General features: G+C 48.0%; 1 protein-coding gene across 1 annotated transcript; it reads left to right on the top strand.

Annotated features, from left to right (window-relative positions):
- Positions 1-23,736: 23,736 nt before the first annotated feature.
- Positions 23,737-58,013, top strand: lmo3 (LIM domain only 3; the record flags this gene model as incomplete). The annotated part of the gene is made up of 4 exons (XM_084448103.1): positions 23,737-23,779; positions 26,536-26,749; positions 51,260-51,385; positions 57,908-58,013. The coding sequence occupies exons 1-4, from the start codon at positions 23,755-23,757 to the stop codon at positions 58,011-58,013; spliced, it is 471 nt and encodes a 156-aa protein (XP_084304229.1). The 5' UTR covers positions 23,737-23,754.
- Between the last annotated feature and the right edge of the window lie 14,076 nt (positions 58,014-72,089).

Genomic DNA, 72,089 nt, shown 5'->3' with positions numbered 1-72,089 from the left:
TGAGATAGACCAAAGTGGTTTTATTGTTTTGACTATGAACATTCCAGTCTATAGACCCCAATAATATTTCTGAGGGTGAACTCCTTGGTGTTTTTAAATATGTAAAAATGCCCAACAGCCAAACTCAATCAAATAAAGCATGTGCTGATAACACCATTTTAGTCCTATCCAGTGTTGTGAGTAACTGATTACAAAGTAACGGATTACTGTAATCAGATTACTTTTTCCAGTAACTTGTAATGTAAGGTATTACATTTGAATTTTCAGTAATCAGATTACAGTTACTGACCTAATACAATTTTTATTGCTTTGAGTTACTGAACGCGTGCCTGGTTCCTGTCATTTGGTTGATATGCACATGCAGTCTCTGTAGTTCTCGCTGAACTGACTGTTTATGTTATCTGGGTTGACGTAAAAAGAGTGCTGGTATAGGATCAGATATTCTTGTGTCTATTATGTTCTAAGATGCAAAACTGATCCTAGAACAGAACTTCTATGATTCGGGTAAGGAATGATCTTGTTTTAAAAAGTAACTCAAAAGTAAAGTAATCTTTTCAGAGAACGTAATCAGAAACTTGATTACTTTTATTAAGTAGTTTTCCCAACGCTGTTCCTATCACAGCTTGATAAGGTAGTCTCAATGCTAGACTTATGAGAGTTATTTTACTGATACATACATACATACATACATAAGTTATGCTAACTACGTTACTGCATGCTGCAGATCTCTCTATGGGTCTGGGATACTTTTTCAAATGGCAATTCATTGGTAGCGCCGGCGAGACCAAGCAGTAACGACTTTTGCGATCCCACCCAACCTGGCCCCGCCCATCTAACCTGGGCTAGTGTCTCATTTGCTGCTACTACCTGTCACTCTTTCAATTTTGACCTGTCGATACTCCCTTAGAACACCAGCTTGGACAGCAAAGTGGCACAGACTATTATGTAGTATGCAGAGCGCAGCGATTCAACGTAATATGAGTCTGGAGAGAGACAAGTTAAGGTCCTTACAAGATGCTTATTAACAATATGTGTTAATAAGACATTAATAAGTTGATAATAGCATTATAAACACGTTCATTGTTAGATTATAAGACATTTATAAGAAAAGTGTTAACTGTTTATGAACTGCTTAATAATGTTAGAAGCCTAATAGTTTCATATACATGCTTATTTGCCATTGAATATGCACTTATTGATATTTATAAGAAACGTACTAACAGTTTATAAACTGCTTAAGAACGCTAATTAAAGCCTCATTAGTTTCTTATACTACTTATTAGCCGTTACTTATGCACGTTACTATGCATTTTGCAGGTACCGGTTCTAAAATGAGAAGAGTGCCTTTTTAAAGGAGTAGTAAAGAGAAAATGCATGTTTTGCCCTGTTTTAAGGTTATTTATGATCATATACAATGGTTCAGATCAAAACGTTGACAAAACTAGCACTTTTGAGAAAATCTGATAATTGCTCTACCACTGTTTAGGTCATATAATGGATGTGGGTGGGCACCTTTAAAAATCATTCAAAAACATGTTAAACTCTCGATTTCAAAGACAAGAAGCTCACCGAGGGGGTAATTGGTGTCCGTTGGTGTTCTGACATCAAATTCGCCGCAATGAATCCTTTAGGGCAGGGGTCTCAAACTCGCGGCCCGCGGGCCAAATGCGGCCCGCCGGACGCTAGTTTGAGGCCCCCGCCTTGATATGAAAGTTTAATGTTAGTGCGGCCCGCGCGAGTTTGACATGGATGCTGTATGTATGGTATCATGTACCCAGAAATGACAGCTTAAAGCTGTGTGCACACCGGACACAATTGACACGATTTTGTCCCGCCCATACGCGAGCGAGCCCGCCTGTTTTGCTTTTTCTCTCATCATCCATGACTGAGATCACCACCATCACTGCGCTGTACTGCTCTGAAAGTCCGAAGCTCCGCTGTCATTTCTGGGTACATGATACCCTCTGGAGGCGTCACATTCTCCCTAGTTCTCCCTATAAACGTGCATTTTTTTCACACTGACAGGCTCAGATAGTTACAATAAGTGTCCGACAACATACTAGAAAGGAGAAATGAACGTATGTCTACCTTTAGCTTGAGATCGCTGTTTGTTGTTGTTCTGCTGCTGTGTGGACTAAAGGGGTGTTCACAGCAAAAGCGACAAAAATAATCGCAAAATACTCAAAAATACTCCCATGGTCAGTAAACGGCCGCCGGTAAACTGTGGGTTTTTCCCCCAGTTCTCTCCTTCAGTGCTGCTGCTCTGAGCCGGCTGCCTGCCAGCTAGCAGTGGTTCAGTCCTCCGGTCCAGTCCCGCGAAAAAAATAAACAACCTCCGGTCTGCATTGACTTTGTATGTAATCTCGTCGGTTTTCCCCCGGTTCTCTCCCTCCGAAACTCCCGGTCAGGTAAACCGCCAGCGAACTCCGGTCCAGTCCCATTCCCCCGGTCAGGGGAAGTTCACAGGGGATTCACCGGCTCTCTCCTCCCGGTCAGTAAACAGGGGATTCACCGGCTCTCTCCCTCCAGAGCCGGCTGCGAAACATAAACTCTCCTGGTCGTTAAACGGTTGTCGGTAAACTCTGTCTTCCATAAACTGCAGCGGGCACAGCAGCCTGCAGGACACCGCACAGGACCTGTGTGCAGTAACGTTATGAGACTCTCCACACTGATTGGCTCTCGCAACAAACAGCGATCTCAAGCTAAAGGTAGACATACGTTCATTTCTCCTTTCTAGTATGTTGTCGGACACTTATTGTAACTATCTGAGCCTGTCAGTGTGAAAAAAATGCACGTTTATAGGGAGAACTTATAATATAAATATTAAACGGCCACCACAAACACTTTGTGTTTCCATGGTTTCTGACGTTCAACCAATCACTAACTGTGCCGTGCTCGACGTCATATGCAGGCGCAGGACCCTGAGCCAATCTGGTACCAGCGGAAATTACGTTCTTTGTACGTCAGCTAAACACTAAAACTTAAACTTCAACACAACAGCGATACCTAGTGGAATTATATATTACACAGCCCCAAACATGTCTTTCTCAAAGCCTGCAGTGAAGAGAAAGGTTGGTGATGAGCACAGACAATTTCAGGAAAAGTGGGAAATTCAGTATTTCTTTGTGGAGCACAGGGGCACTCCGACGTGTCTTATTTGCACAGAGAAAGTTGCGGTGCATAAGGAATACAATTTGAAACGTCATTACACAACTAGACATGCTGAGGACTATGCAAAATACCAGGGAGATGAGAGAGCCAACCGAGTTGCCAATCTTAAAACATGTCTACTGAAGCAACAAGATTTTTTTAAGAAAGTAACCAAAGAGAATAACGCAGCAGTCGAAGCTAGCTATGTGGTTAGTGAGATGATTGCTAAAGCAGGAAAGCCATTTACAGAAGGTGAATTTGTCAAAAAGTGCCTGTTACAGGCTGCAAGTATTGTCTGTCCAGAAAAGAAAGGTCAGTTCAGCAACATCAGCCTTTCTGCCAACACCGTGGCAGAGCGCATTTGTGACATGTCAAGTGACATTTATGATCAACTGTGTGAGAAAGCAAAATGTTTCAGTGTATACTCAGTCGCTCTTGATGAGACCACAGACATCACTGACACTGCCCAGCTCGCAATATATGTCCGTGGTGTTGATGACAATTTTGAAGTGACAGAGGAGTTGCTCACAGTAATGCCAATGCATGGCCAGACCACCGCTCAGGAGATATTTCACCAGCTGTGTGATGCCATTGAGAATGCCGGTTTTTCATGGAAGAGATTTGTTGGGATAACAACTGATGGAGCGCCATCAATGACAGGGAGGAAAAATGGACTGGTGGCACTTGTTCAAAAAAAACTGGAAGAGGAGGGTGTGGAGGAAGCCATAGCTCTGCACTGCATTATCCATCAGCAGGCCCTTTGCAGCAAATGCCTGAAATTTGACAACGTGATGTCTGTTGTTGTGCAATGCATCAACCACATCAGATCCAGGGGCTTAAAACACAGAAGGTTCCGTGCTTTTTTAGAAGAAATGGAGTCAGAATATGGGGACGTGCTTTACTTCACCGAGGTACGTTGGCTCAGCAGGGGAAACATGTTGAAGAGATTTTTTGAGTTGAGAGCAGAAGTGAAAGTCTTCATGGAGAAGAATGGGGTGGCTGTTCCTGTGTTAAGTGATCCTATATGGCTCATGGACTTAGCTTTTCTTGTTGATGTCACGCATGAGCTTAATGTACTGAACAAGAGGTTACAAGGCCAGGGGCAACTTGTCAGTGCTGCCTATGACAATGTGAGAGCATTCTCCACAAAACTTATGCTATGGAAAGTTCAGCTATCTCAGACAAACCTTTGCCATTTCCCAGCATGCAAGGCACTTGTGGATGCAGGCACACCATTCAGTGGTGAGAAGTATGCTGATGCCATTTTGAAGCTACAGGAGGAATTTGACCACAGATTTGCAGACTTCAAGACGCACAGAGCCACATTTCAAATTTTTGCGGACCCCTTCTCCTTTGATGTGCAAGATGCCCCTCCTGTGCTTCAAATGGAGCTCATTGACCTGCAGTGCAACTCTGAACTCAAAGCCAAGTTCAGGGAGGTGAGTGGAAGAGCAGACAAGCTTGGGCAATTTTTGAGAGAATTGACTCCCAGCTTCCCTGAGCTTTCCAGAATGTTCAAGCGGACCATGTGCCTTTTTGGGAGCACGTACTTGTGTGAAAAGCTCTTCTCCACCTTGAACTTCAATAAGTCCAAGTACAGGACCAGACTTACTGATGAGCATCTTCAAAGTCTACTGAGGGTCTCAATTGCTTCCTCCCTCAAGCCAAATGTGGCTCGGCTATGCAAGAGGAAGCGCTGCCAGACCTCTAGCCAAAAGTAGGCAAGAGAAGCCATGTTCAGAACAGTTCATGTTGAAAGTTTCATTAATGTTCATGTTAAAGGTTAAATAACTGTTAATACTGTTAATTTGAATCTGAAAAAAAATAATTTCTCTACCCACCAACTATATGTGGTTTCTTAAGTTTTTCTTATTTGCTGTTTTATTATTATTTTATTTATTTATTACTGATTGATTGATTTATTTTCTTTATTCTTTATTTGTTTATTTATTTTTTCATCTTATTTTGTGTAGAAAATTAAAAATTAAGATATTTGAGAACAGTGGAATGTTTTATCAGAGCTTTTCTTGTGGAAAACCGGAACCAAAGCACTGAAAAAGTGTAGGGTATAGCAGAAGCAAAAGCATTGAAGACAGTTTTTTTTTTTCTTTTTTTTTCTGTTTTTAATAAATGCGTTTTTTTTGTTGAAAACCTGATGCGGCCCAGCCTCACCCAGACCCTAGCTCCAGTGGCCCCCAGGTAAATTGAGTTTGAGACCCCTGCTTTAGGGTTTCATTGATCATTTTATGAAATCCATTGACTTGTATTGAAGCGACCGTTGTAGATTTGTAGATCAATCCGCAGAGGGGATTCAGGAAGCGGAACTACTTACGGTAGCTATTGTTATTGTTTATGTTGCTAGGCTACCTAGTTTGCGGAAGTTTACACACGTATGTTCTGCGACTAAATAGTTCTATGCTAAAAAAAAAAAATTAAAAGCCTTTCCAGACGAACTAGAATCTTAAATTGAGAGTTTAACATGTTTTTTGAATGATTTTTCAAGGTGCCCACCCACATCCATTGTATGACCAAAACGGTGGTAGAGCAATTATCAGACTTTCTCAAAAGTGATAGTTTTGTCAACGTTTTGATCTGAACCATTGTATAGGATCATAAGTAACCTTAAAACAGGGCTAAACATGCATTTTCCCTTTACTACTCCTTTAAGCATATTAAACCCTTTATTATGCCCTTGTGGCCGATTTCAATGTGTCTGCACTGCATTAAAGGAGTAGTAAAGGGAAAAGTCATGTTTAGCCTTGTTTTAAGGTTACTTATGATCATATACAATGGTTCTGATCAAAAAGTTGACAAAACTAGCACTTTTTAGAAAGTTGATAATTGCTCTACCACCGTTTAGGTCATACAACTAACACCTCAGTGAGTTTCTTGTCTTTGACATTGAGAGTTTAACATGTTTTTTGAATGATTTTTCACGGTGCCCACCCACATCCATTGTATGACCAAAACCGTGGTAGAGCAATTATCAGACTTTCTCAAAAGTGCTAGTTTTGTCAACTTTTTGATCTGAACCATTGTATATGATCATACATAACCTTAAAACAGGGCTCAACATGATTTTCCCTTTACTACTCCTTTAACTAATGCTTAATAAGAGGATCTTAATATAAATTGTTACCCTGATGGTAGGTGCCAAGTAAATCCCATACCTGATGTTCACTCTATCAATTCAAAATGGCACAAAAAGATATGCTGATAAAACCATTTGGTTCATAGAGAAACAAGGTCGTAATGTGATACCAAGATATCAACTCATCTCAGGTTCATTCAGTGAAGGTATAGCTAGCTAGCTGTATTTTTTTTTTTTTTTACAGCTAATTGGGTACTCATCTCACCTTTGTTCAGTGAAGAAAATGATATGCATGAAATTGGACCGTAGCACTGCATGGGAGCGTATCCTGCCACGTGGAGCTACTTTTTACCCGACAGCGCTTGTTGTAAACCGCTGATCCAAACAACTTCACAGGTGACAGACACTGCACATTCTAGGATGCAAAGAAATTCAACAGCCGAATATCAACTTCATACACTGGCTGGTTGTCGAGATAATCGCGTACCTGTAAGTAGATAGTAGTATCATTAGAAGCAGACGTTTGAGAGAGCCTCCTGACACTCACGATCAACACTTATGACGAGATAGCTGCCTGTCACAGGTGATGGATATGAGGAAGCAACAATTCCACATTACCAATTATATTCCACTGGGAATGTCTTAAAAAGACTTCAAAATGCATTAGCTGAATTTGAATGAAATTCAATAATATATTATTTTTATCTTCTTTGGATACAAGAAAATGTAAGAAAAGGGAGTAGAGCGATCATTACTCTGGTCTTTTCACAAGATATCTTGTTTTAGCACATCCATCCAAAGCCAAACTAATGGAATTCTGTGCAGCCGGCTGTCTGGTGTATTCTGATCACTAGAAGATTGCACTATTGACCAAATGTCAGCTACATAGCGATGCGATGATTGAATAAAAGAGTATACATAATCGAAGCTGAGGACTCAGCCAGGCCTGCCTTCTGTTGCCTTTCTAACAACACCCTGGGAAATTCTGAAAATCATTACCACACACACACACACACACACACACACTCGCACATCACACACATCACATATACACACTCACACATCACATACACACACTCACATCACACACCTCACATATACACGCACACACACACACACCTATAGCCTTTATCTCTCTTGTGCATTGTACAACCCAACTCTTTTTGATACACTATTTGTTTTTCTCATCAAGCGGTAGGATTCATTTCTTTCTCCTCCTCATCCTCCTCCCTGCACACTGCATCTCACCCTATATGACATTCCACCCTACTCCCTTCTGTCGGTCAGTGAATGAATGGCATTAGGCCTCCCCCCGTCAACACCGTATTTGATGAAATATTCGGGGCAGAGATTAATCTGCTATCAGACCCAGTGGTGGGACAGAGGATGAGGAAGACAGAGAGGCCACCTTTCCCCCACGGAAGCAATTTGGACCGCAGGTTATTTAGATCAGCCACCGGACAGCGATTGGTTACTGGAGAAGGGGTGTGGGGAGGGGAGTGACCCTCCAGGGAGCACCTCCCTCAGACATAACTCACACACCTGAGGGGCGCAGCCAGGGAGTATGGGTAATGAATGAAATTTTGATTGGGAGCAGAAAACCCCCAGGAATCGCCCCACTGTAATAAAGTGAAGCTCCCTCATGTGAATTATGTTTTACTGGCCAGCCTGGGCAAGCGAACAGCTCTCCGACTGATCTTATTATCTGAATTCATGTCACGGGGTCTGGACAAAATTAGGGTGTCTCCTCACTCATTCACATAAACTTCGTTTTAACCACAGTAATCAACCCAGTGTCCAAATCGTTTGTGTGAGTGACACCATTTCACGAGGAATGACAGTATTTTCTCAAACGGGATATCTGACTCTTGCATAAAGGAAATTCTGATCTACAGTACTGAGGACAAATATATAGTTTCTCCTCAAGGAGAACAGTTAACATATCTTCCATATGATGGGGTTTATTTCATTATTATTATTATTATTATTATGACTCCTACAGAGAGACAGTATAGAGGACGTTCTGTTCATTTCTGTGTCCTGTGACACAGCCAGACATGTGCGTAGATCCCTCTCTCCCAGGAACCCTGGGTATGCTGAAGGCTGGAGATCGGAACCCTGGGTAATGATAAAGGCTGGAGATATTTTTATTTTATTTCTTTATTTCTCATTTACAGACAGGAGAGCGGGGTCCCATCTGTTCGGTGCAAGGCCCCTCCGAGCAGTCTTTGATATTGCCGAACACTATTGGATAGGATGAAGGCTTGGCTAATGGACCTTCAAGAGCTCATTTGTTTGAGGCAATTATTGAGAGGCGGCTCTTCCTCTGAAGACCTCGAACCCCCCCTCCCGCCCCCCCCTCAACAAATAGGGAAGGATTACAGTATTTGCTGTTTGGTGAGAATGCGTTTGACTGAAGGGCATCAGAAAACGGATCCTGTTTCTTTGAGTTGTGACGAGTACAGGCGAGGAGGGGGGGAGGAAGCTTCAGTCTGTATGCAGAGCTGGTGGATCAAACCAATCAATTTCCAATGTAACACTGGAGAGAAAAAGAAAAACAATCTCAAAAAATGAAAGGAAAGCAATAGGCCTGCCGGCGTCTGAGTCAGCAGCAGGCTTCCTGTTAGTGGCCAAAGCCCTCACATCAAAATGGAGATTGAACAGCAGCTCCCAAAACTCAAAGACAATGATCATACGTCTTCCTCTGTGGCATGGGGGCATAATTACAGACAACATCACAGAACCCGTCGCTATGGGCGGGCTTTAGGGGGATGGGCCCGCCCACAGAAGTGCTAGTGCCCCGCCCCCACTGGCTCCCAGATATAATAAAAAATTCTGTTAAAAATTTAAAAGTGCTAACTTTATATTCCTTATAAATGATGACATTAAAATAATGAAATGGTTTGGTTCTGTTGTGTGAGCGGCCACCTTAGGCCACTGAAAAAGGAAGTTGCCATGTAGCAGCAGTTACAGTAGACCTAGCCTACTGCGCCATTTCAGTTGAGAGTTGAGCTGAGTTATTTCCCAGTAGGAGAGAAGGTTCGCTTTTGCTAGAGTGAGGATATTCAGAAATGGTTTAACATCTCGCCAAGTCTCCAACTCCTCTAACGTAATAGCTAACATCCTTTGTACAGTACATTCCGTTGTGCACTCCAAGTCATGCCAACTGTCATCACAGATTACACCCTTGCCCTAACTTTTGGGAACATCTACCATCTACTTTTAAGTTCAACACTTTAAAAGATTTTCAATGAGCATCGGTGTAGTGTGTTGCTACACGAACGTAAGGTTCAGCTTATTTGTTTGCTTTTGAAAAGGACCTTACTCACAAGTTAAAGGATAAGGATGAATGGAAGGACACGTTAATGAGAAGATTCAACACTCAGAAACGGCACCTTCAACCTCACTGAGCCACAGGGAGATGGACAGAGCGCCGTTCAGCGTAGGCTGAGTTCAGATGTGTAACGTAACTCACTGCATTCGAATAATTTTAGACCTTACATCAGGACATATTAAATATATCTTTGTTAGTATACAACCTCAGTAGGCTGTTAGTTAGGATGCGCATTTATTGTTTTGTACTGTCTTGTTGTAGTTTAGTGTTTGTCTATTGTTATGTGTCATGCTGCAACACTGAATTTCCCTGACGGGATGAATAAAGTATTCATAAAGTATATATATCGTATCGTATCAGTTCTGCACGGTGTCGGACTATTAAAAATGGCTAATAATAATTGTATAATAACAATATGCCCCCTTTAAGACTGAGCCATGGTGACAGGTCTGCTACATCATTGTGTTTAATACAGACTCACAAAGTCCTGCAGTTTCTAACCCTAGGGGACAGACGTGCATGGCTGTTGTGGATAAATGAAACTCTGAAGTCATTTTAACTGTAGGATCTGCCACGTTGTCAAGGAGATGTACAGGTGTGTCAGTTTTAGGTTGTTGAGCACCCTAGCACCATCGTACCATATACAGTACAGAACCATACCCAGGTGCATTCAACTTCCTTTATAACCGCTCAGTGTGTCCTGGCATCGTCAGCTGTCAAATATTGATCATTCATCTGTGAAAGTACAATATGTACAGTAGCCTCATTGGAGGTTGCATATGTAGTGCTATTTGATATTTTACATCTATAGTATAAGGATATAACATCCTCTTCAGCATGTTTTTGATTTTTTTTTTTTAAACAAATGTTGCTTTAGATTTGCTGAAACCTGATGGATTGTCTTGTTTCTGACCCAGACTGATCAGCGGGCTGTATTTAAAAACAGCCCTTAGCCAAGCTGAATGGAAGCTAAGGTGGGGGGAAAATATTGAAATGGTTGCCGAAGATGACAAGACCAACGTGGTGAGAAGCCTGGATCTCTCCGTCTTATCCTCCTGTTCTCAGCGTATCAATCCAACCCCCCATCCCCCCACCCCCGTGGATCAGGGCGAGGAGAGAGACAGCTCTAAGATCTGCTCTTCCCGTCTCTGTTACCTCCCTGGTGGATCCGCCTGATGTGAAAGCTAATCTCTTGCTAACTTTGTGTGTTGTATCACTTGGCACGATTTAAGTTTTTATATTCTTTTTTTTTATACTCCTACTTTTCCCCCTCTTCTTTTCACCAACCCTGCGTATGGCGGAGCACTGGCGTCCTCACATCAGACTATGAGAGAGCGATGCAATATAGCGCGCCTCACACAGGCCTGGTAATGCAGTCAATGGTATAAGGCCGGGCACAATTTAAAACTGCTTATCTGGGCTGAATCCTGAAGGGAAATCATTCCCAAACACTTTCCTTTCATAAGCACGCGTCAGGGCTTAGAGCTGCGCGCTGTCCGTCCCACCGCAGTCCCCGCCACCAAATCACTTTTCAACACGGTCAAAAGAGCAAATGAATGATCGCGGCGACTGCCGAGGCCACCGTCCAGACCTCTATCTGAGGAGGGCCGACTTTCCGAATGGAGTTCACTGTTATCAAATATCACTTCACCCCAACCCCCCCCCCCAACCCCCCAACCCCCATGAAAAAAGAAAGCGATCAAAGTGAAACCGCAAGATATGGGGTAATAACGGGCCAAGAGGTGTTTTGTTTGTGCTGGCCATGCATAAAGACTAGGACCCTAAACAAACCAACTGACTATCTTTGAGGAGTGGGGGTTGGGGTTGGGGGTGGGGGTGGGTGGGAGGGGGGGCTGTTTTCACAACCTTTCTCCAATGCCAAACGTCAGGATAAGTCCCTTTGACATAAAGAACAGCATCCAATAGCTCACTGAGAGCGATTCTGAAAAGGAGAGAGGTGAGTGCAGCCGGCAGAGCTCACTTCCTCTGCTCTTCTTACTGTATCAGGAGGGGGCGGGGGCGGCGGCGGCGGCGGCGGCGGCGGCGGCGGCGTCTTCTTCTGCGCTCTCACGCTGGTATTTCAGAGCGGTCGCCGCCGAGGGTGTGGGGGGCGGCATCACGCAGACGCCGTCGCACGACTACAATGGAGGCGACGCCGTGGTCCCTCAGAGGATGAGTTTCAGGCACGATCATCACAGGGGGATTAGCCGACTATTCTGTGGGGTCCGCCGTCTCTCTGTGAGAGCAGCCAATTAAAACGTATAAAGGAGGGCTCCTAGACACAAAAAAAAAGAGGAGCTAAGATATAAAGAGCCTCCGTTTTCTTGTACATCAACCACGTCTTCTCCTCTGCTCTACTGTATCTGAAGCAGGGGAGAGGGATGTGGGGGGGGGGGGACTCCCAATCCCACGGCTTTGAAACCAAAAGCGGTATGAACTACATGCCTAATTTGCGGTTTCACGCCACAACAGATTCCCGTCAAAACGACGTAGGTCTTGACACTAGAGGCCGCAAAGTGACAAATGGATTGCAACTGCACCGTGTTTACCCGCGCCACATCCACCAGCCTTTGTGCATGTGTGTGTGTGTGTGTGTGTATGCGCACTAATGTGTGTGTGTGTGTGTGTGTGTGTGTGCGTTCACATCTGCCTACTAAACTGGTAGGGGCGTTCCAATGCTGGAGAACGAGTGGAGGATCCGCACGGGGCGCATCATCACTCCTCGCCAGCGAGACTCAGCACGCATGTCGCCTTTTAGGGCAAAGCTGTCAGAGGGCATTAGATAACAAGCAAGTCGCCATTAGCGTGACTAAACCGCTCATTAGAGGCCGGGGCCTGAAGAACCTTCCTCCCTTCCTTCCTTCCCTCTGTCCGTCCAGGTCAGAGGAGCTGCAGCACCACGGTCATAGCCAGGCCCAGTCCTCTATATAATAAAGACCCAACTAGAGTCTGCAAAAAAAAAAAAGGAGACCAAGAAGGCTGCTGGAAGAAGTTTTCCTTTAACGATGCCGCAGATACAAAACAGCAGGTGCCTGGTGGGGAGAGTGACAGGGCCTGCAGCCTGTGTGAAACCTAGTGATTAGCCATCTTAATTAGCTGTCGTCTTTGGCCCCGGTTCTCCTCTGCATGATGGAAAGTTGTGCCGGGAGGATCGATCTGGAGGTTAAAAAAACAAAAAAAACACAAGCCACCCGCAAGCCTCCCCTCCGGACCGACACTTCCTCAGCCGAGAGGCCAAAAAACACCCAGGTCTCGGGGGGTAGGCCTTTCAGAGCAGAGGACATCCGGCCCGTCCTATTGGCAGCTGCTCAGCTTGTTTGTCATTGATTGGCTAGATCATCCATCCTCAAAGTCCGGACTCCGGTCCGGATCCGGACCAAACCACAACTCAGTGGGGTCAAAATTCAAGTCAAAATTCTCTGCTTTCTGTGCTGCAAGCAGCACTTCGAATGTCCTCTGCTTCCAGGGGTTGGCTTTGGCAGTGTTGCCAGATTAGGAGATTTAACTATGTGGTCTACCTTTGATCACACTGGGCAGTTGGGAAATTGTCAGTCTGATCTGGCAACACTGGAGTCATGTGAGTTGACAGCGCAGATAAGTTGACAGCGCAGCTAATGCTAGTTTCGTCTGCAGCTAGCTAGTAGCTAGCCTGACATTAGTTTTAGCCTCAGTTATTTCTATCACTAGTGTAACTGGCATGTTCAAACGTGGCCAAAAGAAAAGTCAACAGTGAAAAAAGACAATTCAGATGAATGGATCTAAAAAATGCCTTCATCTTCCCTCCAACGAGCAAACCGGTGTGCTTAATATGCCAAGGAACAGTAGCTCTTGTGAAGTGGTCATTTGAAATATGAAAACAAAGCAGCCATTTTGAAGCAACCTTTCCAGAAAAATCAACGGGATGAAATCAGAGAGGAGAAGGATACAGGAGGTGAGGAGATAAGACAGAAAGTGAGAAGACAGGAGGTTGAGAGGAGAGGAAGAATGTTCATAAATGTTCTCACAAACCCACATCCAGATAAGTTCTGTTTATACAGGTCAGACATTAAATAATAAAGAGATTTTTTAATTTCCTTAATTCCTTAATTTTTTAAATTCTCCTCTATTACAAGATGAGGATATAAGACAGCAGGTGAGGAGAGGAAGGAGACAAGAGGAGATGGGAGAGGAGACAGGACTTAATGGCTTGATTTTGACCTTTGTTGGGTGGATGGGTGAACCAGTTGGGGGGGGGGGTTGTTTTATAATTGTTTTCTTAAAAGACTGGATTATTGGGGGGGGGGGGGGGGGGGATTGTGGATCTATAGAATTTGTATTTGAGTACCCCTGGGCTAGATGTTTCAGCCACAATGTTTTTTGGGGGTCGGCTGTCGTTCGAGTCACCACCCTTGGCTAAAGATGGCTGCTCCTGGACGCCTAATAAGGGAGAAACTTCCACCGGTGGGTTAATTGAAGACTAGTCTGATGGATTGTGACAGAATAAGGCACTTACTGTAATACAACACATGACAGCAATAACAGCCTTCCAGCCACAGTACAGCGACTATGACATGGAAGGACAGCTTTGAGAATGACAAGAATGGCACCGTACTCACAGACGAGATGGAGAATGAGGGTTAACGCTCCAGGTGTCATTATGAAGACTGACTCGTGTGGGAGTAGGAGCATTATGGAGGATGTCAGCAACATCAAAGTGTCCTTTACTTTAATAAGCACGGACAGAAATACACACAGGTGAAGGCTTTTCGCGTTAGATAATCACTTTAACAGCTTGACTGAAGGCTTTTCTTATACTGACTCCCCCTCCTGTGCATGTTGGCATCTGTTGGTGAAGCTCTACCATATTGCTGTGTTACCAAGGCAGTAATTACCCTGCTACTACTGTGTAATAACAATGTATTATGATGTTAAACACCATCATTAAAAAATTATTACAAAGACATTAGGGCAGCCTAATTTAGCTCCTGAGACCAGTGTGTAAGTTGTCCCTCTCCTTGAGGTCTCTCGCTGTACATAGTGATGCCGTGTGTGACGGAGGCGTCTCTTGCTGTACACGGTGTTGTGTGTGTGATTGACGCATCTCTTGCTGTACACGGTGTTGTGTGTGTGATTGACGCATCTCTTGCTGTACACGGTGTTGTGTGTGATTGAGGCATCTCTTGTTGTACACGATGTTATGTGTGGTTGAAGCAGCTCTTGCTGTACACGGTGTTGTCGTGTGTGATTGAAGCATCTCTTGCTGTACACGGTGTTGTGTGTGACGGAGGTGTCTCTTGTTGTACACGGTGTTGTGTGTGACGGAGGTGTCTCTTGCTGTACACGGTGTTGTGTGTGACGGAGGTGTCTCTTTCTGTACACGGTGTTGTTATGTGTGTGTGTGTGTTGAGGCTCAGCTGTGCCTCCCTCCAGGGGGCCTCATTTATCAGACTCCCTCCCGCGCTACTCTAAAGCCAGGGCTATGCGCTTACATATGGCCCTCAATTAGTCTGGTCACTGCAGGGCTCGGATTGACTCCGGCTAATAATGTACTCCACCCAATCACTGGCGTTGGAAGACGGTTGGCCGGTCGTTCTGACGGTCATCATCGTCTGCTCGTCATTGGTTTGCACAAAGGATGTCAACCATCTGATGAGTGCACACGGAGAATGTCTTCGAAGAGACTTCAACTTGGACTCTGTTTTGTCTGCCCTGGCCCTGCCTTGATGCCTGCCCTGGACCCTCGACATGGAGGTCATGTCACCCGAGCCCTTAAATTGAGAGGAACTAACAATTTAATGAAATTCAATAATTGATTTGATGCTGAGACGTCTGTGGCCCATAGAGGGCTGATCAGGGCCCAATACTGAGACCCTGAGAACAACAGATGGCTTGGTAGAAGTACAATTAATATTTAAGAGATTTTTGTTTCATATTGAGGGCTTTAGAGCATAAGAGATTGGAAAGATGGGGGTAGAAAGAGGATGTGCTCACTTTTGCATGTTCCTGTTAGATTTACATTTAATTCTTTTTTTTATTTTCTTTCCATGTGTTAAGGCCTCTGTAAAAGTTTTTTTTATCAGTGTCTGAGAACGCAAAACAGGAAATGATTATACCAGATCCTGTGGGAAGGGATATCACATCACAAGGAGGACAATTTTATACATATACATAGGCATCCAATAAATTGCCTACCCATGCATCTATATGGTAAAATATCAACCTCAAATTCCATAGAAAGGCCCTATTCTAAACGGTACCATTTGACTGTCAACTGATGCTAGGCACTGCAATCAGGGATTGTCGGCAAGAGATTAAAAGATATTTTCCTCTTCAGGCGGAGTAAATTGGTTTTGGATTAAGGCTGATTGATTGCCGCTGAGGTATACAGCAGTCTGTTTGAAATGCTCAGTTCCGAACACACAGGTAATTTCAGCCCAAGCTACTCAAGGAAATCGCACCGAATGGAATCGATAGATATTATGTAGCAGTAGACAGTATTGCATTGCTCAAGGTTATCATTAAAGGCTTGGAGACATATTATTCAAAGGTTGATCTTGTGATTTTGAAAATGTGTGTGTACTCTGTGTGTGTGGGGGGGGGGGGGGTAGGGGGGGGGAGATGAAGCCTGTATGTGTGGGAGCCTGCATTTTTGTGTACTTCCTTTACAAACTAAATGGTATGCTGTATTTCAGTACTTGTGGGCGAATATTGTATCTTCCAGAACCTGGGCAGGCATGCAGTAGTACCATTCTCCACTCTGTAGCCCCTTCACTTGTCACTGATTATTTATTCTGCTTATTTTGACCATCCCAACTACAGTAAGACAGTTTCTTTGATTTTTTTTCAGTCCCAATCGAAATGAGGATATCTCAACCTTGTTAGGATTGTTTGTCCATAGAATATTCACAAGGAGTAGTAATTTGACAGAGATATTTTGATGTGTACCTGTCTAATTCTGCAGTGCGCAAGTGATGTAATATTGCATTTGTTATATGCTTGGAGAAAGAGATACTTGTTATTGTGTTGTTCAGATCAATATACCCTGACATTTAAAATGTAAATGCAAAGGAATTCCAAGTGTATGTGGATACCTGTGAACATGAGACATTTTTGCTTGTTATTTTTTCATCTCTAAACACTGTATTTGCAGGGTTGCACTATGTTGGCAGCTTTGTTGTGTTGTGACCAATTTTCATGCATATTTGTGCAGAATTTATAACAGCAATTTATGTCAGTTTCTCTTCAAAGTCAAAAGTAACAACACCTAGACATCCAAATGTGGCATATAGTACATCCAGGATCCTTTGATGTTGTCTAGAAATTCAGGGTATTCTCTCTAGACACATGTCAGGAAATCCTTAGATTGTTCATTTATATGAGTGAGCAAGGGGATTACCAATACGAGACATGAGCTGATTATCATAGATCCAAATAAATCCAGCAGTTTTGAGAATATCATGTACAGTATCTATGAAGAGAATTGGATTGGGGCTCTTCCTTCTTGAGAAAATATGAAGGTCTATTACTTACTGGAGCTCAGGGAGACAGGAACAAAGATAATTCCCTAAAGGTGTATAGCTTTCTGTCCCTCTGTTTCCAACCGATTTCAAGCTCTTGACTGCAGGATGCAGTTTGATTGGAAAGAGGGGTCACTGGGTTCCTATTCATTGCTTGTATGTCGTTAGGTATAACCGGCTTAGCAAAAAGGATTAGATTGTTAATTACCTATCCGCAAGTGTACAGCCATGAGAGTAATATCAGATCTTATGGGGGGCTTGTAATCACTGCTACTGATTAGACACCATCTGACATAGTAAAGCTATGAAGTAATGCTTTAGCATAATCACTTAATGAATTAGGATCACTTAGTCACCTATGTTGTACAGGATATCATCTGAGAGGCTGGAATATGTAAAGAAGTTAATACATAAAATATAATCAGTAAACGTGTCATAAATGTTGTAGTAATCTTTGAACAATCCTTAATGTGATTAAAAGATTTATTGCATGGAATAGCATGGCGAACCCATTAATTAATTAACTTAAATCTTTCCCTCGGTGGTACAGAATAATCATATTGGGATATTGAGTAAAAGTATAATAATAAACTACCCTAAGTGGTATATTTGCAACCAGACACTGGTTATAGCTTTATAAAGGTGAAACTTCTTCTTTCCTTCAACTAGTCATCGGCTACAGTCTCCTGTTCCCTGGTGAGGGTCACATGTAGACGGACTAATGGTGGTGGGTATAGACCAGATATTACCATAGTCTCAGGTCTTTGACTGCTGCTACCCGTTTTATATTATGCGTAAATGAATAGGCGGTTGAATTAAGTAATCTCCATTAACTCTCAGTGGAGTAATACGAGAGGTCGATAGTCTTTGGCCCTAGCTATTCTGTAAATTTGGAGGGCTCCCATCTGACCTATTACCGAAGGAGATTCTCAAGACTTTTGTGGGAAGATGGCTTCAGTAACTTAGTTCCACCGGCATCGCTCTGTCGAAAGACAAAATTGGCCTGCAGGGGGAGAGAAAAGTTAGTCATTAAAAAATACGTATCCCTTGACCCCCCCTCTTGAAGGTCATATGCCGCTAGCAATTACAGAGTGTGTCTTTACGGGGAGTCTCTGGTGGTCGTTAGTGCAGACTGCAGAGTCATGTGTCCCCTGCCTTCCTCCCCAGAGGGCGGCGGGCTGCGGGGGAGGTGGAGAGGGAGGCCTGGAGGGCTGCTGCTATGTGGAGTGTCCAGTCCTTGAGCCCCGGACTCCTAGGCCCTAGGAAGACTCGGGTAGGAGAGGAGAGGATGGAGAGGGGGGGGGGGACTCAAGGGCCCACTCTTAAAATGTCACACAGCCGCGGTGGAGAAATGGAGTCAACCCTGGAGAGGAGGTCCGGGACACAGGCTGACCCACGGAGTGTGCACCGTGAACGCCACACCTCGACAAACAACAGTAATGGGATGGTTTCCTGTTCATTTGCTGCTCCGGTATTCACTGATACACACGCATTCCAATGTACAGAAGAAAACTACTACTCTTGTCTAATTCTGGATTCGTCGATTGTCGCTGACAAATAAACAAGTTAACTAAACCTTCCAACGCAACCCCCCCCCCGCCCCCCCACCACCACCACCTCCAAAGTCAATGGAAATATGCCAAATGGCCGCCATAGGTCTTCACGTGGGTGAAAACAAGAACCCATATTTATGTGGGTCATGCAACAAGCCAGTCAGGATCATTGTATGTGGCATGTCTGTGACAACATGGATGTGAGCACATTTTTACCCAACATATTGCAGACTGTTCTTGACTGCACCCATCCGGGATACTTTTTTCGACATCCGGATGAAATTGCCTTCTCTTTAAAGTGCAAAAGCGTGACATTACCATTTCCCAGAGTGCTTTCTGTTTTAGCATGCTGGCTAATTAGACGGGTGAAAGGAAGGGCGCTGATTGGCGTTGTAAAAGATGGCGGCATCACAGCGCCCGCCTCTCCCCCTTCTCCATTCCTCGATGATGCCATCAGAGGAATTATTAAAGATAAAAAGACATTGCCAAAAAAAATCCTCCCCTGACAGATATTATCATTACAACCTTTTATCAAAAGTACTAACTTTACTTTTTTTCTCCTCTCTCTCTCTCCATCTGTGCCCCACACCCCTCCCTCCCTCTTTCCCAGGGTATTTGAGCAGAGAGAGAGAGAAAGAGAGGGAAAGAAAAAGAAGACTGATCTCTGTCAATTGGAGTGAGTGCACTACTAAGTCTGGCTTCACTACAAAGGTTAGCAGATCTGACTGTCAATAGTGTCAGAGGAATGGAGTCTTGCGGGTGGGGGGGGTGGAGACATGGAGGTTAGGTGGTGGTTGTGGGTGGGGTCGCTTTGAGAGAGAAAGAGAGAGAGAGAGAGAGAGAGAGAGAGAGAGAAAGAGAGATACTTTGATATTTCGGAATGTTAGAAGGGTGAATGTGGAGAACTGGAGGTTGGGGATCTAATTACCGGGCCATAATTGGAGGCAGGGGAATAGGCTACCGTCCTCTCAACTCGCTGCAGATCAATTATGTTAAGAGAACATCTGTAAGTAGCCCTTAATGAGGTCCATTAGAGCAACATGCCTGCCTTCCCTAACGGTGCTTGTCAGCTTCTTGGATGAGCCGGAGTGTGCTGCTAACTAGGGACCTGGTGGAGGTGCTTAAATAGGAGAGGAGGCGTGCGGGCCGACTCAGGTCTCTCCTGCTTTTCTTGCCAGAGAGAGAGTTAAGAAACAGACGTTTTTCGGCAGGGAGAGAGAAGCTGTGGGATAGAGACTGAGCCAGCGAGCAAACGCTAAAGGGAGTTGATTTGAGTCAGGTGGTGTTTTTTCCCCCTCATCTTAGCGGCTGCAACTTGAAAAGAGAGGCGGTTACAACTGTACCACCAACCCGCCGTCCTCTCGGCAACTTTACATTAACCTGCTCCTTACCCTCAGAAAAGTGTTTTTTCTCTCGTTCAGTAGGCTACTCGAGGTAACGCGTAAAACAGATAACGCGTCGACTGTCAACGAATTTGATTATATTTTTGCCAACTGCTGAACATCACTGTACGAAAAAGGTAAGGTTACTACTACATTTTCTCGTGTGGTGGTGGATTGGCAGTGCGATGCTCTCGGAGCCCTCTATACATCAGGCGGAGAGGGCTATAGGCTACGGATTAGGTTGATGCGTCTAGAATGGTCGGTCGGAGGATATTTAAAGAAAATTTAGCGTATAGCATAAGCGCACTAGGATATCTATTTACTAGCCTACAGTCCTACCCGTGAAGACTCTCAACGGAATGCGCAGCTTCTCATTCATTTACAGTCTATCATCTATCCGTGTTGTTCCCATCCGGTCGCTGAATTGTCAGTGTGGTTTTGGAGGTGCATCCGCTGGCGTTCTATTTCTCCACTGGAGGGAGAGGGTGTGTGTGTGTTGAGAGAGGGGGGGGGGGGTAGAGTCAGAGAGAGAGAGAGAGAGAGAGGGAGATTCGGGGGCAACGAAGTAACACTGTTCATGAGGTTGATGATGGCCGTTTCCAAAGATGTCAGCACAAATATCTTGCACGACACCTTTTCCGCGGATTAAGCGACTGTACTTTACGCACACCGCTATGCGACCGATCGTGTGATGATTGACTGTTCAGATCACATCCCCTACGTTTGATGCCATTTCCATCCTCATATTCCTTGATATTCTTAGTGAATAATTGCCGAGATTGTGTGCAGAATGAGAGGAGGGCGTGGGGGCAGCGGGAGAGAGGTGCTGCTCTTTCGTATTCCGTTTTTTCTCGTTACACGGACTGAAGCGTCTCCCCCGCAAATTGCATGATTACCAAGATAGCCCGCTTTGAAATAATTCAATCCATGACAAAACCTAATTACTGGCAGGTAATACCCTGTCAGCTTTAATGCATCTCATCACTCATAATGTGGCGAAGAGCATTTTATGACCCATCTCATTATCGCTGCGTTTTAGGCTGAGCGTGATTGGCATGGAGCCGCATGCCAACTATTGACTTCTCTCTCTTTCTCTCTCTCTCCCTTTCACATGCTGCGGGGAATCTTTTTTAAGTAATTTCCTACGCTTTTTTAACTATATCCTAGAAGACCTATGCTGTTTTGTATCCTCTAACTCTCTAACTCTGGAATAGGCTACTGTCACAGCTGTGCGTGTGTGTGCGCGCGCGAGCGTGTGTGTGAAAGAGACATTCTGTGTGTTTGTGTGTGTGCGGGGCGGGGGGGGGGGGGGGTTCACTGACCCAGTCTTATGAGTCATTCGCCCTGGCAGTGTGGGCCTCAGATATTCCAAACAGGGCGGCTAATTGGTCCGGGCTGCCGCAACAACAACAACAGGGCGCGGAATAGTTCCGTACTTTAATTACAGGAATGGTTTAAATAAAGATTTGTATAGATGTGCTAATCAGTCGAGGCGTCTCACAGACCCGCGGAGAGGCTGGACACTTCTTATAGCACTGAGAAATGGAGGGAGAAGAGAGGGGGAAATCAATTGCTTTAGACATGATTAATTTAATTGTCCTCATTAGAGGCCCGTTTCTTTTGATTTTATTTGGCTCTCTTACTCGCTGTCTCTGTCCCGTCACTCCCTGCCCACGTTTCGTCCCTCCCGGGGTGCCGTTGGGTTTCTTTGGAGATGGATATCAAACATCATTTAAAGGGGGCTGTGCTCCCGGGCTGTTCACATGGAAAGGCTTCGCGGCTTCACACATTAGTATTTTTAGGGTTCACTTGTTAATCGGTCGTATTTGAACCGTTATGCAATGAAAGACGCTGCATTCACAACCATCCTGTTGACAACGGTAATTGGTTATCTCATTGTGAAACGTCGTGGTAGTGATGGTGCTTCTTGTGGTTGACCCAGGCTCACCCCATATCCATGGGAAAGCACAAACTGGTACTAAACGCAAGATGGAGCACGAGGTCACCGTCAACATAGACACCCTCTCACTTTTGTGAAGTTCCATAAATTAGAAAGTTCAAAATATTATGAAATAGGTGTGTCTCGATCTGCATTGAATTCAGTTGATTGGCGTTCCGTTATTGCGCTGTAATAGCGCACCGCAGTGTAGAGTTGGCTTAAATCCGTTGGGTCTATGATTTAGAAATTGTCCTGGACTGTAAAAGCTGAACATTTTCACATGACAAACACAAAGTAAAGCTATAGTGAATCGTCGAGAATGAAGCAGGAAACTGCGCTTCACTGGGTACCGTGCGTCCGCGCGCGCACCTGCGGGTGTAGTGAAGAGAGAACATTAAAAAAAAGGAGCGTTGGAGGGCGCGCGCCCGCATGCATGCGCTCCGTTACCCGAGCAGTCCTAATAACTGACTGACCTTATCGTCGTCGTGTAATGTCTCACTGGTGAGGGATTGGGTTTGCAGATAATAAAGCTAGGCTTCAGTATTCCTCTCAGTCACTGATGCTGGGTAAGTTGGCCCGAGCCCCTCAGAATACACACGGCGACTCCGCGGCGGATGGAGGAACACCTGTAGCTTTTGTTGCCAACATCTGATCGCACATGATCCATGTGGACTTCCTTACTTTCAATCTGAAGATCACTTCGGTCCGTCGCGCAATGTCAGTTTCGTGAACTTTTGCTCAGAGGGGATATAGCTGGAGTCTGCTCTGTGTGGCGTCCGTGCCGAAGTTATAGCCTTCTGCGTAACTTGTTTTTGAAAGGTGAGTGGGCTGGATGCGTGTGCTCTCCTGCTTGTCGCGCTTTGTGCGTTTCACCTGACTTCCATTAATGATACAATGTAGACTCTGTTACGCTACTGCTTAACAATGGACTACTTATTTTCATGCGCGTGTAGGCACCACACCGATTGTTGATAATTGTCAGCCTTCTCATTTTGGGTGTAGGCTACCTTGATGGAATGTCCCACGGTGACATTTCACCGATCCGTGTCATAAATGTCAATTGTTTGCTTGGGAATTTGTAAGGCATCGCTGTTTTGTTTTGTTTTTCCTGAAATTGAATTCATTCTGGCAATCCAAGTAGGATGTTTGACACAGCCTTCACACCAATCCACATTCACGATCAGTCCGAAATGTAACTGGGGATTTCAGGAATATCGTGTTTATCTTATTTGAAAGCCCTCATGATGCCGCCCCCTATCAAACTCTTATTACTACAGTAGCCTAGTCTATGTATTCTATCGTTCAGAAACCACTGCATATAACCCAGGCAAGGCGAGCGAACGAGCGAGGAGCACGATAGGATTATAAGATTACGCGGTCGCGAAGGGGGTAAGCGTCTGCTTTTGTCGTCCACTGTCATTTGCTCCCCGTCTGCCACTCGCCGAGCAGCGACTGCTGGTCGATCTAATTTCATAGTCGAGCTCTGTTGTGACAAACGCGGTCTTAGAAGCGTGTGGCGCCGTGCGATAGTGAGCTGTCGCTCTCGCGTTCCTCCCGTGTTCTGTTCATCGGGTTCCTCCCGTGTTCTGTTGATCGGGTTCCTCCCGTGTTCTGTTCATCGGGTGTTTCTCTCCGTTTGGTTCTTTTTTTCGTGCGCCGAGGAGGTGGATTTGTTACTTCTAACAAAAGCGAGCCACCCTCATCCAGCGTGCATACAGCTGCTCACTTGACCACGCAAGAACCGGGGAGAAATTGTGCTTTCGGCTTCTCTTGTTGCATGGTGGTTCGGGTGCTGAAGCGAGTCAACAAATGCAGAAAAGGGAGAAAAGTTTCGGTAAGAGGTTTCTCAGTGATGTCGTTGATACGGCGTTAATGTTTATAAATAGGCTACGTGTCTTCTGGCTTGTTCCTTCTGGCTTTTTTATGATGCGAGGAGAAGTTAGTGTTGTTTCGTTGAGCGGGTGCTATCCGCACTGTGTTCAGATTTTAATATTGTAGCTTGAATGTAGCCTAGGCTATATGTAGGCTATTCCTCAAACACATTGTTTTATCTCACAATCAACCGGATTGCATCAAGGCGATATGATCCTTCGATAGCCATGCTGCCTCTAGCCTACTGTAGTAGGCTAGGCTAACGTTATGTGGACACAGCCAGGCTACAACGCTAAAGAACATCGGCTTCAAATTAGCACGTTTGTTTGTTCGCATATTTGGCGTTTATTGTCGGCAACACAATTACGAATCTCACCCTCTTGTTTTATGTCGCTGTCGTGCAGCTGCTTGGAAAATTGGAGCCCTGTCTGCGTGTCCGTCTGTCTGTCTGCATGATGGCAAATCCCCTATTGGCCTTTACTTAGCGCTATGCTGCCATGGCAACAGTAATTAAACTGATAACAGGGTGAAACATCATCAGCATCCTTGACGCGCAGCTGCGATGCGCCTGGAAGAGGGAATCAAATCGGTACCTACTCGCGCTGGTCTCCCCTCCCCGTTCCAACATGAGCCTACCTCCGTTTCAGGGTATGATGTGTCCTACAGTAGCCCTACGGTGAAGGAGCCAGCGGAAAGGAGGAACCGAACCGTACGAATAAAGAAATTAGCCTAGATATAATTAGGCCGCAAAGCGAGCTGTGATTTCCTTCTCTCTTTTTTGGGGGGGGGGGACGGACGAATCTTTTGTTCAACGCTTCCCCCCTTTGGCAATTGAAAAATCGAAGTGTCCTAAATCCTTCCATGCAGACCCCCCCTCATAACCCGAGATAATGTGGTTTAAAATTAAAACGAACGATTTCGGAGCTGAAGAGAAATAGCCTGATAGACCTGATGTGCTTTGAGAGAAAAAGAAGAAATGAGAATCGTTTCCGACGGGTCTAAACTTGATTGCAGACAGAGGGAGGGGAGTTCAAACTCTTGCTTCTTTGGGTTTGGTAATGAGTAGCGGTGACTTTGTTGTGTTAACCGGCGGGCTAGGATGGGACGGTGCGGATGAGTGGTAGGGAACAAGCACGCATAGCAGAGGCGATCAACCGTGCGCCCCTCTCACAATCCTATCTAGCCAATTAAAAGCTCGACAGCTTAAATGCTATGGAATAAAATGGGGCTCTGCTCGTGTTAACAGAGCGCCGGCCGCGACCTGTTTGATGTGCGTCCCGGCAAAAAAAAAAAAAAAACACACTCTTGCAAAGCAGTCGTTTGAATAAGAACTGCTTAAAACCCTCTGGATAAAAGCATATTCTATTTGCAAAAGACTGGGTCCAACAAAGTAGCCCAGAATGAGTTCGTGGTAGGTCTTGTTGAAACTTGTGTGCCAGATTATGCAGCTCTTGTCGTGGTGGTGTCGGCATTGTACTCCATATGGTCATACATGGTCATACATGCAGTAACAGTAAATGTCTTTACCATGGACTGGCTCATTTTTTGGCTTTGCCTATCACTGTCTGTGATACTCACCTTGAGGAATTACTTAGTATATTATGTATGTTGGTGTAAACACAAGTTGGAGTGTCTTATGGCCTAGCTTCTGTTAGAACGAATGCTGTTGCCAGTAGGCTTATGGACACCAACAACTACCTTTGGGGACAGTGACAGCAATATTCTTAAAGGATGTCTATAGTTTTCTGAGGACACGCCAGAGAGGTGTAACTATAATGCTTTTGCCTGAATGAATCCCTAGTCAGAAGGCACTTAATTATCTCCTGTCACCTGTGGCCCTCCTATGTTGTGATTAATGTTTTATTTTCTCATTTACATCCAAACACAGTGAGTTAAGAATATTCAACTAAACAGGAAAGTATTATGCTGTCAAGTAACACAACATTGCTTTGATGCAATAGCAGAGTTTAATTAAGATTCAACTGATTGTAAAGCATTGCCTCGGGGCTTTATACCCGAACAATAGTGTTTGCAAACAATCAAAACACCCATAGCAAATACATTTAAAGAGTAGTTTAGCTCAGCATTGAACACGTTTGAAAAGGGGAACTTTATAAGTGTGTGTCTGTGTGTGCATGTGTATGTGCGTGCGTGCGTGTGTGTGTGTGTGTGTGTGTGGTGATGTGAGGGACAAAGGGAGCGGGGGTAGCCTCCGTCTCTGGATATGGAGGGAGAATACTAATTACCGTGTGGTGTGAGACCACATTGTCCCCCCCTCCCTCCCCCCCCCGCCGGCCCAACAAAGCGGCTTCACGCCCCCGCTTAGGGCCACACAATACCCGCCCCCGCTGAAAGCTGCCCCGCTCTGGCCACACCCCCTCAGAGAGGGAAGGGAGAGCGGCTCGACTCGGGGGTGGGGGGGGGGGGGGTCCAGGAAGACATTTGGGTCCATGGCTGCTGCATATAGCGTGTGAATATGGCTTCATCTGTGGTTGTGCGGGTGTATGTCTGTGTGTGTGTGTGTGTGTGTGTGTGTGTGTGTGTAAAACCCAGAGAGAGCATTAATCCAACACAGGTTATCGTAGGCCTTTCCGTCCTCGGTGCTATAGCAGTAATAACCGTCCATCAATATAACAAGCCTCTCTCCCTCCGTCTCTCTCTCTCTCTCTCTCTCTCTCTCTCTCTCTCTCTCTCTCTCTCTCCTTCTCCTCCTCTCAGGTATACAAATGCTATCCGTCCAGCCGGACACCAAGCCAAAGGGCTGTGCCGGCTGCAACCGGAAGATCAAGGACCGCTACCTGCTGAAGGCCCTTGACAAGTACTGGCACGAGGACTGCCTGAAGTGCGCCTGCTGCGACTGCCGCCTGGGCGAGGTGGGCTCCACGCTCTACACCAAAGCCAACCTCATACTCTGCAGGCGGGACTACCTACGGTAAGCACCGCCTCCTCCGCAACCTCCCGTCGGCACACCCGCAACCCGTGACTGTACCAGACACACACACACACACACACATGCACAAACGTTAGTACCCGTCTTACGCCTCAACTCCACTGAATTCCGTTTGCGGGGCGTTTCCGAACGCGGTCAGTTTTCGGTTGCGTTCTCCGCGCGGCTTCAACCCCCGCCGCAGGTCACGTTTCAGGAGCGAGCATTTTGGTTGATATTCTGACAGATCGTCAGGGGGCGGGGCCTAACTACCCATTTCTTCTACTACAACTATTCGATGCGTCCCAGATGCGGCATCCGGCAAAAGCAGACCCGGTGTGTGTCTTTACCGGAGCTCTGCGGAGATGCCGGTTCTGGGACGCTTCCGGAACGTGCCGCGGCACATCTGGCGGCAACGCAATCGTCTAGAACCGCCGCGGTCAACTCCGGCTGCCGCGCGGTAACCGGAACGCACCGCCACCAGAGTCGGTGGAATTTCGGCGTTACCGCTGTATGACACGACAGAAGACAGGTCTGTGTGGCGAGTTACATTTACAAATGAGCCAGAAGCTTTTCCCGTACCTTCCTGTGGTGTCTTGTCATTTCTTGTTTGACACGATGCAAAGTCGAACCCAACCGCTGTTTACTCCATTGATTCAGGGTTTACCCAGTACTGCTCCTCTCTACTCTTCTCTCTGTGGGTGCCCCCCACCCCGGCTGCTGTGACCCAGCCTCCCCCTCCCACTGTAAAGCTGGTCAAGAGGGATTTTTTGATCACAGAGAACAGTAGTGATTTCATTTTTGGCTCCATACGCTTTGAGTCGATGGGCGCGAGTGAGCGTCCGGCGGTCGATACCAGGTGTCTCTCAAGTCTAGCCTCAGATCGCCGCGTGCGTCATGGCGTGTTCAGTCCTCTGAACTATCACACCGACACCTCAACTGTTTCGCCAAGGAAGGTGAGACTAGCTGCTGCTCGAACCTCTCCTCCGCGGGCGTCGCCTGTTCATTGCGTGCGCGGGGAACAGAGAGTCATCCTCTACGGGCCCCGACTCCCCCCTCCCCCCCTCGTGTGTCTCTCGTCACGGCTACCCGAGTGCACACACACACACGGGGGTTGGGGTGGGGGGGGGGCAGGGGAACATGTATACCCACATGTCTACCAGCCCACCTGGGGCAACCTTGGAGACGCGGGGGTGGCTAAGCGTCGGGCCGGGCGCTTTGAAAGAGTGCCGCAGCTCATCTCATTTCTACGCCGGGGATGATGACGGAGTGTCCGTTAGACGACGCGCACAAACAGGCGTTGGAGAGTCGCAGCTGTGAGGCGTTTGCCAGAGGGCTGAGGGAGGCAGAGATGACCATCCCCAACGGCGAGGCTCACCGACTGAGCCCCGACGAGCCTTCGGCTCACACCGCACGGGCCCCCCACAGAACCGGTCCAGACGCCGAGGGGGGCGCCACGGAAATATGTTGATCTGCCCCGTACCGCAGTGCGGACGCCGTCCTTCGGCGAGGGAGAGGGCGCCATTGTGAAAATATGTTTTCGCTGCGTATAGTTTGCCGCCTTCCGACATCGCCTCGTTGCCGCTTCGACGTTTGGCGCCGGCGGTTATAGCACGGCGCCGAGGATCAGGACAACAATAATGAAATATCATAATCGAGTCAATCGATGTGCGTCCGCGCGCCGCGGATTATAGCCAGGGTGCGTTTTTATATGATGGTGATGCAGACGGCAGACTACAGCCACATGCGGTCTGGGCTCGCCCGTCGGCGTCGCAAGGCAAGAGGGGGAGACCAATCCCAACATGTTATTCTTTCATCTCCAAAGTTCAAGGTGACGGAATTGATTTGATGCTCGCTATGGCGCGAGCGGCCCGCCCGTGAATGCGCCCTGACACCTCCTCACCGCCAGCTAATGAATGGCAAATATAGCCAACCACAGCACTCCACATCTGATCTGCAGAGCCACAAAGAGAGCCAGCAGCTCCATCAGAGAAGCAATCAATGGCCGCAACATCACAAAGCAAACAGCTTTTCATGCACGCACACGCGCATGCACACACACTCTCTCGGACACACACCCCCTAAAATATTATTTCTAGTTCTGTTTATCCTGTGAGCTTGGCCCTACTCAGGGACAAGTGAGGTGAGTGCAGGAAGGGTGACTTGAGGTTCGTCCTGTTTTCCATTCCTCTGGAAACATTTGGTTTTAAAAGTAACATTTTTCCAGGCTTCATTATATTCCGGTCCACGCCCCTCCTCTCTGTGAATCAATCCCGTCCTGCTTAGCAGGGTGGTGTGTTATTAGGCCTGACATCACCAGGGTTAATAGAATTCTTCAGGGGTCTACAACCAGAAGCCATGTGATCCCACCAACAGCCGAATAATAATCCCCTATCGCAACGCACACACACACACGCGCACCCACACGCACGCATGCACACGCGCGCGCACACACACACACACACACACGCATGCACACACACACACACACACACACACAAACAAATAAGGGAAGAAACTGAAGGCGTCTACCGCCACGTCTGGCCTCATCGTGTGATCAAATACGATATTTTAAGGTGGAGAAAATGTTGTTTGTTTGTGTTTTTCCTTTGTTTGTGTTTTCCCTTCAGCGGCCTCCATATTCTGGGGACAGAGAAAGTAATTATGGGTAGAAGGTGTTGCCTTTTGCTTGATTTGTGTCGCTCTCTCAGCATATGGGAAATGTTGTGGGTCCTTTTTCCATCAACAAATGATAGTTTTGATACTGAAGCCTCCACTGATGATAATGGTAATAGCGGCAATGCTACTGTTTGTGCTGATGTGTGCTTTTCACAGCGATAAGGTTAAAAGCCCAGACTAGAAGAGAGAGAGAGAGAGAGAGAGAGAGAGTGACACATTTGAGTCAGAAATCCTGTGGAAATGAACAGCACGGCAGAGTGTGTCCACGGACAACAAAAAAGCTGCCAGCTCCAAGGCTGGGATGCAAGCGTGAAAAAGCTGTTGGGCATCAGTTAATGGAAAACTGTAAATTTCAGGCATCCATTTTAAAGACAGCACCGGGAGAACACTTATTTATTTATCTATCTATTCATTCATGTTTTTTAATCCAACTTCAATTTTCCTCTACAGTGGTTTTACTCAGATTGTAAATGCAAGCAAACTCGCACAGCCGTCAACATGGCCAGATTTATTACCGTTTTGGAAAGCTGGCTATCAGTGAAAGATAACCAGCATGTAGAGCATGGAACAGTGTAATAACTTTTATTTTTCCTCATTCAGAACCAACTTTGTGGTGCGCAGCCACCTTGTATAAACATGTATGTAAATGAAAATGAAAAATGTATCTCTCCGTTTTCAGTTCACATCTTGCTTGTGATGCATAGTTGGTTTGTATGTCACAGACAGGCTTGACTGCGACATCAAGTCAAGTTAATCTCCAAGGAACGCTGTGGTAGGAGTGGGAAGAATCGCTGATATAAAAGTAATTTAATGTTTTGTGACATATTTTTTATTTATTTTTTTTATCCGTGCTGTCTTTCAACACCAGCCGTAGGTAATGTTTACGTTGGAGAACAGAAACAAGTGTTGAGTTTAAGAGAGAAGCAGTAGTTGAAAAGGACCATCACTCTGAGCACAGACCTAAATTAGAAGGAGAAAGTCAAATGAGAGATGGATAAATGTCGTTATTACAGTTGATCAGTGTATATCAGTACATGGCCTGCACCGAACTTCAGAAAGTGAGAGTCATCATTTTTTAGAGGTCCAATTGAGCCTGGTGAGAACTTTCATATCCCACACTTAAGCAGAAATCCCCCCTTCCATACACACACCCAAAAACGACCCCCCCCCCTCCCCACACACACACACACACACACTTAAAGGATAGATAGCATCAGTGGTCCTGAGAGATTCGCGGGGAGCCCGGTGTAGTTTGTCATGGACTCTCCTCCTCCCTGCCTCTCTGCTGGCTGAAAGATTCAGGCCAGCTCTTCTTCCTCTAATGACCAGCGCAGATGTTCAGCTCCACGCGTGGTAGGACCCAAACCCCCCCTCCCCAACCCCGCCTCCCCCACCTAACTCTGAAGGGCATCAAGGAGTCCTCAGTCAGGCCGCCGCCCAGCGGACACCGTGCGCTCTGTAACGGACGCCAGCCCTGCCGGGTTTCACTGGACCGCGTGGCACTGTCCTATACTGACACGTAAGGGTGTGGTCTAGCGGGCAGATTATGAATGGTGAACTCGCATCATGTGGTGTGTGTGACTTTTGGGGTCACGGTATGGGGTAGGTACTGTAGGTAAGTAGGTAGATAGATAGGTAGATCGGTAGGTAGGTAGATCGGTAGATAGGTAGGTAGGTAGATCGGTAGATAGGTAGGTAGGTAGATAGGTAGGTAGATCGGTAGGTAGGTAGGTAGGTAGGTAGATACGTCGGTAGATAGGTAGGTAGGTAGATCGGTAGGTAGGTAGATAGGTAGGTAGATAGGTAGGTAGATAGGTAGATAGGTAGGTAGGTAGGTAGGTAGATCGGTAAGTAGGTAGGTAGGTAGGTAGGTAAGTAGGTAGGTAGGTAGATAGGTAGGTAGGTAGGTAGGTAGGTAGGTAAGTAGGTAGGTAGGTAGGTAGGTAGATAGGTAGGTAGGTAGGTAGGTAGATAGATAGGTACTGTAGGTAGATAGGTCGGTAGATAGGTAGGTCGGTAGGTAGGTAGGTAGGCAGGTAGGTAGATAGATAGATAGATAGATAGATAGATAGATAGATAGATAGATAGATAGATAGGTAGGTAGGTAGGTCGGTCGGTAGGTAGGTAAGTAGGTAGGTAGGTAGATAGATAGGTACTGTAGGTAGATAGGTCGGTAGATAGGTAGGTCGGTAGGTAGGTAGGTAGGTAGGTAGGTAGGTAGGCAGGTAGGTAGATAGATAGGTAGGTAGGTAGGTAGGTAGATAGGTAGGTAGATAGGTAGGTCAGTCGGTAGGTCAGTCGGTAGGTAGGTCGGTCGGTAGGTCGGTCGGTCGGTAGGTCGGTAGGTAGTTAGGGACGGAGGTGTAGGTCAGGTCAGCGCAGCGTCTGAAGGATAGACGTCCGTGTGCAGCCTATCAATGCTAGCAATACCCAGAGAGAAACAGCTGCAAGGTCAGCTTCAGAAGGCTGGCGGGGGCCCAGGATGATGCCGTTTTCTCCTCTGACCGCACCTGCGCCGTGAATGTTTTGTGTTTTTTTTTTTGTGTGTGTTTTTTGAAGGATGTGTTTCTCTGAAAGGTTACAGTGCCTACTGTGCCGGTGAATGCCACCATCATTACTTACTCTGTCCTTGTGCAGAACTTTCTTTCTTCTTTTGCCTGACAGTGTTTTGGCAGCCGTGGCCGGTTCAGACTGATCTGCAGCTGTTAAACGCTGTAGTTTGGATGAGAGGCAAAAAAAAAAGCCAATCATCAAGCAGACGCAAACAGAAAGTTGTTTTGTTTGATATAGCCACTCCCACGCCGTTACACTAAAGAGCTTTTGTCTCTGTCTCATCTCACCCAACCCCAAAAATACTTCCTGTTTCCCAGCTAGAGTAGCGCACATCAGGGTTGAATCAATTACCTTCAAATTACCTTGAGGTTGAATGAGAAGATTATGTTCAATACATTTAATTTTCCATTGAAAGGCTTTATTCTTTCTTTTCTTTTCTTTTTTTTAAAGAGAAATATTCATTTTGGTGTCAAAAGAATAGACTTCAATTTCCATGGCCTACGAGCACTTGAGGACTGGATTTGGCAGCATGACTCAGTTCATTCAGCGCTGGACAGCATCCTGTCTGTGATGCCATTACAATGGACCACTCACCAGGCACAAAAGGGCCTCTCTAGTTGAAGGTTTTAATGGGACTCAAGGTGGAGAATGCGCCACTCAGTCTGTCAGTCCCAACCACTCTACCTTCTTACTCCCCCAAACTCCTCATACCCCCCTCAGCCTTCCCTCCCTGCCTCCTCATCCCTCTCTCTCTCTCTCTCTCTCTCTCTCTCTCTCTTGTCTCTCTTGCCCTCTCTGAAGGCTCTAATCATCTCCTCCATCTCACAGAGCACCAGAGATGATCGGCTGATAGTCATTACATTAAAAGGAAACTTTGTTTGATGTCTTTTGTGAGTGTCTTCCACTGGGTCCCTGCATATGGGCTCCGTGTCAGGGTACACGCACACACACACACACACGCGCGCACACTCACACACAGCAGTGAATGGCCGCAGTGCTACAAGGTGAACTATTCCCTGGCGCGTGTTATTATTAATAACTGTCAGAGAGAGGGGTCACCCAAGACAACTCCTTGAAAAGAACCCTGGGCGAGGCAAGTAGGCCGCAGCTGGGCGTGTTGTAAAACAATACCCCCCTTCCCCCGAGGAGACGCGGTGCTTAAAGCAAGAATAATGCATGGAAGAGAGGGGAGAGAGAGGGGAGGGAGAGGAGAGGGAGGGGAGAGAGGGAGAGGAGAGGGAGGGGAGAGAGGGAGAGGAGAAGGAGAGGAGAGAAAGGGGAGAGAGGAGAGAAGGAGAGGAGGAGAGAGAGAGGAGAGGAGAGAAAGGGGAGAGGAGGAGATGGAGGGGAGAGAGAGGAGAGAAAGAGGAGAGAAGGAGAAGAGAAGGAGAGGGGAGTCGGAGGGGAGCTGCGCAGCCACATTTCTTCGGCCGTGACAAATTAAGATGTCACCACCTGGCGCTTTTAAGCATACCTTTGCCACAACCGTGAAGATATTAGAATAAAGAATAGGTTGGGGGCAATAACTTTCAATGTCCCTTTCTTTATTTTTTACCCGGCATCAAAGTTTAGCACTCCGACGGCGCTGTTAAATTCAAATGGGTGTAGTAGGCTGAGGTAATTAAGATGGAGGGAATGCTAATCACCTCATGGAATTATTAGAAGCGATCGCGGTTTTACGACCGCTGCAGCTGGAACAGTGCAGTCCCGAAGGCGTTTAACACTTTAAAGGAACACTGCGGGGTAGATAAAAGAGCGAGGTATTTTTGATAAGATGATTGTTTCGGTCCGGTCAGGGGAGTGTCAGAAAAGTATTTTCCCCCACCTTGAAATTGCTTCACAGCATCACCACGCTAGCGCCGCCACTCCTGTTTGGAGCTGCGCCGTTCCCATTTAGATAAGTTATTGCTTATGAGAGAGGGGAGAGAAATGTGTGGCAGCAATTTATTTTCCCTCACCTCTTCATTACGTCTTTTGGGCTCCCCCGGTTTGAATGCATCAGAAATCCAGCTTTAATTTTCTCCGACTTTACCACACCGACATCTCCGATACATCACTCCAATCTCTCTCAAATGAAATTGGTTTCTGCGAGGTCAGGGTTCGGCGAGTGGTCTGTGTTATGATTTTATCTAATCTGAGCGGGGGAATGGAGTGGAGTAATCCCCCCCCCCCCCCCCCACACACACACACAACCATGTACCTTTCACAAGCATCTCTGTGTCTTCATACCACGTACAGGGCCTAAAATGGCTTCTTGTCTTCCTCCCGTTGGTTTGGGGGATTTAAAGGGAAGTGGAGACCGGCCGTAACCATACGCTGGCTACGCGGTGCAGTGGATGGGGGCGTAGGATGGGCATATCAGATGATCCCACCACTGAATCAAACGGTCGGCAGCAGGAGCCAGGGATTTCTTTCTAGCGGTTTAAGAGAAAGGAAAAGCAACTCTGAATTTTTTCTAAGAAAAATTGATTTTTGGATTTTACAAAACAAGTATCGAAGTATCAAAGTAGCCTATCTATTTAGAGATTACAGTCATTGATGGCAAAAAAAAATGGATGTGTTTTGAGAATTGAAGTTTTTTTGGTCAGTGTTTACGCTCCAAATTGTATTAAAGAATAGTTGTCGCATTCAATGTTCAGGGCAGGCACCTGCCAGGTAAGGAGCATTGTGGGTAATGTGCTGTCAGAAGCAACACAGCAGAGACGTGTCCACACTCTCCTCCGCTGTGTTCCATACCTCTGGGCTGTGTTCCCAGGCCTTATATCTGGGCTACTAGTAGCTATGCTACCACAAAATGATTAGATTTATCTTCCACAATGAATCTTCAAGATGTTGTTGATTTATCTATGGATTATCTATCTTGGTTTATTTGTCTGATTTTTCTTCTCTAGATTTCAGCCATGCTGCCACCTTGATTGGGTAAGATGGAGGCAGTGAGTCATACTGTACAAGTGATGGGCAGCACAGGTATTGGGGGCATAGCGCATTCTGCTGCTCCAAGTCTGAGAGCTCATGTTGAAACAGGGCCAGAGGCCAGTGCCGAGTATTGATGCAATTTTAATTCAATATTTACAGTTGGCAGTGTTGAACAGAGAGAGGTCTATGTATCTCTGCGAGTCCAGACATGCCTCTTGGCCATGGCTGTTACTGTACATTGCACAGAGACCTGAGAGAGACTTTATGCCCCAGGAAGGAAAAAGACAACACCGTTTCACTATCGATTGCGTCTGTCTTCATCAGACAGACAGTTGAGGTAAAAAAAAATACAGTGTGTGTTAGTTATACTAATAGGATAAAATGGGAAATGACTGGAAATAATATAATAGCTCTCATTGTCTCTTGCCATGGCACAGAGGTGTCGACACAGAAGGTAGCGCTGATCAAGATGGGGGAATGTGTTGTTTCAGTGTTAGTCGCAGCAGTGTTGATGGCACAGAGATACAGCAGGGTAGACAGCTTGCTCTAGCCCCGCGCCATCGTGTTTGTTGTGATTGTTTGAACAGTAGAGCGCCATATTTCTTCGGATTTTCGTATTATCCTATTTCTACCGTCTTCTATTTCTGCCTGTTATTGTTGTGGTATTGATCCCAGCCCGCCACGGATCTCACCAGAGTTATGTAATCCTCCCCAGGTTTGTGACGGCAGGGCCAGACCCACGTTGGCGTCGAGGTGGGAGAGAAGAGGGAGTCTGAGGAAGATATTCTCAATCTTCTAACGACTACTGTAGCTTTCAGGATGAATTGAAGCTCGGGATCAACGGTTCTTGTCCCGGTGCATCCCGCTCTCCGCCACAGCACTGTGTAAAGCCAAGCTGTGTATGATCTGAATTATGATCTGAAATCGGAGTGTGGAGATGTCGTGGATCCATCCCACGGCGGCCACCGGGTCAGGCCTGCAGGCACGCGGGCTTCATCATGAGGCTTATCTAATTCTCTGTCCCAAACATATCAACCAGGGTAATGAAAAATTCATTGAATCAGTTACTTTGTGCAATTGAACACATCCATCATCGCAGATGTTTTTTAATACTGGGGGGATCATGTGACCGGCGCAGCCGCGAACCCCCTGACCATGCAGGCCTCTTTGTAATGAATATTGACTCGTATTGCGTTAAATTCATTGGAGCAAATCAAGCCTTTGAAATCTCTGAAACTCAACACATCCCATTTCCAGGCTCACCGACTGTCTGTCAGCATTTCATTTTCCCTTTAACGTTTTTACTTCATTTGCACTCACCAATGATAACTTGATGATGAAATTAAATCCATTACCTGCTGACTGGACTCAAAAGAAGAGATCATTTTTTAACACTCTCAGGCTAAATTTAACTTTCCACAGTAGGCGTTCATGTGGATTTCTTCTTCCATCCCAACTATTTGATATCCTCTCTCCTTCGAGATTAACCTTTATGGCCCTAATAAATGGTCTATATTGACATCAAAGGGATGGGAAGATGGCGCAAAGCCTTCTGGGAAGGGCTAGCAGGGCCTTGTGAAAGAGGCGAGACCAGACCCCTCTCTCAAAGAACAGTAATCGCACCCGGCTGCTCGGAAATTACGCTCCTCTTTGTCTTTTTAATTAAACTCAAGCCCAGTTTGGAGGCTATTTGACCTCTCCTGACCCCTCTTTGTGGGGAGTGCCGCAGGTCATTTCCATGCATATATTACCCGCCCCCCCCAAGCAACGATCCACAAGGCTTTACAGAATAAGGAGAGGTTTGGTTAAAGAATATCGGCCATATTTTAATCTGCTGTGGGTGAAGTTTTCCTTTGCAAAAAGGAAGTAGAAGGATTTGGGGTCTTAAACTTTAGGTGGAATGGATATGGTAGTACATATATATATATATATATATATATATATACTAGTAGGGCGGGATGGGCATTATATTGTTAATAGGATATTATTCATGGTCTTCTAATATAGTCATATCATATGCTTATGAATACATCAAATATGTCATATGTATCATTTTGCAGGCAAATTGGACGGAAATTCTAAATATGACTGAGCATTCACCATATTCTCCCGTCGGGTCCCTTCTGTCTTGAAAAGGGGTGAAGGTATTCTCTGTAGCTGGACGGCGCCGGCGTCCCGGGGCCCACGGCGATCCGTCTGTGCTCCGCCTCCGTCCACCCTCCGGTCACGTTTACCGTTTGTGTGTTTGTTTACGGGGGCGGCGGCCGGGTCCCCTCTCCGGTCAGCGCCCCCTCCCAGGCCTAGCGCTCAGCGCGTCCCCAGCCTCGCCTGGCGCCCGTCGCTGGCCCGGGCGCTGCTGCACACTTGGCGGCCGCCTCCCCTCTGCAGGCATGCGAGAGCGTGATAACCAGCCATGCCGCTTGACACACAATGATACGCCCCCCCACCCCCAGCCAAAGACTTTGGCAGGCACCGGCTTTGTTTTGTTTTTGGGGGAGACGGGGGGGGGAGGAAGGGGGGGGGCATGTGTTTCGGAGCAGTTTTACAGCCCTGAATGCAATCAGAGCCCCTCCTAGCTCCAAAACCACAAATCCCACCTCCATCTCCCCATCCAGCCTCCACGATCCTGTACCGCAACACCTGCCAGGAACCCTACCCAGAACCCCATCCTCCCAGCATCCTCCCTACCCAGAACCCCATCCTCCCAGCATCCTCCCTACCCAGAACCCCATCCTCCCTGCCCAGAACCCCATCCTCCCAACCTCCTCCCTACCCATACCCCATCCTCCCAACCTCCTCCCTACCCATACCCCATCCTCCCAACCTCCTCCCTACCCAGAACCCCATCCTCCCAACCTCCTCCCTACCCAGAACCCCATCCTCCCAGAATCCTCCCTCCCCAGGATACAACAGACAGTTGCGCTAGTCCCGCCGGCGAGGCAGAAGCTAGTACCCGGGGGGCAGGACGTTCTCCCCTGCGAACCGGTACTGCTCTGGCCCCGGCGCGCTATTTAACTATTGATGCTAAATAGCTCCAAGTGACAAAAGCAGATGCGTTGTGGCGGGCGGGATCAAATGCAGCCATGCATGATTAATGGGCCCCGCCAGAGCCGATGAAGACGGACGAGGGCCTGGCTCGGTGCCCGCCAAGAGGAGGAGAGAGAGAGAGAGAGAGAGAGCGAGAGAGAGAGAGAGAGAGAGAGAGAGAGAGCACCTGTATAGTGAAGGATGACTTAAAGCGGAACTCTACAATATCCCTCCAAGCATCATCTCCCACCTTTCCCCTCCTCTCCTTCAGTATGTGTTTGTGTGTGTATGTTTTGTGTGTGTGTGTGTGTGTGTGTGTGTGTGTGTGTGTGTGTGTGTGTGTGTGTGTGTGTGTGTGTGCGAGCATGCATGTGTGCGCGCACGTCTATACAAACAGTGCTTACCCGCTCTGTAAACTCCCAGCCCGGCCCAGGCCTAGCTGTAGGGCGGAGAACAGTCCAAAGACCGGCGCTCTGGTCCAGGCTGAGCAGCCAAGACAGACGGGGCCAAGGGCTCTGGAGGCTCAGAGGATCAACTGCATTCTGGGAAGCAGGGAGGGGGGAGGAGGAAGGGCGGACTGATGCTCCTCCAGCTCTCCTCGTCCTCCTCCGTCCCGCTCGGAGCTGATCCCAGCGGGGAGTCAAACGTTAAGTCGGCCCACCGACCGCGAGAAGTGAAGATCAAATTAGCGGTGGATTAGTTTGAGGGTTCAACTTCCATGATCAGATAACGGAATGGGAGGAGAAGATCATAGTTTCTCAGTGTCACGGGTGTGATCACAACATCATCCTTGTTTGGGGTGTTGTACCCTAACAGTTACTGTAGCTAGGATCCCATCAGCATGTCTGCACAAGTCACACTGACCCTACACTGCAGTTAGTCACCCAGCCAGCCAGCCAACCAGCCAGCTAACCAACCAGCCAACCAACCAGTCAGCCAACCAGTCAACCAACCAACCAGTCAACCAACCAGCCATCGAGTCAACCAGCCAACCAACCAGTCAGCCAACCAACCAGCCAGCCAACCAGCCAGCCAGCCAGCCAGCCAGCCAGCCAGCCAGCCAGCCAGCCAGCCAACCAGTCAGCCAACCAGCCAACCAGCCAGCCAGCCAACCAGGCAGCCAGTCAGCCAACCAGTCAGCCAACCAACCGGTCAACCAGCCAGTCAACCAGCTAGCCAACCAGCCAACCAGCCAGGCAGCCAGTCAGTCAGACAGCCAGTCAGTCAGTCAACCAACCAACCAACCAACCAACCAACCAACCAGCCAGCCAGCCAGCCAGCCAACCAGCCAGTCAACCAGCCAGGCAGCCAGTTAGTCAGATAGCCAGCCAGTCATGATTGACCTGATCAGTCACCGGTCAGCCAGCCAGTCAGCCAGCCAACCAACCAGCCAGTCAACCAGCCAGCCACCCAGCCAACCAGCCAGGCAGTCAGTCAGCCAGTCAGCCAACCAGCCAGGCAGTCAGTCAGCCAGTCAGCCAGCCAACCAGCCAGTCAGGCAGGCAGCCAGCCAGTCAACCAGTCAGTCAATCAGTCAGCCAGTCAGTCAATCTGTCATCCAGTTAGCTCAGCTCACGACCAATTATCCTGGTAGTCTTTGTGGAGGGGGAGGGGCCATCCAGGCCTCCTGTACCTCCCCTGGTTAATGAGGCCTTTATGGAGATGAGGTGGGGGGTGTAGCTAGCTAGGTCTAGTGAGCTGCTAACACTGGGAGGGTGACTGCGGATGCTAGAGTGGGGAGGGGCTGAGTGGAGTCTGGGAGGGATGGTGGGGGTGGGGGGGGGGGGCTCCAGATGGTGATTGGTTGGTGTCGGCCCCACTTACAGGCGTGATCTGGACGGGTTACGCAGAGCGGGTGAGGCCCCCCCCCCTCTCTGAACCCCTGAGCGACTTCTCAATTAGTGAGCGGCCTAGCGGAACTGCCAGACACTATTGTATGCTCTGCACCCCAGCACCCCCCCCCCCCCCAGCCCCAGCCTCCCTCGCGGGCCCCGCGGCGGACAGATCTCTCCGCCGATCAGCTGGAGACGGTGATGGTCAGCCATACAGCCTGTTCTCCGAGGAGACGGACGGAGCGATCCAGGCGGGGAGGTGTGTCTCCTCAGTTCGAGGTCGCTGAGGTACAACCTGACCAGAACGCGCGACTGTGAACTGGATACGTCAGGGAGGAGAAAACAGCCTTATCGAGGCTTTGTTGTTTTCCTGTAGCAGATTCCGGCACAAAGAGAAATATTGCTGTTTTTTTTTGTGTTTTTTTTTCGTCGCCCGAGCCTTTGTGATAACGACGGCGTTTGGGCATGCTATAGATCGAAGTGCACAGTGTTTTCTCCACGACTAGTTGAACCCGAGTCTTTGTGATAACGCGCGATTCAACCCGAAGGATGAGAGAGAGAAAGAAAGAGACAGAGAGAGACGGAGAGGGAGACGGAGAGAGAGACAGAGAGAGAAAAAGCATGCCTTGCGTAACCAAGCCCGTCCAGACGCAGTCGCTGCGCCACGCTTGTGTAAAATGAGATGTAAATGCGGCCATTTTAGCAGCCTGATTTATTCATGAGGAAGCCAAAAGGAAGAGCGGAATGCTAATGCGGCCGCTCCGCTTTGCCCTTGGCCCGGGCGCATCGACAAACAAGTCACTCTCACCAGAGGAATTAACCACTTCATTAAGTCACCTGGCAGCGTCGCCGCGCGGCCGCATCACTTCCTCTCCCTCCGTCCATCGGCAGATGATGTCATCACTGTTCTTTTTCTTCAAACATTCAGGCTCCTGTTTGATGCAGCGTAATCATTTTTTTCTTCTTTTTTTTAATATATGTATAATGCACAGATAAGCTCCTTTGAAGATGGAGGTACATCTGTAGGAATGAACCATTAAGGCAGAATCCATAGGCAGTCCCATTATTCATAAAACATTCGGTTTATAATTGGTTTTGGGGTGAGGTGGGGGTGTGGTGGTGTGTGTGTGTGTGGGGTGGGAGGTGTGGAGTGTGTGTATGCGGGGGGGGGGGTTGAGGTGGTGGTGTGTGTGGGGGTGGGGTGGGAGGTGTGGTGTGTGTGTGTGTATGGGGGGAGAGGGGGTAGAGGTGGTGGTGTGTGTGTGTGTGAGATGGGGAGGGGGGGGGGTATAAGGAATCAATGCACTCCTGAGGTCATTCCAACCCCTTCATTAAATGTGTATCTGAACAGCCTGTGATGAGATGCTGGGATTACACCAGCAAACAGAGGGGAGGGGGGTGGAGGTGTGTGTGTGTGTGTGTGGGATGGGGGGGTTTAGGTGGTGGTGTGTGTGGGGTGGGAGGTGTGGTGTGTGTGTGTATGGGGGGGGAGGGGGGTGGAGGTGTGTGTGTGTGTGTGTTGCTGGTGCTGCTGGCGCTGCATTGATTGCACTCTGCGCCAGTTTTCCATACACTTTTAATCTCTCTGAAATTCTAAAGAGGCAATCAAACGAGATCTGCAGGCGTGGGGCGTCAGGGGGCGGGGGGGGCATCAGGGGGCGAGGGGGCGGGAGAGAGAGCCGTCAGTCCGCGTGTCAGTCTGGTGATTTCTCACCCCCCCCATGCGTGGCGTTACGGAGGCTTGATCGGCAGGGGTGTGGGGTAGTCCATAGTACTGCATCACATGCAGTGAGGTGCTTTGCTGCTCACAGCTGTGCAGGCAGAACAACCCCACCCAACACACACACACACAACATCCTCATCATCATCTACCAGCATCACCACCATCACTGAGCTGATTCGGGGTAGGATACCACCTCTGACACGGGTTCTGATTGACCTGATCAGTCGCTGGTCTCTGATGTGAAGCGTCATGTGATACAGCGCATGGAGAGAAGCCGAGACGCGCTTCATCTGGGAGGTCCGACAGCGTGTGGACTTGGTTGGTGTTGAGACGCAGCCTCTGAAGGCCATAGTCACACCATCTCAGCTTCTGGTCGCCTAGAAGAATGATAGTTTATAACGATGATCTTTCTCTGGGGTTGCGAGGTATGTGTTAGGTAAGGCGGGCTTAACGAAGGGTGCACCTAGCTGACTGTTCACACAGACGGTTCAAAGCTAGCCTCCGCTAGTGTTTTAACTACTCCCATATTTTAATGGTTTCAGATATTTGGATTTCACCAGAGCCAGGGCTTTTGTAAGCTCTCATTAAATTAATTGGCTGCTCTTGGTCCATTCATTAGCAGGACCGCCTTTGTTAGGCTGTGGGAGTGAGATCATTTTCACAGATTTTTTCCCCCCGACCACCCGTCAGAACCATAAAGAGTCATTACCACCCCGGGAAACGTAGGTGTTCCCATCCGTAATACATTACTCTGATATCCATATGTAGCAGGCACAAAGCAGACATGCTTCTCACTCTGAGGGATGTGTATAATTAATTTGATTTTTGAAAAGAGGGGAGAGGGGGGGGGGGAAACATTGATTGAGAGTTCATCTGTTTTTTTTTATTTATTACACAAATTACTTTTACTCTTGATTGATATTAAGGTGGATTTTTTCAGCACCATGGGAATTATTTCACCCTAAAAATTCAGTAATCTGAGTTTTTATCAGAGGTGATTAAAACATTTCAATCATTATTTTTCACCAAAAACATTCTCCAGCTGAACACAGGGTTCCATTTACAGGACATTCCACCCATTCCATCTAATTAAAATCATGCTTTAAAGGGATAGTCTGGAATTTTGGACATTGGGCCTCATTTTCAACTTACTCATAATGTTCTTGACTGATGGAGATCATTTCCAGCTGATTCCATGCTGTCTCTCGTTCAGGCGTTCACAACATGCTAATGCTAGCGCAATCTAACCAAACCGGCTAGCAGTCAAATAAATGTCAGTTAAACACTCCACAGTGCATCCAATATAAATAGAATATTTAATTCTTAATAACATAAAATATGAGGACAATTCTGTCGGGTGCTCATTTGAATTTTTATATCATCATTTTTGAAGTCCAACTATCGTTAAACCCATTTGTTTGTATGGCTTTGTCTGTAAATAGGGAGGCAGAGCGATACCAAACTAGCCAGCACTATTGTCAATAGTCAACAACAACCCGACAACAATGAACAGAAGAGCAGATTATTCTCTTACTATCAACACAACAACAAGTTGCAAATGCCATGTTCAAAAGAGATGTCTGACTTAAATTTGAATACTAGCATGTTTGGTTAGATTGCGCTAGCATTAGCATGCCGTGAACGCCTGAATGAGAGACAGCATGGAATCAGCTGGAAATGATTTCCGTCAATCAACAACATTAAGGGTAAGTCAAAAAAGAGGCACTAGTTCAAAAATTCCAGGCTAAGTATTTCTTAATTTGCTTATTCTTTGTAAAAAATAAAATAAATAAATAAATAAAATAAAATAGAAAAGAAGAAGAAAAAAGTTAAATGAATCAGGCTGGTTTTGAAGTCCTTCTAGCAGACAGTCTTCTGAAGAACGACCTCTTATTTGTCAGTTACCTGTCAGAAGACCGATGCCATGTTCTTGTCAAAGGAGACAGATGTGCAGAACCAGCTACGTGTTATTGTTGTTGTTTAGAAGACAACTCTTCTGTTCTGATACATATCTCACAGGATAATAAGGGGAGGAAATTGCCAGGGAATAAATGTGGATATATATTAATACATGTGAATATATATTGCAGCTGACAGCCAGTGACGATCAACTTCAAGACAGCAGTGAAAATATTTTGAATGTATCCCCCTTCCAGTCAAGTGTTTCAACAACCTGTCAGTCAATCATGTTTCACCTGAATAGGGCACACGCCACAGTAATCCAAGAAACTCTCCCAAATAGCCTACAGTTTCCTGGGCTTATCAACATGGTTGTTTTGACAGGACGGACCCTAGGCTCTCCAGCAGCCCCGCGCTCTCTGTATCACGCTGCTAAGGGAGAACTATTGTATTGTGTTCACCTTCTCTTGGCGGCTACATTGGCTGAACGCGAGTGCAGGCTTACACCCACCAGACCAGGAGGACGATGTGGGACACTCCGGCTCTGTCTCACGATCAAGGACACTCCGGCTCTGTCTCACGATCAAGGACACTCCGGCTCTGTCTCACGATCAAGGACACTCCGGCTCTGTCTCACGATCAAGGACACTCCGGCGGTCGTTTTTCCGAATTAAAAGCCGTAGCCAGCAGTTCCTTGTCTCTGTGTTCTTCCACTAACGTCAAGGAGCACGTTCCCATGTTATATGTGAAAGCCATTTTATTGTCCTGGGGGGGTGGGAGGGGGGTAGAAGACAAAAAACTAAAACGTGACTAGCCCCACCACCCCACCCCCCCTTCTCCTCGCTTCCACCACCCCTGTTTTGGGTTTAATGAGATGGCACGTAGATGTTAAAAGCTCCGAAGGCAGCCTGTAATTGCTATGTTGTGCTTAGGAAAGCTTGGCCGCCATTAACCCTCCAACACTACAATTCACTTCACACGTCTGGCAATTACCTGGCCTATAACGCCCAATCTTGCAAATGTGTGTGTTCTTGACTTCCGATAATGAAATTGGGCTTTTCACGTGTAATCTGGAAATGCTGAGTGAGTCACGATGGCCACCTGTAATCACCGCCGATCGAATCAGAAGGAGGGTCTCACATACTCAAGCACTGTTTGTCTCTGCGGCTAAATTGTCCTGATTAGAGGGGTCACCGTAACTCTCTGCGCGGGTCAAGGGTAGGGTGTTGTTTTGTTTTTCAAAAGCATGGGAGGAATTTGATGCAATGATGGGGTAGAAGTGGGGGGGGGGGTGATTGCAGCCTTTAATTGACAATTCCATTTATTGTGTATTTTTTGAGTGTATAGAGATTTACGATGGGGGCTTTTAAGCAGAGCTCTTAGTGGTCTTTGTCATTTCACATTTCCACCACAGCAAAGTGAGGCAGCTGCGCCATTACAGACCAGACTAGTGCCACTCAGGATAATGAAGGGCATTGTCAATTAATCCCAAAACTGGAGCTGAAATTCCGCTGGTTGTACATTGAGATACAACTCAGAGAGGGCTTTAGTTCGGAAACCAAGAGAACGACCAGGCCACACGAACACGCCCACGGTTCAACAACTACACTCAAATGACCAGATGTCTCTCTCTCTCTCTCTCTCTCTCTCTCTCTCTCTCCCTCCCTCTCTCCCTCTCTCTCAACCTAGTACTTGATCTCCCCGGCTTCGCCCCCATACAACACGGCCTCCATTTTGTCACCATGTGTGAAACTCACAGCTTTGCGATGGACGCTGGTATTTCAACGGTTTCCGAGTTCGGTCGCCTGGACGCATTATTTGTTCCCTGTGAATTGTCCCCTGTAGTTGAGATTAGCTAAATTAGCTGTGAAGAGCAGTGACTCGTGGGACTGTGCATGTTTGGTGCAGATAATTGCAGGGCTAGCGTGGCGTAGACTGGCACCAGACTGGTGCTTGCAGGTGGGTTGGCACAGGGAAGGGCCTATCAAGCAGCACATCTGTTCCCCACGGGGGGTCGAAAACTTTCATTACACTCCTTTTCAAAATGGCCTCCAAATCCTCGCACACCCCTGCCAATGTTTCAAGCTGGAAGCCCTCTACAAGCTACTTTCGCTTTTTTTTTGCAGGATGGATCATTTGAAAGGAGCATTATCGTTGTGTTTTGTTTAACACCAGGAAGAGTGTAGAAAAGCCAATAGTGAAATGGTGACTAGACTTTGTTAGTTCGTGCATTCGAGGGCTAAGGATATCTATCTCTGTTCAGCAGTAGTAAGACTGCTCTTGTTCGTATGTAGATAACTTTTACCATATGGTACTTGGTACGAGGTCTTGTACTTTGATTTTTAAAAAATCACTTTGAAGCAATGTTTGTCTCCAGAAACACCATACTTGTTGAAAAGAGAGTTGTCCTGTAGGGTTACCTCCAGTACGAAGGTCCCAGGTGGAACCATTCTAAGGTCAGGCTTCCAGTTTAGGACCCCAAATGATTCTTTCCAACCTGAAAATGATTCTACGGTGTCTGGAACCTTTTTACAAGAGGGTTCACCTAGGGACAAATAGCTTTACATACAGTAGCACATTTTTTTTATTTTTACGAGAGTCGTTGTAGAAAACGGGTAGAACAATGAACCCAATGCATGATGAATACTCAGCTCTCTCTTCCTTTCTCCCGCCTAGGACGGAGTTTAGTCTGCATGAGAGGGCTCGTGCCAGAGAGCTCTGCCCGCGTATCGGAGCCGTGTGGGGCGTCTATAGGAGCTAATTAGCAGAGTTTTCAGTTGCTGCTCTCCCCTAGTCAGCGAAGGGCTGACAGTTGAGCGGGAATGTTCCCCGTTACGGCCGGCGCTCTCTCACAGAGAGGAGGCCATAACTCATCATTAGGATATCAGAGTCCAGGTGCAGATGAGAAGTGATAGAGCCGGCAGCCGGGCAAGTCGGGGCACTCAAGGAGGAAAATCTTATCCCAGGGACAATTCCCAGGTCACGCCCGCGGTAATTGAAATAATTTTGCCCCTCGAGTTGTTTAATCACTGACAATCACACATGCAGGGGGGGGTTAAATTGAAGAGCGCGCAATTCTGATTACATCTGCCATCCTTAACTGCTTCTAACCCCACTCCCCCTCCTCCATCACGCCATCTCTTCATCTCCCATCAGCACCCTGCTATCTGTAGTCGAAGCTTTCTAAACTCCCTCGTCTCAGGCGGGAGAGGACTGGAAGCCATTTATTTAATTTTGGAATCGTCCTACGGAAGGACCTCTGTCTTTCTCTTACCTGTGAATACGCTGTGGCACGCCGCAAACAAACGTGGCCACAGCTCACGGCGTTCCCTCGCACTTTGGGCCAAGCGTGAGCGCGTCGTTTGCGTTGTGGGCGGGGAGGGGGGTAGCTGGCGGAGCGGTCACGGCGGCGGCGCATCTCCGGGAAGAAAAAAAAAAGAGCCGGGCACCGACGCAACAAATCATTTGTCTGTTATTAACCCTGAACCTGTAATTATGCAGATTGCCATAGATTTTCCCTGGGTGCCGGGGAGTGAGATCCAGGGCTCTGCTCCCTGCGTGGCAGCAGGACGGGGGGGACAGGGGGGACGGGGGGGGACGGCCGTGCGTTACTCAACTCCACACATTCATCATGTTGACTGATGGCACAACGAGCCAGTCCCGGGTCCTGGTGGTTAATGTAGTGGGTAATTAACTGTCATTTGCCTAGTAATAGGCCGATGATCAATGGTTTGTGAGGAAACAAATTCTAATTCGGCAGCTGATGAATGCGTGCCGAGGCTGGAGAAATGGAAGTCGTGGAGGGAGGGGTGATGGGTGGAGGTGTGTGTGTGTGTGGGGAGGGGGGGGGGGGGGGTAGAGGGAGGAGTGGGAGGGGGGGGTTTAGAGGGAGAGGGAGGAGTGGGGGAACCGCTGTCAGAATTTCAAACGGCTCTGAAGGTGGCGGTGTTATCATTCTTTCGTTGTCGTCATTGTAGTCCACCCCCCCTTCCTCTCTCTTTTTTCTCCACCCCTAAAAAACAGATTAGCCCTGAAACAAAGTAACGCTTAATTTGTTGTCCTTGATGTTGGAGGAATACCCAAGCAGGTGCATCGTGGAGAGGAGGAACAAGACGGAGTTTAGTATGCATCATTGTTTGAGCTTGTTTTGGTCAGCTGGTTCCAATGTATTCTGCTCCTAACTTTTTTCAGGCTACTGCTTGCATGTGTAATGGGGGGGGGGGGGGCTTAATGCAATAGATACCTCACTGAAATATTTAGACAGCGCGTGTATAACATGAACGTACTTCTCTCCCTAAAATACCATTCAAGAGTATTTTGGTTCCTGTGCTTGTGTTCAGCTCAGGTATTGTTGCGTTTCATCTCATGCACTCAAATGATCACCAATAAGTCTCTGCAGTTTGAGCGTGCGTTAACGATTCAGAATTCCATCACTCATTGAATCCATTGAAATGGCTGTGCTCCAGTTTTCTTCTGATGGGCGGGGTTTAACGACAACAGTCAGCCTCCCAGAGTGAGATTCGCTTTCGGGGTCCACTGGGCTAAAACCTGGTGGAATAATTTAATTGGTGTCTCTGTTTTTCTTTCTTCAAATAGGTACCATTCAGCCGTGATGTGCAGTGATCTGCAGTCAGCGCCTTTTTTGGCTGAAGCAAGTTAGATGGCTGGCGCTAACGGCGTTTGTGCATTCTCTTTCAAATTACGAGGCATGAATTTTAATTTTATGTTGCGTTTTCTTCAGCCCGTTTAAATATACATGGTATTTTGTCAGCCATGGATATGCCGCCCACAGTAGCCTACTGTATGTCAACCCCTCATTTGTACTCGCGTTGTTGCGTTCTCAACCAGACACACCACGGTCGGCACCTCTCCACACGTGGGAGATCTACACCAGTCTGGGATTGAGAGAGCTGCATTGGAAGTTGATATATTTACTACCAATTATAATCCGGAGCGGGAAACGAGAGAGGGGGCCTCCTCGTCTGGCACACAGAGGGTCTGGAAGGCCTCCACCCTGGGCTGTAGCTGGAGAATGTGCCTTTGAATCCATTACAAGCCAAACCACGCTTAATTCGCCGTCTCCCCCGAGAGCCATTAGCATCTGCGTCGTCAAATGGGCAGAGCGGAGAGGCGCGGAGTGGCAGGTCCACCCCCAGCCCCTCTCCATCCACCCCCAGCCCCTCTCCTCCCGTCAAAGGTGAGGCGCGGGGGGCATGCTGGGAAACTTCGGCGATTCCGGGGTTTGAAGTGTGTGCGCCGCACGGTTGGCTGCTTAGCCGTCGCTGCTATATGGTAACCGCCGCCAACCTCTGAAGACTATTCTCAGCCCAAACTCTCCTCTTTAGTCCCGCGACTGCATGTCGGAGGCACTAAAAAGAGTGTTTGATTTGGGAAGCCGATGTATGTATTGCTCCCATAAGCCAGTGCAGGTTGGGAGACGCTTTTAATCATTTAATCCGACAGTTAAAGCAGTTGCACAAGACGATATGCTATGAATTATGCAGCAAACAAGTGGATTTGATGCAGGCAGGAGTTTGAATGTGCTGTTTTCGGTGCCCAAGGGTCTATGGCTTTTCTTTTCTTTTTTTCTTTTTCAGCGTGAAAAACAACTTCTCCCCTCATTCTCTTATTGAAGGAATCTTCAACATGGAATCCGTCTCTCTATTGCAGAGAATTGACGCTTGTTTTGGGAGAATAATAGTCTTATTTCTGGCAGAGTGTCTACTCAGCTCAGCAGCATCCAAAGTAAAACACATCCTGACGTTGCTTCAAGCTTGTTTGATTTGAAACATACTGTAGAAGATATTTGGCTGATTTATTCCAGGATGAGATCCAGTGCGGGTGTGCACAGGTTGCGAGAACATGTTCGCAACTGACACTCTGCTCTCCGAGGGAAAATGTCAGCTATTGAAAAACCAAGGCTAGAAGGAGTACATAAACATATTGGATCAACCCAAGGTCTACGTGATGGTGCTTACACGAAAGGCTGAACACAAATTCAGGCTCGGATTGTTTGAGCCAGAACAGCGTGACAGTCGTTTGTCAAAGGTGTGTGGGCTACTTTAATTTTGCAAGAGCTGGGAGAAGGTTTCCTGACAGACACAGGGACTTGTAAAACAGAAGACCGTTTTGATTCGACCTGACAGGCAAAAAGCTTGAGAACATCGCTTTTGTGCACGAATGTCTTCCATCATTTATAATCGCAAAGCCTTGAGCGTGTTGGGTGTTGGGCTGAGTCAGGTGGCCCTGCTGCAGGGTTCTGTCCAACGGGGCCCGGTCCGTCTCTGTCCCTGGGACTGTTATATTCGGCACACTGCAATCTACACCCAGGCTCATTATCTAACCTAAAATCTATCTTCTCTTATTCATTTTAAATGATTTTTAGATCAATTGCTTGCCTTTGTAGGGAGAGAATCTGTGCAGAAGCCTGCAGGCGATGCACATTTGCGCAGAAAGAGCCAGGACAAGAGATAACACAAATGTATCTAAATTTAGACAGCTCAAAGGGAAAGGCATGATTCTTTTAATTAAATCGGCACTGATCCATGACTATTGAACTCCTTTTTTAGATGTATTTTTACCCAGATTGCTACGCAGCCAGCTACTTACAACCTCACCGGTAGATATCCTTCATTGTCTCAAGGTGTGTTGACAGTGGTCCTTAATTTACCAGCTATTCATGAGGGCACAATCTATCTGCTTTTTTTTTCTTCTCGCCTCTGGGAAACGTAGTTTGTGAAGGTTGATAAACAAGCCTACACATCCCCAGCCATGAGATCATTTATCAGATTGGGATCTCGTACAGACTCTGAGAGTGGCATGCAGTTTTATCATTTTAACAACGGCTGCTGAAAGAGCCCCCAGAAGTGGGACTAATAGGTTATTTTGTTATATCATTTCGTTATCAGACACCCCCTCGTCCCCGTCCCCCCCCCTACCCCGGTCTAGTTCGCTGTGGAGTAACAGCCCTGAATCCCTAATGAACGCTCACGCTAATACCCCCGGAGCGGGCAGCGGGAGTAATAGGCCCCTCCCTGGGCGCCGGGGCTTACGCGGCCGTGTACACGCTGGGGCCCTGGTATTCCTACTGTGCTTCACGGGGCCTCATCCATGCTGTTTTATGTGGCGCCCGACGTGGCCCCTGTTGCGCAAGATGGCTCACCTCCAGGCTTCACAAGCTCAGTTCCTTGTCAGTCAATTCAGGTTCCATTGTATGATTACGATCATTTAGCAGACACTTTTATCCAAAGCAACTTACAATAATTGCTTTTACCGCAGTGTACTACTACTCACCAGAACGAACAAGTGAACAATCTCCGAACAATGTCCTTTCTAAACAAGTGACTAAGAGCATAATCTAGTGCTAAAGCCAAAGTGCAAGAGTGATGTTTAACTGCTCTACTTTTTACAGGGTGTCAGTCGTCAGATATCAATTATCACACTACAGAGTTTTAGCCCACCTCTGTGGAAGAGCCACCTCGTGCATCTCTGAGAAGAAGAAGAAGAAGAAGAAGCCTTGAGAACCCATGGTCCTGGAGCCTAGTGGCCCATAGGGCAGGAGCCGATCTCCTGATTCCTTAGCATGAGGCAGCTTGATATAGTACAAGTCCACCCCCTGGACATGACTCTACAGTCACAGGGACTCCCCCCCCTCCCACAGCCCAACCCTTGATGCTGAGCGCCAAGCAGGGAGGCAACGGGTACCATTTTTTATAGTCTTTGGTATGACTCGGCCCGGTGATCGAACCCCCAACCTCCCAATCTCAGGGCGGAGCGGCGGACACTCTAACCACAAAGACCCACTGAGCCGGTCAATCTCTGAGACTTCAGCGGAACTGTGACCTCATAGGTGTGCGCGTCTTGTGTTTGTGTGTGTGGTTGACGCAGGCTGTTCGGCGTGACGGGGAACTGCGCGGCCTGCAGCAAGCTGATCCCGGCCTTCGAGATGGTCATGAGGGCCAAGGAGAACGTCTACCACCTGGACTGCTTCGCCTGCCAGCTCTGCAATCAGAGGTGAGTGATCGGAGGGGGCGCCCTCTCCTCCGCCGCCGTTCGGCCAATCAGGAGGCGGGCTGGGGCACTGGGGCGGGGGGGTGACAGTGTAGTGTACATTCCAGATCAGTCTCTGTTGTGCCTGTTAGTGTGGCTGATAGCTGAGGACAGGGCTCCATGTCTGACATTTATCACACAGGCCTGTGAGCAGACAGCCCGAGGGGCTCCGGGCTCCACACAGCCCAGTGATTATGCTGCTGTACTCCATGTACCTGGAGAGCTAAGGGGAGCAGTTACATGCACACACACACACACGCACACACACACACATTTACACACACACACATTTTCATTAACACTCGCACACACACACACACACACATTTACACACACACACGCACACAGGCACACACATTTACACACACACACACACTTACACACACACACACATTCATCATCATTCTTCATCACACACACACACACATGTTCATCATCATTCTTCAATACAGGGTGTGTTCGGTCATCTTAACACTAGCTCTGTCAACCAGGTATTATTTCACAGACGTATTGATCATGGTGCTACAGTTCTATGGAAGGATAGCATTTAGGTGTCTACCTCACACCCATTTGTAGTATACAGTTGACACATACATGTAGTGTACTCTGTCATTCTCCGATACAGTCCCTCTCTCTCTCTCTCTCTCTCTCTCTCTCTCTCTCTCTCTTTCTCTCACCCTCTCTCTCTTTTGCTCTCTCTCTCTTGCTCCCTCTCTCTCTTTTGCTCTCTCTCTCGCTCGCTCTCTGTCTCTCTCTCTCTCTCACACTTACACACACACACACACACACCCAACCCAGGCACATTGAACAGTAAAGACGAAGGGGCCCGGTTACGCACAATTAGCACTGGGTTATTGTCTTGCCACCTTGGCCGGCTGTGCGAGACAGCCTCTCCTAATGCAGCCAGTCAGCTAATCTCCATCACCGGGGCCCCGGCAAGCCCAGCTCTGCTCGTCCACATTAAAACCCATCTAAGCGGCAGGCAAATCTTTCTTTTCACATTAGCGCGGGCGGCGAAGTGTTAAATAAAATCGACGTCCTCGCGGTCCACCCCGGACCTCGCGCCGCCGTCCGGGTCGGCCATCGCAGTTTCGCCGGACGTTAATTAACGGCGTTAATTGAAGCCATTCCTCAGCTGCATACTTTGTTTTCCTGTTATTTTTTTCACATATTATTTCGGGACGTCTTCGAGGCTCTTGCGGAAGTGACGGCCTCTCAGCCGGTGTCCTTAGAAGAACCCTTCCGAGTGTCTCTGCTGACCCAAGCCACACTCGAAACCCTCTAGTCCGCCACGAGGAGGCTGAGAGGATTGATCACGCCCTGTCATCGCAGGAACGATTTGGCCTCTTCGGTTCCCCCGGCAGGAGAACACGATACGCAAATACTCAACACACACCCCCTCCTCTCCCCCAAACACTCCCTCAACGGACAGTGAATAAAGAGAATTAATTTGTCAGCAAAGTGACAAGGCATTATCTCATACACTTACACACACACACACAAACGCCACCGACTCTTCTGGCGCATTTCGTTGTTTCTGAGTTTGTCTGTGAGAGCGGGAGGTGGGGGGGGGGGTGGGGGTGTCTCTGTCTCTCGCCTCGCTCCTCCTCGCTCCTCCTCTTCCGCGGCGGTGGTGGATGCTCTTCGCCGCCCGGTAACGGACTCTAGACGCGGCGCCGGTCACCCCACCCTCACCGTCAGACGCTCGCGAACGATAAAGCGTCATTCAACCTGTAACCCGGCTCAAATTCACATCCTGGTTATTCGTGGGTGACGTCCTTCTGGAGTGTTCCGGTGTCGTTGTCCAACAAGATGTCTGACGGCAGTTTCCCCCAGGAGTCCCTCAGCCTCTGTGTGGCCCCGGCCTTGGAAACGGGCTCCTGTGTTTCGTCTGACCGCACCGTCCGCTGGCAGCTCTGTCCCCTCTCGCCCCCCCCCCCCCGGCCTCCGACGGACATGAAAGGGGCCTCGGCCTTCAATAAAGCAATCTAATCCATCTTCACAAACGGCGGAGAGATTTCTCAGCGGAATGTCGCCCCCCCACCCCAACCGAAAATGTGAAATCTGATAAACAGCGCAGGTTCGCACGGGGTCGCCGGGGGTCGCGCCGCGTAATTATCCCCGGCTTCTGAGGGGTCAGGCGCGGCCGACGTTGGCGTTTGAAGGTTATATTGCCACAATCAAGAATGTACCGTACGCAGACCGCAGCAACCCCTGCCAACGCTCACCACCCACACTCTCTCTCTCTCTCTCTCTCTCTCTCTCTCTCTGCTCTCCACAGACCAGGGGGATGGAAGGGGGGGGGGGGGGGGGGGGGGGGGTCAGTGTAGAGTCGGTTGTTATTCTGATTTCATCAGGGACTCACTTCTGGGCTCCTCTTAACGGTGATCCCATGCTCCGCCATTAAACCTCTTGTTTAAGTAATGGTCCAATTAGTCCCTGTGATGGAGGGACAGAGGCCCGGGTTAGCCGCCGAGAGTGGACTTGTCACATCCTGATGGCGACCTACTCCCGGGCACCCCCCAACCCCCCCCCCCCCCCCCCCCTCCCCATCACCAACACGCCAGTTCGTCGTTTCCCCGGAGAAAGAAGCGTCAACTGTAGGAAAAACCTCGCCTCTTCCGGAACAAGACGGCGTAGAAACGGCCTGGCTGGTTATCTCGCCCCCAGAGGAGCGTGCGAGGAGGAGGGGGTGGGGGGTTTCGGTCTCTCCTCCGTGTCTGACTGGCGCTGGCGTCTCGCTGAGGGAGAGAGCGGCTCCTGTTCCCGGTCCATCAGCGGAAATATGGCTTCTTACATCGGCTCTGATTGCTCATGTCTGCCCGGAGTCTGGCCTCACTCTGTTACTGGACATAAATCCACCCCCTCCACCCCCTGATCAGCCTGCACAGTTAGCTTTCAAACCCCCCTTCCCCCCCATTTACTCACACACACACACACACACGCACACACACACACCCCTATGCTGCTGGACAGAGGCTGGGTGGGGAGATGCTGCAGTCGAGTCAGAGCGAGGCTTGGGAATATGGGTTAGGTCTTAGGGTGTGTGTGTGTGTGTGTGTGCGTGTGTGCGTGTGTGTGTGTGTGTGGCGGGAGGTGGGGAGTGTTGGAGGAGCGGGGGAGGGAGGGAGAGATGAGACTCCATCCGGCAAGCCGTTAGCCACAGATCAGCCCTGGGGGACAGCTAATCGATGGGACTGTCGTCCGGCCTGCTCATCCAGCCAGCGCTGTGGCCCAATTTCCCCCTGATGAGCGGGAGCCCACCGTCTAGGAGCGACTCCGGAGAGGCCGGAGTGCAGGGGAGCGGCGGAGAGCAGGGTAGGGTGACAGTGCGAGGGAAGGTCAGTGCTGATAAGGGCTGGGGGTGTGTGTGTGTGTGGGGGGGGGGTAGTCTCCAGCCCGCCTGACCCAGACTGGTGCCCTCCGTGGGGAGAGTGACACCAATTGGGCCGGGCTGGCCTCCCGCTCCGGTGCTGTGTGTGTGTGTGTGTGTGTTGTTTTGCGGTCGTTAAGAGTTAGACTTCGCGTCGGGCCACAGGATCACCCGGCTGTCAGCGCGTTGTGTGAGAGGGGTGTTGATTACTCCGAGCTACAGAGCTGCAACCCTGACCAGATAACCTGGACAGACAATCCTCTCTTCCACGTAAAAAACAAACAAACAAAACAAAAACTCCCAGATGAGCTTTAAAATGAGAAATCTCAAACGCAACAGCAAGGCGGTATTTAAAACCTCCGGCTCCTGGTTTGTTTCTGATTGCCCAGCAGCAACCTGGGTATACAAAAAAGAAAAGAAAAAAGATTTACAACACGCTGTTACAATTAAGCGTCGGTGTCATAGGGCCGAGGTTTCCGAACCCCTCTGTATCCCAGCTGTAATTAGGTTCGGTGCTGGGGGAGACTAGTCTCTCCCTTTGACAGTCTCCCTCTCCCTTCATTTGAGCGGGAAAGTGGCTGCTCTAGTTAACACAGGCCTCCGAGGCAAATAGCTGGCGTCGCAATACATCTTTTAAGTGTGTGGCTGCGGAAGCCATCTTTCCCTTTCTCCTCCTACAACAAGAGGTCTCCAAAGACTCATTATTCACCGTCACCTGTAAGTAAAGGGAGGGAGAGAGATGGGAGGAGGAGAGAGAACGAGAGTACGGAGCGGAGGAGGACGAGGCCTGGCTCTGTACAGTATGGCGCCGCAACGCGCGCTAGCTACACTTCGAATCTAGTCCATGACGCCATTGAAGATGGGATAAAGACTGTACCTGCGTCGTCAAAAGCAGTTAGTGTTAGTCTCTAGGTCACAGGACAGTATATTAGGCTTAAGACATTGATACACAGTATGCCCTGTTAGGAGTGTTACAAACAGAGCCATTTAGGGGCCTCGCGATCGTCGGAGAGATGGGAGGGCAAAGCGAGGCCCCCTGTTGGACACGCCGACGACGAGCCAAGTGTAATATCCTCATCATAATTGGCGCGCGGATGTCACATATGCTGTTGACATTTCGCCGAGCAGGAACAATTTGGCTCTGCGAAATAAGTGGAGGACAAGGGTAAGAGACGTGAGGAGGGAAAGACCGCCAGCATTAGAGAGAGAGAGAGAGACTAGAGCAAAAAAGGTTGTAAATAAACTGGGAGGAATCCTATTAGCAGCAGCGGGGGGGGTGTAGGGATGGGAGTGGGCGAGGGGGGGGGACACGGTGTCAGTAAAGACGGACACTAATGGATTCTGGTAAGGAATGTGTCATTTAAACTGGACATTTTTATTGGAGCGGATGACACCATTACGTGAAGCACCCCTCTGCTCCTTGTTAATCAGCATGTCAACAGTCACAATGGAGGGATATTGCTTGTTGAGTTTTGATCTCTCCTAATGGCGCCGTGCCGGGCGTCGATGGCAAAAAATAAAACTTTTCGGAATGCTGGACAACTAGGACAAAAGGCAAAAAATTAGAGCATTTGTTTGATTGCGCTCTCAAACTATTGTCTTCATCGCCTGGCATTAATCTTAATTATATCATTCGCCAAGGAGTTGCAGGACATTTTGGTCTTGATGCACGGCCCTAGACGGGGGACAGTGAATTGTTGTCTCATTCTGTGGGTTAACCCAGGCTGGGTTTAAGGGGCTCAGTGTCCGGTTAAGCCACAGAACGAGAGGACGACCCAGGCTTCCATAGCTGGTGTCAGATGCAGTACCTCAGCCTCCCTCGGTCCACGCTGTCTCTCCCACTCCCCCCGTTTCCAGGGAGAGCTCAGCGAACACAGACGGCCGTTCCCCCCGGTAACATGGACGTTCCCCCCGGTAAACACCGACACGGGCGCTCGCCGACCTTGTCCGACTCTCGCTGTGAGGGAGATAAGCACCCCTCAGGACAGCGTGGCGGCCAGGTAGCTCTCCCTCTCTCTCTCCTCGCCTCTCTCTCCTCGCCTCTCTCTCTCCCTCCATATCTCTCTCTCTCCTCTATCTCTCTCCTCTCCCTCTCTCTCTCTCTTATCTCTCCTCTCTCTCTTTCTCCTCTCTCCCTCTCTCTCTCTCTCTGCCTCTCTCTCCTCGCCTCTCTCACTCTCCCTCCCTCGGTCTCTCTTTCTCTGTCTCTCTCTTGCGCATTTTACTGTTGAACATATTCCCCACTCTGCTGTTGTGGGAAAGGTCAAGCGTGATGGTTGGCCCTGCTGGCTACTCCAGGAAGAGAGGAGGAGGAGGAGCAGGAGGAGAGGGAGAGGTCCTGGTCTGTGGGGTTTGTCTAAGAGCTGCAGGTGTCGAGGCATCTCGGTGATCTGGAGCCTCATTTATAAAACTGTGTGGAGAATTCACGCTGCTAAGGTTGCGTACGGAAGCAAGCGAAAACGATGCACACCTCGAACCTCTCAAAACAACAAGCTGTTTCCTCTCTGCGCCAGGATCACAGGCATAAACACCACATGTCTCCTCATGTACAAGTCTCCTCATGTAACATAGAGAAGCTCTATATAATACATGATGGGTAATGTCAATTCATTTTACACAAAACAATGGTTATAAATTCAGAAGCTTTTCATCCCCCTGCCCTGACTACTGTAGTTGCAGTATGAATTATTTATTTTTTTTATAAAAAAATCCCAAAGGTTGCGTGGAAAGTGCCGTACGTATTCTTTTTGTGCTTCTTTTACACAACGTTTCTAAATGCGGCCCCAGGGTCGGAGATAACCGTGCATATGGTTGTACCCACACCAGAGCCCAGTTGTAATCGAGTCGAGTGTTTTCCGGAGGTGAGCTTCACATCTGCACACAAGCCCTGCTGTTGGCTGAAGGGGTCGGGTTGGGGGGGGTGGGGGGGTGGAAGCGTGCGGTACCTGGAGACTTATCTCAACAGTCATTTAACAAGCTAGCGATACGGCTAGCCAGGGGTTAGCCTACAGCCCTGCAATAATGACGGGAGGCTTGTTTTGAACGTTATGTAAACATCCTCTTTCCCTCTCTCTCTCTCTCTCTCTCTCTCTCTCTTTCTTTATGGTCGACAGGTTTTGTGTAGGAGACAAGTTCTTCCTGAAGAACAACATGATCTTGTGCCAGACGGATTACGAGGAAGGTCTGATGAAGGAGGGCTACACACCACAGGTCCGCTGACCCCCACAGCTGGACTGAAAGAGCGAGGAGGTGGAGGAAGAGTTGGAGGAGGAGGAGGAGGAGGAGGAGTGGGAGACAAAGAGAGACTAAAGGGAGGAGGGCTTGCAATCACACACCAAAAGCACTAACGCCTCCTCTCCGGCATCTCGTCCCACCGCGTGTACATAATCAAACCGGCCCACCTTTCCCAGGGGAACTCACACCTGGTGTACAGAATAGCCATAGAGACTGAGGGGTTGTCGGGGGAAGGTCCCTAAGAGGTCAACATGGACTACTTGTAAAAAAAAAAGAAAGAAAAAAAAAAAAAAAAGGGGGGGGGGGAAAGAAAGAAAGAAAAAAAATGTTTGTTTTATTCGTTTGTTTTGTGTTCAGAAGGATGCTGCGTCACTCCCTGCCACTAAACACTGGCCTTAAAGTGATACCTACCCAATACCTACCCAGTATCCCATATCCTATCCCACCACCACTCAGTAATATCACGCCCCCCCCCCCCCTCCAAATCACAACTGTCTGATCCCATTTTCTAAAGGGGGCCGAAATGAAACAATCAAGATAGTCGGGGGGGGGGGGGGGATTTAGTAGTCTATGTGAGCTCCACATCACAGGCTGAGGAGGTGTCTCTATACTGAAGTGTCAATCCATCATAATCCAATGTACTACTTCAGGCTCACTCTGGATTTGTGCAGTGATTCCAAAAAAGTGTCTGGTACCTTGGTGGGGGGGGGCGGGCGGGTGGTGGGGTGGGGGGGGCTTGTGTATTTTTCTGCTGAAACTCATATTTGCTAAAAAATAAATTAAAAAATTCTGCTTTTCACACTGGGAGCTGATCTACAGCGTAGGAGATGGAGGTGTGGGTGGGGTAGGGGGTGGTTAGGGGTTCCAGGGTTGGTTGTGGGGGGTTGGTTACTTTTTTGTACACTGTATTTATTTGATAAGCTCTCAGTGCTTCACATGTTGTCCCTCTATGGCGTTTTTTAACATGCTGATACTTGAATTCAATCACCGTTCAAGACTCTTTTCACTTGTTTCAGTGTGACACAGTTGCCTGTTTTTCAACATTGCTTACAGTTTAGCGCTTATATTGTCAACTACAACAAGATGCCATTGCCTTAAGACTTGGTTATGGTTCTGTGGCCGCTTGGTTATTGTGACTTCAAGCTACAAGGGTAGTTCCCTTGGACGAGAAAAGTACTGACGATCTACCGTATCTAACTTGAGTAACAGCATCTGGAAGCGAGGGCAACCAAGCTTTGCATCATTTGCAAGGAAACACAAAACAGTTAATGCAGATAGGGCGCTGGGAGGGGAAATAACAGTAAGATTCATGAATTTGTAAATTTCAGTTGTTGTATATAAAAGAAATATCCATTTTGCTTGCTATTGTACAATGAGTTCTTTTTATGTTTCATCCAGCATGAGATGTTTATTTTTAGGACAACGCTTGTAAATACTGTATTGTAATAATTTTAAGCACAAATGTAATACAGTTTTATTGTGTTACCAACGTGTGTGGGTGCCATTTCTTTCTCTGCACTGCGACATGTACAGTGCTCTCTATCCAAAGAAAGTTGAAATGTCCTACTTTACATATCCTCTCATAAGGCTTGGTGTTTACCAGAGCAGCTAAGGTTAGGTGTCTAGCTCAAGGGCACAGCATTAGATGCAAACCAGCCACCAGAAAGCTCCTGCTCTCTCCCATTACCTCAACCAGCAGACCATGCTGCAGCTCATGATATATGATTGATCTAAAGTGCAATCATTTTCTCACTCAGTTGGTTGTCTACTTTCTGCTCCTTGTAAAATGCCTTTTCTGCCCGTCCTGATGAAATGGCGGAGTTGTAATGCCAGAAGGAGATAGAAGATGAATCATTGATGTTTAAGCAGTTAATTTCTTATCGGAATGAGATATTGACTCTTTGAATGTCTTTGTCTTTGTGCCTTTCATTCAAAAACTGTTTTCATTAGGCCCACAATAGGCTTAGAGGGAAGTGGATTTTCTATTTCTGTACTGTCATGTGTCAAACATCTAACGCAAGAAGCATTTAGACTTGGCCCTCAGCCTCAGTAGCTGCCCTGTCTCTCTGTTGTTTCCACTAATTACCTGGATTTCGATTCCAAATCATCGGGAAATGTAGAGGTAAAACATTTGGATTAAAGTTATTGCACTAATTAGCAGGGAGGGTTTGAAAGGGCCCTGTGAAGTTTGTCGACAGCGATACTCACATCACATTACACAGCGTAATATCCAGACCAATTAAGCTAATTGAATTTCCTTATCCGGAGACACAAAGAAGCCCGAGAAACTCTTTGATTAGACCCAAGCTGTTGAAAGTCCTTTAGTAGATGGCAAACACTCAAAGTAGATGGAGAGAAAGCCTATAGGCTCGTCGAATTAAAGAAAACCATGCGAACCAGAGGGAGAATTCTCACTAATGGTCGACATGTGTCACGTGTGATTGCACTTGCCTGATAAGATGTCAGATGTTAACAATGATTTACAGTCTAACAGGCAGATGGATCACACTGATGAACTTGCCCCATTACAGAAGCCTTGTCTTGTTTTCCTAGTCGTGATGCAACACTGCAGGAGACTATGTACCACAGCTCTCACACAACATTAGAAGAACTGAAGAATAAAGGCCCTCTTTCATTGACGTTGCACAAGCACTACATACTATCTTGTTTCTACTGTTAGAATGCTAATTTGAGCCAATAAGCAGTAATTAGAGTTAGCTTGTGAGACATAAATTCCGTTAGAAAACCAAGTGCCTGTATTTTCATCTACAGTTGAATCCTTTGTGCTAACATGCTTATTATCATAATTACCGAGTTGTACAACACTACATGTAAAACTTGCACATTGTAGCTACTTTAGGTTATTGTCTTGTTATTAATAAAAATCTATTGTAAAGACACACACACACACACACTCAAAGACTAATTTCCCCTCCACGGACTGTTCAGACCACTTCATGGTTGGCTGGAGGTTAAATTTCGGGGGACATTCAGAAGCCTGGGTGAAGAATGGTTTGTCCAGAACAATTACAACCTACTGTATATCCTTCACAATGTCCAGCTAAAAAAACAAAAATACACACTTCTTGAAATACACATCTTTCACTTACTGCAGCCATGGTAGCAAGTGACAAGCAGCATGAAGCTGTCACGAAACAAACCACTTTGTGGATGACCTTGGGTCACCTTCCAGCAAGCCTGTGACATAAAAGGTTCAAGAACCGTAGAATGTTCAAGAACTTTCATTAGGATTGGCTACTAGGCGAATAACTAAATGTCTATCCCCACACGCTCAACTTAATTCTACTGGATCACAAAATTCTGTCCTCTCTAAAGCCCGTGCCTGGGTGAATGGCTGAGTACCCCTCCAGTCCACACACACTCACCAAAGGGAGTCAGGACTGGGAAGGCTGAACACCACTAAACTGAATTTTATTTAACAGCCTTTTATTACAATATCTGGCCCTTGCTCACTGCTCACAGTGAGATGTGTTTAAAGCCTGCAACCCCCCCCCACCCCCCCCCCCCCCGCCCGAGCCCACAAAAAAAAAACAGAAAGACAAGGAGAAAACAAAAAGTAAACAAATGAAACATCTCGTCTTCTCAGCCCCAACAGCAACGCAGAGCTGACGAAGCACAAAGGAAAAACAAGAAAAGACGGGTTCTCCCACAACACAGTCATTAGGAGCATTTAGAAAAAGCATTAGCTGCCAGCCCGCGCGTAGTTATCGTCCACATCCCTGCGCCGCGCCTGACCCCAGAGTTTGCAGCCAGCGCTGGGTGTGCGGTTAGCCCAGCTCCCTCGTTCGGCAAAACGGCTCCAGGGGCAAAAATAATGATCTTCGCAGACATGCCAATGCTATCTGGACCAGATAACACCGCTCTAATGACTCCTTATCCTTCGGCCCTTTCCAGGAGATGGGCGCCCTGGCAAATATATCCTTGTTGTTGGGTCATTAGCTCTTTATTGCTGAGAGATAATGGACTTTTGTATTTTTGGTCTGATTTGAGTGTAGGCTACTGCTAGGCCTATACCCAATGGAGAACACCCCTTCCAGAGATTGCTCAACCCTAAGTAATGATGCGCAATGCACGCTTCGTTCTAACCAATCAGCCGATCAGGACTGGTTGTGCCAATAAGCTGTGACATGTTTTGTTTAGTAAAAAGAAGAGTACCATTAGCATAATTGGATGGATAATGATTGCAGCCACCACGCTGACGTCTCTGTGAAGCCATTGCCAAGCTCTGAAGTCCAATTGGACAGAGTGATTCAGATACCTTGGTTATTAGCCATCAACGGTTTCAAGCTGTTTCTTTTAAGATTGGAAAGTTCTTTTGGGGAGTGTGCTTGTGTTGGTAAGATTGCTTTGTCCCACATTTTGTGGGAAAACATGCCCAGCGTTGTAATGACTGTCCACATCGACTATGCGTGACTACAGGGAATTCCTCCTTCTAGGAATTTGTTTCTTATCAAATCAACCAAGACCCCACCAAAAAGATCACTCTGCTCCAATCAATGTCCCTCACACAGTTTGTACCATAGCCTATCTACTGTATCACTTTGATGTGTTGGGTGTCTCACACAGCTCATCAACACACACTATTGGCATTCATTTCAGATAGCAGAAAATGCTAATTTTGCCAGGATACATGATTAGCTTAGCATTGATTATGTAGCACGTCTAATCTCAACATGTCTAATCTCAACACGTTTAATCTCAACACGTGTTCCAGCAGCTGTAGTCAAGGGCCCGGCCCTCTCTGAGCTACTGTGCGGAGAATGCGATTCGAGTCTTATCAACAGAGAAGGATCTGCACCGCCTGTCTGTCATTATCCCCAATGTGGAGCATAGCGCGACCCTAATGATTCAGGGAGATGATGGGGCCCTGGCTGGAGCTAAACCGGGCTCTCTGGTCTTCTGAAGTCCCTCTGATCTCCCGGGGTAACGTCTACCAGATGCACGGGGCTCCGCCGGCTGTCAGTTGAACCGAGCAGGACAGTCAGAACCCTTCAAACCGCCATCCTTTGGGAGCAGGAGGTCTATGAGTAGCAGAGGTGGTTTGGGGACTACTCTAAGCCCAGGCACCGCCAGTTGCCTCCAGACCAGACAGATGTCCTCTTAGTCGGACGGCGGACGCGTCCGCCTCACTATCCAGTCGGGACAGAGACCTGTGACCAGAGACCGTTTGTTTGTGTCCTGGCTTACTCAACTGCCAGTGTCACGACAATCGAGGTGTGAGGCTCCCAGAGCAGAGTGCACACGCACGCACACACACACACACACACACACACACACACACCTCCCTTGCCACTCTCTGTGGTGCGGCGGCCCTGTGTGCTTACGACACAGTGTTTCCATATGACCTAATCTCAAACAAATTGGAAAGATGATTGTCATCTGCAGGGGGCAGGAGTTGCATTATTCTCAACAATAACCTTGAGAAAACCTTTCAGGAGGGGGAAAAAAATCAAGAAGTGGATTATTCAAAAGGCAATTTTCTCCCATTTTTTTCCCCCGACCCACCCAGCTCGTTTGGCGGGGAAGCACCGTGCGATGAAACGTTTCATTTTGTTGGGTGAAATGGCGGAGGCAACTCAAAGGCGTCTCTCTTCTCTTTCTCTCTCCCCTTCTCTCTCTCTCACTCCCTCTCTCTCCCCTTCTCTCTTTCTCACTCCCTCTCTCTCCCTCTTGGGAGGATGATAAGAGTAATCAAACTGGGCAGATGGGCGATCTGAGGAGAATGGTGTGTATCAGAGGTAAATGAGGCCACAGTTTGGGAAGAAAATACAGAATAAGCAGCATACCCCCTGCCCCTAACACACACACACACACACACCTAGACAAACATACAAAACACACATGCGCACACACACACACACACACACACACACACACACACACACACACACACACTCCCCACACACACACTGTAAACACTCCCTGCACAGTTCTGGGAATAGGGTTGGTATCCTAGAAAGTCATCTTTTTCAGAGGTTCCTGTTAACACAGCAGCACCCAACAATAAACGGAGGACATGTGTTCAGCTCAACCTCTAATACACCAAGGACATGAACAGGATTACCTTTGCTGAATAAGTGTGTATTTTCTCCTATTTTTAAGAAACGGAACAGGTCCGATTTTCGTGACAGGTGGGATGGTTTCTATTTAAATGAAATCCCAGGGATTCTTCCATACAACCCCAGGTACTGAAATGCTTGTTCAACAGCCTGGAGAGTTTTTTTGTAGTGTGTCCACCAACCACAGACAATTGAACAAGATATGGATTCCATGTTACGTAAAATGAACTGAACACGTTTGAACTACGCGTTTGTAAAAACAAATAAAAGCTTGGCGGTATGACTCAAGAGAGACGGTGTAGGCTACGCCACCCCAACCGTCAAACAGCGTTCAGCGCCACCTCAGCCGAGGCGGGAGCACATGTAGCGCAGCGCGTGAGCCGCGAGCCTATCATTAACGCCCCCCGAGCGGCTGACCCAAGCCACCCCCACCCCCGCCGGTCGGCCCTGCGAGCGTTGCGCTCTGCCCCGCCCCGCGCCGAGCTCGTTATTAGAGAGGGCTGTGGAACCGCGGCGACGCCAGCAACAATAGCGAGCTTCGCAAATGAGAGGAGGGCCCGGCCGTAATAGAGTGGCAGAGGGGGGTGGGGGTTTGATCAGAGAGGTGGGCCTGTGTCCTAATGGGTACTCTGGAGACTGAGGGCCGGTGCCCCCCCCCCCCCCCTGTCCCCCCTCCACTGCCAATCCAGCACTGTCCTCCTAACATAGGGGGGTTCTGACAGGGACGGCGCTGCGCGGTAATTACAGCTCAGCGTCCCGTCACGGACCTGACACCCCTAATACCCGGCCCAGCCCCCGCCCGAAAGGCCGAGGAGGCCCCTCAGAGGCTGGGGGGGGGGGAGGCTGGAGGGGCTTCGTTTCTGAGCCGTCAGAAGAGAAATAGGAGGGAGAGAGAGGGGCTCGGGAGGGCTGCTGGGAGAAAATCGTTGTAACGCGGCCGGCTCATGCCGCCTTGCTCGCGTTAGCCCGGGATTCGGTTGTCATCCTTCGGGTTATTGTTGTGACGTTTTTGTGATTGTTTGGTGTGTCGATGCACTCTCTCTGGGGAGGCGGTAATGTCTGTAGCAGCGTGGAATCGCACGGGTTTGGTTGCGCACAGACAATCTGTTCGTGTTGATAGTGTTAAACCCCACTATCTCTAATTCGGCAGCCTCCATATTCCATTCGTCTCTTCCTCCTGTGCTGTTCTTATGTTTGTTTGTTTGTTTGGCTCAGATGTGTTTACATTTAGTAATGCCCAGGAAAGACGTCTGTTGCCCGCCTCTGCCGTTGACCTTTGCCCCTGCCCGCATGGTTTGGAAAAACACGCCCACAGATCCGCACTTCCTGGATCTTAATCGCTGGGGGTCGAGTATTGTACGTGGGCAGAAAGAAAGACAAAGGCAGAGCTTGAGAGACAGAAAGAGTGCGTGTGTGTGCATTCGTATGTGCGTTCATGTGTGTGCGTGTGCGTTTGTGTGTGCATTCATGTGTGTGTTTGTGTGTGTGTGTTGTGTGAGGGACAGAAAAAGAGAGAGATAGAGAGTGTGACAGAGAAAGAAAGAGATATTGATGAGAGAGGAGTGTTTGTATTTGTGTTGCTCACAACTAGAAAGAGCGACCGGACCATTTGAACAGCCCTGTCCCCAGAGACGGCCTTTATGCCAGAGGGACACACTGCCTGAGGCCATATTCTGGGGCCCGTCGGCCCTCAAAACCACTACTGAGCCTGGAGCTACTACCTGCATGAGAGGGCATTCAGGGACCAGAGAGAGACCCCAAAACTAGGCTCATGTATTAAAGATATTTCTCACAGGGCCCACTTAGCAGTACAATTTAAGTCCTATTTCTCACAAAAAATGATCTCAGTGTAGTACACCAGGGGTTTTGAAATGACATGTTAAAATGACACATTTTAAATCACTGATCAACTAAGAGAGAGTTTGCTGATGGCGTTGTTTATTCAGTCATCTGTGTACAATTCGCAATTTAATGCAAATGTATTTAATAGGATGCACACAGGCAGCCATGCGGCTACCGAGCCTTATTCCAGGACCCCAGACAGATCTTTGAGACACGTATGAGTAGGTAACTTCTCTCCTATCCCCCTTTCTTTGCGCGCTCATAAACACGGTCGCTTGCCTGCAGTGTCGGACTACGGCAAACAACTTCCGCTGAGTCAGCAGCCCGCAAAATTCATTACCATTGCTAATAAAGGGCTGAACTGGAACATCTGCTGCACTTCTTCCCCCCTCCCAATAAGAGGAATCTCCACGGCACCTCCTTGGAAACATTGGGGTTTTATTTGAACATGGGAGCAGGGCAACAGAGCTCAGCCCAGGCTGGGCACACCGATGACCTAAAAAGGACACTTATCAAAGTAACTGTGCTAAGACCTATTTATTTATTGGGGGGGTGGGGAAGGGGTGGGGCAGCGTTTAGGGTGTGTTTTTTGTGTGTCTCTCTCTCTCTCTCTCTCTCTCTCTCTATCTCTCTCTCTCCTCCCCTTCCTAAACTTAATCAAGCGATGGAGAGGAGAAACAAGGGCTGGTAGATAAAAGTGTTTCTGAATGGTAATGACGCCAAGTAATGATTTCCCTGGAGGAAATCTGATCTATTGCCACAGGGAAGAGATGGAGAAGAAAGACCTGAGGGAGGAGAGGGAGGGAGAGACTGAATCCACATCAGCATTTCATAGGAGCACCTAAGCCACAAGAGAGCGTGGAAGAAGAGGGAGGGAGGGGGAGAGAGAGAGAGAGAGAGAGAGAGAGAGAGAGAGACCACAGTAATGGAGAGGATTTTTTTTTTATCACCCTGTGGGTGTACTCTTCGTCTCCCTCCCTCCCTCCCTCCCTCCCTCTCTCTCTCCTTCCCTCCCTACCTCCTCTCTCTCTCTCCCCCCTCTCTTTCCCTCCCTCCCTCCATCTCTCTCTCCCACCTCTCCCTCTCCCTCCCTCTCTCTCTCTCTCCTTCCCTCCCTCCCTACCTCCTTCTCTCTCTCTCCCCCCCCCCTCTCTCCTTCCCTCCCTCCATCTCTCTCTCCCACCTCTCCCTCCCTCTCTCTTTTTTTCCCCTCCACTAGTCCTAGTCTGTTTCAGTACCATGTAAGATGCCTGTGTACTCCAGGGTAATGTGGACCCTGGCGCTGGGCAAAATTAAACAGCTGAAAGGTATGATTTAACAATGTTCCAAACTCAATGGGACCAAGATAAACAGCAAATTAGACGTGTCTGAGTCAGGAGGGGAGGGAGGGGGAAGAAAGCTCTTTATCGATCCCATCGTCAAAAATTAATCAGCCTCCTCGCATCCCAGACTACTCTGCCAAGCTTGGTGAAAAGTAAAGAAATAAGAGCATAGAATATGACTCACCTAGAGCCTTCTCTCTCTCTCTCTCTCTCTCTCTCTCTCTCTCTCTCTCTCTCACCTCTTCTCTTCTCCCACTCTCTCATCCCCCTTACCTTTCTTATTGTTTGATTCTAGTATCTATTGCTCTCTCTCTCTCTCTCTCTCTTCCTAGTGCCTCAAGCCCCTGGTTTCAATCTCTGCAGGGATATTTTAATATGGAGCCTCTCTCTGCCGCAGTAACAGAATTAAACCACCTGTCAATACCTCACACCAAAGTGTTCAACCCAGGCTCACAGACCAACTGAAGATTTTCGTGTGCTCAATTCAAAATGTTTGGCTTCTCGTCAGCTACTTAACTAGTAGCTGTTTTGTTTTGTTTTTTGGGGATGGGGGATTAGAAACCTTTCATAGCTGGGGGATTCTTAAGGAGAAGTGTATGAATGAGTCTTCTGATCTCTTCATTAATTTGATGGAGCATATGCAAGTCCCGAGCCTGCGTCTTTTGAGGGTAGGGTAATAAATGAGATATTGTTGTTGTGTCTGAAGTGTGTCTCCGGTGCATCTGGTGGAGTGCTGAGCATTTATAAAAGAGAACAGTGCATTCAGTTTTTGGTTAGATCATACAATACAACCTATTTTCACCCTAGTATGAACGGACAAGATGGCGCCAACCGTAGCAGCCATGGTGTTGTGGTGCGCTGACTGACCCCTCCACGACTCGGCAGAAAGATCATGGCTGACCCCTCCCACCCGGGCTATGGCCTCTTCACACCGCTCCTCGCTGGCAGGAGGCTGCGGTCATCAAAGACTAAAACGTTCGACACAGGAACAGTTTTTTCCCCCACGGCCATCAGCCTTATCAGCAAGGCTCCCCTCTGACTCTCTCCCCGCCCACTGCAATTTTTGCACTAAACTGACAACTGCACTGACTCCTTTATAGTCCAATTGCACTGCTAGTTTTTGCACTTTGTTTGTATTTGCACTGTCATGTCCTGTCTTTGCACTTGTCCATTGCTGTATTCTTGTAAAGCACCATGGTGTCGCAAAAAAAATCCTGCGTATATATAGTACAAATGGCAATAAACAAATTATGAATAGAACTCCTAAGGAGAAGCATGCTCTAACAACAACAGGTGCAAGTTCTGTTCACCAATCTGGTCCTTTTAAGGCCCTCTGTCTCCGCAAACGCACACCACACTCCCCTCGGAATACACACCTTCCTGTCTGCCTAGCTCCAGCCGGGCTGCCGGGCGAGTTGCTGAGGAGTTATGCCCCAGTATTTCACAATCTCATTATAGGATGAGCAGGTCTGTCCGCGGTAATGTAGGCCGCGCCGTGGGGACATGGCCAGAGTGCCGGAGCAGCCCGCTTTTTTAATCTGCAGAATGAGAGATCGGGTCAAACTCTTGAAGAATTACTGCGACAGGCAGCGTCGTTTACGCGCCGCCGCCCATGAGGTACAGTATGTAAAACGGCGGCGCGGAGGCGACGGGAGACGCGCTAATATGTACAGTATGCACACGAGGCCCCTTGCCCCAACCATCGTTCAGATAAGGTGACAGGTAAGCAACCTTTTGGAATGCGAGCAGCGATTTTTTTTGCCTCCAAATGAGTTTTTCTCGCGCTCAACCATGCTCAGAAAGTGTGCAGTGTGTGTGTGTGTGTGTGTGTGTAGAAGCTATTATCCTCGGTCTGTTCAATTATTGATTGGCGAGCGGGCGAGTGAGCGCCACGGGGTGTGAGAGCCAGAGAACACCACGTGGAGCCAAATAAATCTCTGTTTGCACTTTTTTTAGGGGCTGTGCCTCCATCTTTCCTCGGCTTTCTCACTCCTTTCAGACGCCAGGGTTGCCGCGAGGGAAGCTGAGCCCTTCCACCAATCTCTCTCCCTCGCCCCCTCCTCCCCCCCCCCCCCCCCCTCTCTCTCTCTCTCGGTTTGGGGTCTCTCCTCGGTGCTGCCACGGAGTCCGAGTCTTTCACCAGCAGACGTGACATTTTCACAATGTATGAGCAACGTTTTCCCTGACAGCCTTTCTCCTCACCCCCCATCTTATCTGTCAGTGGGGCTGGCAACACAGCTCCGACACTGACATCATTTCACACTGACTCACGGCCTACTGCTAAGAGATTTGTCAAAGCCGCTATATCACCTAGGCCCTGGCGTAATGCTCAAATGATGACATACTGGTGGTAATTCAAGTTGATTTCATCCATGTATCATGAAATACTGCCCCAAAGTGTTATCATATAGTTTATTACACATTTATGACAGTGTCTTCCATTTTGGTTCAAGATAATATGTGTTATTATCTGTCTGGCATGGCCTAATTCTGCAGAGTTGAAATCAACAGCGCTTTGTGCCATACTTATAATGCACTAATGATCTAATATATAGAGATAATTACTCACCAGGCTATCCTGATTCCAGCTGGTGAACTTTGACCCCGTCTGATAAGCGAGCTTTTTTTATTCCTTTAATAAAAGTGGGCAGATTTATCTGTTATTAACTCAGCTACTCATAACAGTGACATTTATGTCTTGCTGAAACAGGGGCTGAATGATTTGCAGTTAATTAGCTTGCCTCCAGGTTATTGATTTTCCTTCCAGGAGACACACTAACTCCAAACAGGCTGCTTGACTGGCGTGAGTTCTGGGTTCTGGCTCAGGTCTCTATGCTACGGGCGGTGACTTGTTTTCTTCGGCTTGTAGCGCCTCCCGTAACATGGGTTAGACTAGGGTTGCAGCGTGGTGTGTGCCTGCAGACCACAGAGCCTGTTCTGTATCTGCGCTGATGACTTTGTGAGTCATGTCGTCTTACTAGGGATGGGGAATGGGGTCTACTGTTTTGCTGAGGGGGGCTGTTGTTCTCCCTATGGGGTGAGAGGTTTTAATTAATGCAGGTATGAGGGAAATGGAATCATTGCTTACGCAGGCACACACACACATGCACACACACACAGGTACTGTCTACACACACATTAACAATAACCACCGCTCTCCCGAGATGAACACTCAAGGTAGTTGGCGCTAGCAGAAGAGTTAAATCATCTCCTTCCGTATCCTCAGCTACAGTACAAGGCCCTGTGCTGGAGATATGCCTCCCAGGTAAACCCAGCGGGGCCATGAAACATGTTGATGCTACTACCCAGCAAATTGGTTATTGGTTTGCTGTTCCGGCGTCATGGCGGGCGACAAACCCGTGTGAAAACATAAAAGCATAAATCAATACAATGAGATTTTCTTCAAACCCACATGACGGATGGAGGAAGTTGTCGAAACTCTCTCCTCTCTGGCGTTTTCCAGCTCTCCGCTTGTTCTTCGCCACGTCGCGGACGTGAGGAGTGAAACTCGTTGTCGGTTGACGGGGAAAACATTTCAGCCGCGTCCGTGTCCGCTCGCGACTTTCGCTGCATAGATTTACAGTGTAACAGTGACCAGTACCATATAGCCTACTCTGGGTTTGAAGTCTCATACGTAGCTATTGGATTCAAAACCACCAGGTCAAGACGGCCACTCATTCTATAGACACGTCCGTATAGAAGAGTAAGTTGAGAGGATAGTTGCTTACTGAAGGCTCGCTCCCCTGTCCCTCTCATTTCTCAAGGAAATTATTCAAAACCCAAAGGTTAAAGAGGGTTAATCACATTTGTCCAGAGCTAACCACTTCTATGTCCAGATATTGACTGACCAGAAGATCCATCATGATCTTGACCCCTATGTGGCCACAGTCTGCAGACGTGCTATGTGATGCGGTCTTTGGCAGTGGAGGCCATGTGTGTGTGTGTGTGTGTGTGTGTGTGTGTGTGTGTGTGTGTGTGTGTGTGGTTTGGAGGGTCAGGGTGTGTGTGCGTGAGCGCATGTGTGCGCGTGGCACGTCCAAAATCATAAGTTGGACTTTTTGTGTGCTCATACTGTACATACTGTACACCAGGTCATGGACTAGATATGGGGTCACCCAGAGCCTACGGGGCTAGGAGGTCTGTGGGGTCGGAGGTCAGAGTTCGTATAAGGCCTGAGGCGCATCAGCACTGAGATCTACAGGAGGCCAGAGGTTGAACAACTGCACAGAAGTGTTCTTTGTTTCTAAAATACGTTCAGCCTAATTCCCTGTTCTAACTATTGACAACAGAGAGGTGTACAGATATAAGAGTGATCCACTGCCCCCTCTGTGGTTTAAAGCCCCAGGTGGTACAGTCATGTTACAGCCAGAGTGAGTGAGTGAGTGAGTGAGTGAGTGAGTTAGTGAGTAAGTGAGTGAGTGAGTGAGTGAGTGAGTGAGTGAGTGAGTGAGTGAGTGTGAGTGAGTGAGTGAGAGAGTGAATGGAGTGAGCGAGTGAGAGTGAGTGAGTGAGAGAGAGTGAGTGAATGAGTGAGAGAGTGAGTGAGTGAGTGAATGGAGTGAGCGAGTGATAGTGAGTGAGTGAGAGTGAGTGAGTGAGTGAGTGAGTGAGTGAGTGAGTGAGTGAGTGAGTGAATGAGTGAGTGAGTGAGTGAGAGAGTGAGTGAGTGAGAGAGAGAGAGAGTGAATGAATGAGCGATGACTGTGTGTCTCTTCCTCCACTCATCACCGGCCTGTCGCATGTCGTACAAGCCCAGGGTCTTCTCTCTTAGGGGACGAAGACATGAAATATGACGTTAACCCCCCCCCCCCCCCTTC

The sequence above is a fragment of the Borostomias antarcticus genome (genome assembly GCF_949987555.1).
Source record: "Borostomias antarcticus genome assembly, chromosome: 13".
Lineage (NCBI taxonomy): Eukaryota > Metazoa > Chordata > Actinopteri > Stomiiformes > Stomiidae > Borostomias > Borostomias antarcticus.
This window is presented reverse-complemented; position numbering and strand designations above follow the sequence as displayed.